Here is a 72089-nt window from a genome sequence, read left to right as displayed (position 1 = left end):
AAATTCTTTTATCAAAGTTAATGTGTTGTCCCTATATAAACTGGTTATGGGGCACTTACGGTACTGGAAGGGGTGGAGGTGGAACTGCATTTTAGCCATTTGTCTGCTCGGCCTAGGTCAAGGTGGCACTAGTGTTCTGTTGTATTGCTTGTCTCAACTCTAGGAACCAACCTTTCCAATCTGTCCAACCTGTCCTCAAAATGATCTCGTCTAATTGGAGGTCTCCCCCTTCTCACGATGCTAGGAGTATGCAAAATGTGACTTTAAAACAAGATGGACAAATAGACAAATAGGCACTTAGCAAATAAACATGCAGGAATAATGCACACCTTGTCAGATAAAAAGCAATATGATGCAATCCTAAGATCACCCTAAGGGAAATCCTATGCTCTTTAGGACCAAGAGTGTGTGAATAAACGTACTATAAGGAACTTGTGCTCTGATACCAATCTATCACGCCCCCATTTTACCCTTAATAGAATGATGTTGTGATGGCCAGTTATCTGAGATTATTGAAGGCCAACTTATAGAGATTCACACAAACAGAGTGTATGGGGCATACATGTACAGAAGTAATAAATTTAAATCTAATTAGTCCATAAGAGTTGTGCATAGATGTAGACACCCCATTTTTTATTGCCTTTAGGACTTGGACGCCACTGATTGATCACCCAATGATGAATTTCTTATGCTTGTCAAATGCTTGATTTCCTTTGCAGGAAGCGTTGGATTTGAGCCTCATAAACCTATAAACCTTGTGCCTTATTTTTGGACCAAAACAACAGTTTTTCAAGCCTAACTAGCCAGAGACCTGCAAACCCACAACCACTATTAGTGGTTGGCCGACCACTTGTGTAAAAAACCAGATCTTTTTGCTAATTATGCCAGCTGTCTCCACAGATGCATGCACTACACCAGCTGTGTCTATACGGATATTTTCGAGATAGTCTCACATATTTCTATATATAGATGACTCCTTCTCATAATTTAGGGTTAGAAAAATTTATGGGGTAAAGTTTTGGAAAATATTTCTCTCTCTCTCTTGCAACTTCCATACCCTTTGCCTAAACACTCTAAACCCAACCTTAAAAGGGTTCTTTGCTGAGGTGTTTGGGCTTGTATTTTAGCTCTTGAGGGTGTGACATTGGTGGTTTGTAAGTTAAAGGATCACTTCTCCTCAAGAGGTATAATTCCAAGCTTATTTTCCCCATTTATTTTCCATAATTTATTGCTATTCTCGAACTATTTTTCAACTGTATTTGTGGGCTAAAACTTGTGGTGTAAATCCATTAAGGGTAGAGGAGTAAACCACCTCTCTTTAACCCTTATTTTCTAGGCTTTTTCCCTTGTGTTTCCCACATTTTCATTATCATTTTTTTGGAGCTTTTTACTACTGATTTTCTGAGGCTAAAATGTAGTTTTGAAGTCCCAAAAATAAAGGGGTTAGCCTTTCCTCCTTTTGCTTGTTTACTAGCTTAATTGCTCCATTATTTTAGCTTGCTTTTGAAGGTGTTTTTACCTTAATTTCAATGCTATTTTAGGACTATTTTATATTGTTCGTGTCATTTATGCTTTGTATTGCATGCTTATAATGTAACGGTCCTCATAGGTTTGGTGTTTTAGGCATTAGACACCAAACTATTTGAGTTGATAGCATTTATTTCAGGTTTTCCATGCTTGTGTTCATCTCTAATCATCTCTGTACTTCTCTCATCTCTTGGTTTCTTTCTTGCTTTGAGAGTCGGTTCAAACCAATTGTCTGTTTATGCTTGAGATAGAGATTGTTGTGCTTAATGGTTTAATCTCTTTGGAGGTTTATTACCAACGGCATGACATCTCTCTCAAGCCTAAAACAACCCTTTGTTTGACATTTCTTTCCATTAGTGGACTTAATCTTCATCATTGGACTAAAAGGCTTAATTAATGAAAAGGTAATGAAATAGAGTAATAAGAATGGAATTAAATGGAGCAAGATAATAAAATGGTTTGGGTTCAATCGGACGTTAATTGAACCCATTGAGTCTTGAGTCGTTTAATACTTGTTAGTGATGAAAACGGTTCAAGAATCAATGTCAACCACTTCCCTTGATCGATATCATGATAGGGAGGAGGTTCATGGGTCTTTCATTGTGCATTTATTGAAATTGTATCCCTTGGTTCATAAGTCATCACGTAATGAGTTTGGGCCGATTAAAGGCTTGCGAATCGAGCCTACCCCTCCTTTGAGCTAATTGATGATAAGGAGAGATAGGGTGGACAGACATCTCCTGAAAATACTTTGTTTGTGCTCTGTTTATTATCTGTTGCAGCAAGGCAGCACTACAAACTAGTGGTCGGTCAGCCACTTTTTCTGTACGGCTATCCACTACTTCTGGCTAGCCGGCCACCTTTTCTTCAGGTAAGTAGTACCATTTTTCCTACAAAACAAAGCAGAGGCTGAGGTGAAAAATAGTGCAATTTTTCGACTGCAAAACAGAAGCATTTTGGCAACCAAATATAGGCATTTTCAGGTGGAAATCCACGTTCATGCATGAGTCATCCCTAGCATCTCGAGGCCCATTTAAATTATGTTGTTATAGTAGTATGTTGTACTTAAAATGGTGAACTTGTAATAGTTAATTGCTTAGTTTAATTCTTATTTGTAATAATTAGCTAGTGTAGTTAATTTATTTCATTTCGTTTGTAATAGTTAGCTAATTTGGTAATTAGCTAGGGCGTTCATTCAGACCCACTTGTGCGAGGGAAAATATGTAATAATGTGTAATGATGTATATGTCTTCCAACCCCACGTCTTTCTCCCTTTTATTTACCTGCTTATGATAAATAGCATAGAGCATCATGTTTACTTAGCATTTTCCATGTACAAAGTATCCATTGTCTTGCATGTGTTAGGCTTAGCGCATCATTCTAACTCACATTGTTATTTATTGCTTCTTTGAAAACGTGCTCAAACCACATGCTATCAAATTGATTCACATGCCATGTCAGTAGCCGAGCCTATTAAATCAATATTGCATGTGTTGCATTAGTCATTTACATTGTTAGAGCATGCATTTTTCTAACTCTTTTCTCTTCGCTTGCCTTGGAATACTAGGTGAGCACTTATTGCTTTAGCATATCGCATGCGTGTGATTGTTGCCATGTCAAGCATGATACTATGAGGCTAAGTGCTTAAGTGATATAACTCTTGAATGCCCGTAGTTGGAATAATTTGAGTAATGTATATCATATATACATATCACTTTTTCAAGTGGTACATATTCGAAACAATTTTCACACAAACATGAAATCGAAATGTTCTAATTTTTGCAAATTAGTCTATACTTTTGTGCGTCACATAGTAATGCTAGCCTAATAATTGGAACAAGAGCATATAAGGTAAGAAAGAATCACATCATGATTAGTAGAGGCCGATCTTTGATCGGGGTGAGTAGGGTGCTCAATTCATGACTTTCCCCTCTCGTACCTAGGTTCCCGAGGAGTGACACTTTGGTAATGACGGATAAGTGGCCTTTGGCACGAGTCCTGGGTTTCATAAATTTTCCAAAAATATTTAGGTGGCGACTCTATAATCTGGTAAAGTAGTCCTTTTTTTGCATTTTGATTCAAAATCAATTTTCCAAAAGATTTGTCGGATTTGGACTCATTTGTGTTTATCTATTTCACATTGCACTTGTGGAATCAGATTCAGAACCACGGGAGTTTGAACTGTAGGGCAAGTCGTATCCGAAAGGAGTATGAAAATCAAGCCACAATAGATTAAATGAAATGACATACATATTAACATGGTTTTAGAACTTGAATACAAAATAAGATAAAGTACATCTTACATCATGATCAAAAGGCTTCTCGAGCCAAAACATACAAAAGAAATGAACTATAAAGCCAAGAAGCATAATCTTCAAGATGCTAAAAACCAAGAACCAAAACATCTTCCACAAAAAGCTTAGGCGACATCACCTTCTTGTTCATCAAATACATATATATATATATATATATCTATATAATAAGGGAGAAAGTTTTTTGAAAATGTATAAAAATGTACGTGAGATACATTTTGATCCAATGGTTGAGATGAATCTTAGATATATATCAATGATTCAGATCAATCCTCTCAAATATTAGTTCTCGCCCAAAAACTCTTCTCTCTCCAATGTCTCTGAAAGGTCGCCGACCTACCCCCCTCTGTCTCTCTCTCTCCCTCTCTCCTCATCCTTGATTTTAAACTCTGTTCATCATACTGTCACACAAACCTTCTCCATCTCTCTGTCCAGTTCTCTGGTTTCGGTTCTGGACTGGAAAGTTTTGATTGTGTAACCTCCAGCAAATAGGTTTCTAACTCTGTTTCTATCTCCAGCAAAGTTTTGATTTCTCTTGAATATGAAATGGGTTTTGATTTCTAATATATTATTTCTTTTGATTTCTATCTCCAGCAAATGGGTTTTGATCTCTTGAATATTATTCCTCTTTGTGTAACCCCCAGCAAAGGTTTTTGTGGATTGCCCATTGGGTTTAACCTCCATTATTTGAAATGTTTAATCATATATAATTAATTTCAAACATTGGGTTTTTATGGAGGTTTTTGTGTAACAAAGCACTATGTGTTGCAACAAATTAATTAGTTTTGGTTTAACCCAATGTTTAATTATATATGCTTTTGTTTAATTATATATGATTCCAATGTTTGGAATGTTTAACCTCTAGCAAATTATATATAAATCAAAACCATGTCGTCTTTCGTTGCTTTGTAATTGATTTTTGTAAATTGAGTCGTCTTTTGTTGCTTTGTAATTAATTTTTGTGGATTTGATGGGTAGTTTGATCCTGTTTTCAATTTTTTGTACTCTTTCATGTGTGAATCTTGAGCAGCATTAAATTTTGCTTATTTCTTGAAGGTTGCCCAATTGCTTGGTTTGCATGAAGCATCTGTTCTGCCTAAAAAAAGCAATTCAGGTGTGTATTTTTATTTATTTTTTGTTTTGCTAATTATGATATATATAATTTGCTTATTTGTATATGTGTATATATGATTCCAATATGTATGTTTAATTTGAAATGGTTAATTTGAACTGTTTGCAGACACCCTCTGTAATCTAATGTTTGAAACATTGGGAAAACATTTCAAACATTTCAAACATTACCAGAACTTCAGATCTTGAGTCTAAGATCCAACGGGATATCAGGTCCTTTCCCTTCAGATTTTTCCAAACTTGGAAACTTGACTGGCCTCTATCTTCAATTCAATAATTTCTTTGGCCCTTTGCCTTCGGATTTCTCGGCTAGGAAAAGTCTCTCAATCATCAATTTATCCAACAATGGTTTCACTGGTAGTATCCCTTCTTCAATTGCAAATTTAACTCACCTCAGACCAACTCGCTTTCTGGTGAACTCCCCGACTTGAATCTCCCTAGCCTGCAAGTGGTCGATCTATCCAACAATAATCTCACCGGTACTGTACCTCAATCTCTTCAAAGATTTCCAAGTTGGGCATTCTTAGGTAACAATCTTTCTGCTGGAAATTCATCCCCTCCTGCACTTCCACCCAATGCTCAACCATCAAAGAAATCAACAAAACTTAGTGAACCTGCAATACTGGGAATCATAATTGGCGGTTGCGCTCTGGAATTTGTGGTACTTGCTTTCCTGATGATTGTCTGCCGCTTAAAGAAAGATGGTGAAAAAGGGGTCTCGGCCAAATCACAGAAGAAAGAAGTGTCTGCAAAGAAAGCAATTTCCGGGAGTCGAGATGGGAATGGAAAGCTTGATTATTATATAGAACATTGATTAGAAACATTGATTAGTAATATATAGAACATTGATTAGAAATGAAATCCATATTCAAATTCTCAAATCAAAAGCAGCCTAATGTAAACTTGAGTATATAAATATGAGTGTTAGAAAGCCAACATCCCATTCAACAAAAACACTTTAAAGTTCAAATAGCGACGTCACAAACTCAAGCATGCTACCAGGCAAAAGAATAATCCAAACAGTAGAATACAATATAAATTTAATATACAGCTTCAGTGTTGCAGGTTAAGGCAACCTTGGAAAAATCAAGATATAGACATATATCTGTACACAGCTAAAGAGATAGTAAGCCTCAGCTCCCAAAATAACAAACACTCACTTGCCCAGAAAAGCCAAACCCACAAACAAACACATCAAATTAATAACATCAGATTCATACACAGACGAAAAAAAATAAAAAACACATTCAAATTTGAAAGAGAACAAAAAAGAGTACCAATTTGGCTTATTGGATCACAAACAGGGGAAATTTCACAAACCACTGTAATGTAAACATAAAAAGGTAGCCCTAAATCAAAGCCGTAATTTTCAATTTAAAGCATAACTTTTCAATCCGCAAAAAAATGTTATATAAGCTAATTTTCTTTAGGTGTTTTAGAAAAAATAAGCTACACATTCCTAATTTTACACATCAAGTAATGTTCAATTTTGATCTCTTAAACCTATGCTCAACTGATGTTACACAGGTTTCTAATGTATAGAACATTGATTTGAAACGTTTGAAATGTTTGCCCAATGTTTCTAATCAATGTTCTATACATTTCAAATCACATTCCTAATCAATGTTTGCCCAATGTTCACGGGCATACGCTATGTTTCTAATACATTTCACGGGCATACGCTATGTTTCTAATCAATGTTTGCCCAATGTTTCTAATCAATGTTCTATACATTTCAAATTGGAATCATATATAATTTGAAATGTTTGAAATGTTAACCCAATGTTTGATTTTTCACATGGTTTTGATTTATGAAATGAGTTTGATTCTTATATATATAATTTTGAACACACACCCTCTGTAATCTGATGGCTCTGTTAATTTGGTCCCCTGTGACTCTTTATTGAAACACCCATTATTCATCTTCTTTATGTAAAAAATTGTGCATATTTGTTGACCTTAAGTTGTGTTCGTATTAATTTTGGCAAAGTTTCTTTTGAATCTGTTAAACCCAATGTTCTATTTTATTTTTTTGGTGCAAACCCATGTTCTAATTTTGGTTTGATGAGAATGTTTTTGTTTTCTGTTATTTCTCACTTTTTCAAATTTTGTGAAAGTTAAACCCATGTTTTCAAATTGCTCACTTTTGTGAAAGTTAAACCCATGTTTTAAATTTTGTGAAAGTTAAACCCATTTTGTGAAGTTGTGTTCGTATTGCTCACTTTTTCAAATTTTGTTCTAATTCTTGATGCTATCAATAGGATATTCTTGGTTTAAAATTATATTTAAGCTTGCCATCTCAAATCGATTAACAGAAAGAGCTGTACAATCATGATATTTCTATGTCTTTCTCTGTATTTATTTATTTCTATGTCATATGAACTTATGAAGGTTAAGTTGCATTTGTTGCATGCTAATTCTTATTTGGGCATAATCTGATCTCCATCGTCGCATCGCGTCGCCTCCGATCTCAACCCACTACGGCACCTCCGTCCTCCATTATTTGGGCATAACTGTAAATCATCTATACCCATCTCTGATTTTTATATTTTTTGAATAAGGGAGAACAATTTTTTTTTTCTTCTTCCATTAATTTATTATTAGGTTGGATGCTCTGTATTACTTTGGACAAATATTTGAACAAAATTCAAATATTGGATGCTCTGTATTACTTTGGACAAATATTGGGTTTGCTCACTCTGTATTATTCACTAAAACTGGCTTCTATTATTATTTTAATAATATTGGGTTCTTTTTTTATTTTTAATTTTACATTTTGTTTGAATGGCTGAGATTTTTTTATTTTTTATTTTATATTTTTTGAATACGGGAGAACGGTTTTTTTTTTTTTTAATTTATTTGCATTGGCTTTACATGGATTATTCTTAGCTATATCACTTGGTTGCATCATGACTTTCAAAGTTGATAAAAAAAAATATTTTTTCTTTGGTTTCCATGTCAGAGAATTTCCTGTTCGATTGGAGAACCCTCATGTTATATCAGCAAATCGGATATGGGCTAGAGTTGTACCAGCTGGTCCATCTGGTTACCCTTTGAACTCTTCATATCGGAGTCGTGATTCCATAGAATACAAGTTGGAGCTTGGTAATGCTATTGGTACGTAATTAGGTACTAATAATGATGGTTTTAGGTGTTGGGTATCACAAGTACTATCAGTGGGTCAATGATTTGCATACCATGCACAATGATAGTTACAGGGGGTGATAAATTCTTTGACCCCCCTTGGTTTAGCCAGAATGTGAGCTTTTTTAGATCTGATCCTGTTGAGCTTTTTTAGATATGATCCTATTTTCCTGATAGAGGGAAATTTGGGCTTTTCAGTGCACTTGATGAAGATGTCATTAACATTCTTAGCTAGGAAAATTGCAAATGAACCTTTGATTAAATTAGTCTTCTATTTGATATCAGTAGCCTCATTGCCATAATAACTACTTCATAAATTATTTGTTCCTTAAATTTGATGCTGCAGTCAATTTTGCATTATTTAATAAATTATTTTGTATAAGCATTATTTGACAATTTTTCATTTTCCATTATTTTGCAGTCAATTTTCCATTTTTGTAAGCATTATTTGAATTTTCCTGTTTAAGTCATTTTATATTTGGATTTTACATTTTATATTTTCCCTTATTATATAAATTCAAAAACCCTCTTCACTTACTTGACAATATGTTAAACACGTTTTTTTATTTTATTTTACTGTTTTTGTTGATTTTTCTTTCTTTTGGGTCAAAAAATAAGTTTTTGTTAAAGTTTTCATTGCCTAAGTTGCAATACATTTGCATAAGTTTTTTCTTGAATGACTTTATCTTCTTTTTTTTTTCTTTGTTTTTGGGCCCATGATTTTATTATTGGTATTTATTGCAGAGGTGCAATTTTTTAATGGACCTATTTTGAATGAAGTAACTTTCCATACATTTTGGTGATTTTTTTATTATAGAGCCAATGCAAATAATGCTTATTTTGAATTTTGTCTAGGAACATTTTGTTTTGCTCTGAAGTCTATTGTGTAGTGTTCTGCTTTGCTTAATTTGATGGAAGGGCTGTGATGGTGAGATAGTGGCAAATGGTTGTGTTCAAGAAATACTGTATGAAGTTCTGACACAGTTGATTCTTATGCTATGAATGAGAAGAATATACAAATGAAGCATATTTTTGTATGAATATTTTTGTACATGGTGCAACTCATTTTTTGAATAGGAATGCAAAAAAAATATGTGAAAGACAAACCCCGCAAAGGACTGATGGCTACTTCTTCCTACCGATAAATTGTCTTTCAACACAATTTTTTCTTCCTAAAGATAGACCCCACATGAATATATTAAATTTTAAGTTTTTTTTTTTGGTTAATTTTTCCTAAATTTTAATGATACCTACAATTATTCAAACAAAACTGGATTATGTGTGGTGGCAGTTCATGTTCTCCATGATTAATTAAATGTTGAGGTTGCATTAAATTAATTAATTAATTGACATTATTTACACTGAACATTATAATTATATTTTAATCCCAACATTATTTACGCCGTGCCTTCAGGCACGGGCATACGCAAGTATATATATAAGGGAGAGGGGTGAGCTGTAAACTTAAGGAATGATATAAGTAATAAATGTTTGAATGAATGATATCCAAGATTTTGTCAAAATAATAAATATCATAACTTGTAACAAAACAAAGGATGAACCGAATTCATTAATCAAAGGCCTTCAAAGCTTCTTGGGATGGTTACTAACATCTACATAATACAAAGGATGACATTCATTGATAAAACAAAGGAATAACCGATCCGGAATCAATTAGACAAGCCCACCTGTCATTGGCAAAACAGATATCTCAAACAAAGGTACTAGTTGCCTTAAAATCACCTAGCACTAAGGACCTTTCAAGAATGTCAGCAAAACAAACATAATACTTGATACAAAAACTAAAGGAAAATCATTCATGCTTGATCAAATACTTTTCCAAAATAAAGCAAAGATTTTATCAAAACATTATAACTTAACTTTATTAAAAATACCACTTACAATAGCTCTTCGGATGTAGGGCTTAAGGCAAGGATCCAAGACCTTCAAATGCATGGCAAAGTCCACTGAATGCATTTCAAGAAGACAAGAAGAGATGCTCAAAGATGGGTATGCAATGCAATCTCAAAACAAGCTTCAAATGAGTAAAATAGATCCCAACATTTCTTTCCAAACCAAGTCAAGACAAAGCAAAACATGTGTTGGGAGTTAAATCAATGTTTTTCTTCTTGGAAAAGCATGTTGGGTACAAACCAGGTCTTAGAATGATTGCACAAAGATGAGTTGGGCTGAAATGCCCTAGCTGGGTGAACTCAGGAGGTCTTGGCTGAGGTTCTACACCTTTTGGCTAAGGTGTGGTCTCCTTGGCCGAGATATGGCTGCCCGCCAGGGATGTTACGAGGTGTTGGCAAAGGTGTACTGCGGTCGGCCTAGGTGTGCAGTGGTCAGCCTAGGTGTGCATGCAAGGTAGGCTAAGGTACAAGTGATTATGCATGGTAGGCCAAGGTGAAATACAATTCTTGGCTTAGGTGTGAGGTCTGGACAAGAGTGGGCCTCAGTGACCACACTTAGGGAAATGAAGTCCGGAAATCTAGGTTTCCTCTTGAAGAACATGAAGAACATGAATGCTAAAATCATTATTTCTTATTCAAAATTTGAGATTTCATGATATGAGTTCAAACACATGGACCTAGGTACCCATAAATGAAGATTTCATGAAAACAAACACAAAAGCATGGAACTTGATAGAAACTTTTGGATCAAAACATGATTTTTCTTCAAGAACACAAGAATAACACTTTTTTCTTTCTTAAACAAAATTTTAAATCAATGCATAGCTTATGAATCATGCTAGATTATGCAATGTGATCAGATGAACGGAAAGAACAATAAGAGTAGATCAAGAATCTAACCTCAAAACACGAATCCAATGGTTCAAGATATGAAAATTAAGCTTTGAAAGTCTAGCTCTCTCACTCTAAGAACTTATTCTTCTTCTTCTTCTTCCTAGAGCTTCTCTCTCTACAAGGCAAAGATATGGAAAATGATATAGGCTCTTAACTGAAACCTAACTTAGACCTACTACTGGGACACGTGGCATCATCTGGTCAAGTTTCCTCAAAATGATGATAGAATGAAAAGACGAGTTGGTCAAAGAGTGTTTAACAAGTAAGGTGGCATGGGCATTCTGACATGACAACCTTGGCCTAAGTTATACAGGTCAAGGAACAAGATTTCTAGGTTTTGGCCAAGGTGCACAACAAAGCTCGAAGGTTCAAGGATCAAAGATCTCGGATGCCTAGATGATAAACATCTCGGCCTAGGTGATGCACACCTCAGCCTAGATGATGCACATATCGGCCAAGATGCCAGGGTGAAACTGGAGGTCAACCAGCATGGTTCCAAGATGATCCTAGGTGTTGACGCTCAACGGCCTAAGTGTAAGAGGTTTAAAGATGTGACCTAAACGTGAGATAGCAAAAATAGATAGCCTAGGTTCAACACACAAAGCAGGGAACACAACATGCGTATAACACTTAGGCAAAACATAATAGCACAAAACCAAACATGAACCTTTCCTTAGGCAAAAAATGAATCAAAGTCTGCAGATGCAAGCTTAATAAGGCAAAATCATGTAAATTCATATGAGCATGGCTAAGACAAGAATGACGGTTGTTATATCGTTGTATATTAGGTAGCTATTTTTTCCAGGGTGCTTAGACTTTATCGGAGGTTAATGTGCCGTAGTGTTGTCTGTTAAACCAAGTTTTATTTTGCATTCCCATTTTACGAGAATTGGCCGAAAGCCTTGTATGCAAATGGTTTCCTCATTTTCTGTGTTTAAGTGTTAAGCACTCAATGGTGGTTTGGGTATTGTAGGTAATTGAAACGTGGTGGACATCTTGGAGTCTAATTTGTTATTGGTTGTTGTTGTTTTATAGTTAATCACCATTTTGTTATGGTGTTTTCCTAAATTTCGGGCATATGAGAGTGCCTTGTATGAAAGAGACTGGTTCAGGTTTTAGATAATTGGGGTCGAATCTTGTGAAGCATGACGTTTTTATTGGTTAAGGTGTTATGGAGACACCATGGGGTTGAGAAAGCAACTTGAGAACATGAAGCGAAAGTTCGTGAGAAGTATCTGGACCTATTCATTAATGTTTGAAACTTGTATTAAAGATTTTATTCATATTATATAATATGAAAACATTGTGTATGTTTCGAAGAATGTGAACCATACCGTTGTGTACTAGATGATGTTATTTTATCATTCTGTGAATGATCGGTGACCAATGGAGTTGAGTCATTGAAGTTTTTGGTGTGGTTTAAAATTTCGAAGACGAAAGTCCCTAAGGGGGAGGTTATAGCGATTATGATTTGACCCGACCCATTTATTGCTTTTGAATCTAGGAAATCATATCCGTAGCGATTGTTCTTCTTCATATTATGTTTGGTTTCGGCTTCAGGGGTCAACACCAATTTTGGTGGTGTCAACAGTGCCTTCATTTTCTTGTTTTGTTCAGCTTCTGGGGTTGGCACCTGTCTTCCTAGGGTCGACCCTTGTTTGTTGCTTTGCTCTTGGTGTTGCTACTGGTTTTTGCAGTCGACACCATGAGTTCTGAGGGTTGACCCTTCCCTTGCTGTTTTGTTCTAGGTTGTCTATTGAAATATAGGGTCGACACCACGGGTTCCTAGGGTCGACCCTTATCGGCGGCAAACATAAATGTCTCAGCATTTCTTCTTGAGGGTCGACAGCACTGCCTTGGGGGGGGGGGAGGGTTGACCTCTGGGAGTTTTTCTTAGATTTTTGGACTCGTTTTCGGCCCTACCTTCTGGTGGTTTTTGAATTATTCTTTTCATTGGCTTTTGGGATATTATCCTAGTACTATAAATAGACCCAAACACTCTTTTCTCTCTCTCTCTCTTCCTTCCTTTAAATCATGAAATCTCTCTCTCTCTCTCTCTCTCTCTCTCTCTTTGAGACTCAACTTTTCTCTCATAGATCTCCAGATCTACTCAGTTGGAGACATCTTTACACCTTGGACTTTGAGAAAGGTTGTAGATCGTATCAAGAGCTTCCTTTTTATCCAAGAGGTTCGTGATTTCGTCAACGTTGCGTTTTTTCAAGTTCTCTTTACACTTGAGGTAGGGATTTCTAGACCTTTGGTATGATTTTTACCCTACTTATTTGTTATTTCAAAAGATCTACGGATTTGGGGTTTTGGGTTAAACTTAAGGTTTGGATTTGAAATATAAACGAGAGATTTCTCAAATGAGTTCTTGAACAAGCATATGATTTTGTATTGGTGGTTGAGATATGTTGAAATAGTGGCTTTCCTTTACTCAAATATGATTTTGAAAGAAAATTAGTTTTTGTTCTAAAACCATGGTTTTGGTTTGTGTTGGAAATAATGAAAAATGATGTTGGTTTTTGTAAGATTGAGAAGAATGTGGATATTGATGATGATGTTGGAGTTGGATATGTGATATCGCCCACATCTTGGAAATGATGAAAATATATTTATTGTTATTGAAACTTTCTATTGATTAGAAATATCTATTTTGGGCTATCGGTGGAGGATAGCTTTGATTGTTGTAGAAATTGCATGAGAATTAGGTGAACTGAAACTAATTCCTCATCCATATCGTATTGAGCATTGTACCATACTAAATCATTGAAAATGAATTTGTTTTGAGAGAAAGGGTTGAATACCTTGGTGAATCTGAGTAAGTGATGTGGTTCTTTCAAATTAAGTTGGCCTATGTGTCCATGGTGAAAGTCCTAAAAACCGCGCGTATACATCAGTGCCGATTTCCGCGGACGAAATTTTGATGAAATGGAAATAGTAACACTTGTATAGCCTACGTTTACATGGGTGTCGGTTTACGGTTTCCTACGGATGAAATTTCCGTGAAAAGTTGTATTTGTTTAGAGATTCACAGTGTGTTGTATTCACCGCCCTGTTACTAATGTTAAAAGATTATTTCATGAATTGATGTGCAATCTAGCATTGCGTTATTTTGAGATGGAAAATGTGAAATTGTTTTACAAGGGCATGACATATGCATTCACCTGATGACTTCGTTATGATTCATACATTGTGTTGCAGTATCTTTACTGGGCTTCGGCTCACCCTATGTGGAAAAAAGCTTTTAGGATTTGATGATACGCCTCTGCCAAGAACTTAGCCTGGGAGGACTTGGAGCTGAAGGCCACCTTTTGTGATTTGTTGTAATTATTTTGCAATAAGCCTAGGGCTTTATTTGTATTGAGTTGAAACTCACTTTTGATGTAACCAAGCGCTACTTGGAGCGTTGTAGCCATTATGGCATTTAATTATCTGTTCTATTTTTATTCCATTTTGTTCATATGCGGCATATGCTATAGATTCATGATATGGGCTTATGAATGTATAATTGCATATGTCATCTTTTGTAGAATCAATTTATATGAATGGAAGGTAATCATTTGGAAATATATCGTCATTTACTGTGTATGGTGAAATGGGATATTATTATTATTTTGGGGCGTTACAATAACTCAATACAAAGAAGCCCGTGGCTTAAATTACAAGCAAATAACCAAAGAAAACAACAGCTATGAGCCTCAAGCTTCAAGATCCTCCCAAGTCATCACCTTGGCGGAGGCACATCGATTCACCTGAAAGTGATTTCCCTCGTAGGGTGAGCAAAAAGCCTAGTAGAAATAAACTTAATGACATGTATGAAGCTTAACAAGGTCATAAGATGATAAGATGAATGCACATGAAATGATATGATAAAACATGTATTTTCTCTCTTTGAAACAATGTAATGCGAGATTTCCAAAACATCTTTCCAAATCAACAATATTCTTTCAAAACAATCAAGTGGTAAATATAACGAATAAATCTCTAGGGCTAGTGTACGTAATAGTAACCATACAAGTCACAATATCATTTTTACTAGTACTAATAGGAAGGCTCGGCACCTAGCGCGCGGGTTTTAGGTCTTACACCTTGGACACTCAAGCCAACTTAATTCTGCTTTAACATCCCCTTATAGCTTCACCATTTTATTTACCCTTTCACTAATACGATACATGTATCTCAAAACGACAATACGTTTTCCACAACATTGAAATCCCCTGTTACAAATCCATGATATGCACAATACGATGTATGATTCGTAAACATTTCCATTCCCTAATCCATGTGCAGTTTCTACAACAATCAATACAACCCTACATTGGTTGCCAAAAGCAATTATCTCTAATTAAAAGACAACAACAATAATAATATTCCAAAATCATAACCAAATTGGAATCCTAATAATTTATACAAAATCTCATGATTTGCAAACAACATTCACACTCCTTACGAATCTTGTGATTTATACGAATCTTGTGAATCTCAACTAAAAATATACAATTTTTCCAAAACTGTTCATATCATTTCAAACGAAACCACTATTTCAAAAGAGTAAATAATACTCGGTATTTTTCCACTAATTCAAACATTTCTCAACCAAACCTCATTTCAATTAAAATCCTACAACCAATCCAATTTCTTCTTTTTTCCATCAAAAGAACACCCAAATCCTAGTTTTTGATTAACTTTTGAGAAACCCCTTAAAACCCAATTTTTTTCAAAAACTCATAACACCACAACCACTAGGTTACCAATCCCAAACCATAACCGAAAACATGTCTTTTTTCCCAAATTTGTACATGAATAAATATATATCCAAAACTACTTTTTCGAAAACCCATAACTAACAAGAATAACAGATAACGAAGCTAAACAACATGCAACCGATTAAGAAAATCCCTACCTCAACTCCGGAAGAGAAGAAAGCCCCAAAACTCAACGTCGATAAAAACACAAACTTCTCAGAGTAAAACAAAGCTCTCAATGTAACCTATCTTTTCTTGAAAGGACAAAGGTGTAGAGATCAAGGGTGAGGGTGTATTTGAGGTTTAAAGGTGAGTTTTAGAGAGAGAGAGAGAGAAAGAGAGAGAGAGCATATCTAGGTTTTTGAATGTTTAGAGAGAGAGAGAAATGAAAAAATGATCCAAAAAATGACTTTTACGAACTGATATATGCGCAAACCGCTCGAGCGACCAAAACATTGCTAGAGCGAATAGATACAATGAGTGAGACCGCTTGAGTACACAATGACACCCTCCCAGAAGTTTTGTAAATAGAAGCTAACCACTCGAGCGCAAGTAAGGTTGCGTGAGCGAACTACGCAAATTCTGGGCAGCAACTCTTTTGAAAAAGTAACTCCCAACATGTTCCAAACGCAACTATGACACTCCAACAACCAAACTCAACAAGGAATAGAATGAATAAAGATATGAATAACCATTCAAGAATAGGAATCCTGGATCCAAAACTATAAACTAGTCGGGTCTAAACTAGAATCGTTATAAACTTTCCCCTTAAGGAATTTCTTCTCTAAAATTTAAATAACGCCGTAACACCCACATGCACAATCACAACCACAACAATACTGCCCAAAAGCCATAACACCACAAGCTACTCAACCATGATCACCTCCTTCTCAATAGTAATGGAATAAAATAAAATGAAATTTGAGCTATAAACACACAAGAAAACTCATCAAAATCACTTACGACACTAACACATAACAAGGTACAAATAACACTTCAAGCAAGGAAATTCAAACCCACATCACACTCGATTATTTCGAACCCAAAAGCACCTCAGCTCATAAAACCACCCTGAACGCTCTATTCACCCAAAATCTTCATCTTTCCCTTCACATGACGATATACACATTCCCAAAGAAAAACCTCTCAAAAGGCGAAATTCTAACCCACAATAACCCAACTACGCCGAGGAATACAACCACACACAAAAGAGAATAAAACCTTGCCTAGCACCCATCATAAACTTTTGTTCTTGCTTGTTTTGTTTGCCATAAAAACAACACCACTGTTATGCCAAGACCCAAACCACAACATCTGCAAGACAACTCCTGAAACCAACGCCGGGTTACCTGCCCACACAAAATTCAAAATCTCCTTTTTACCTAGGTGCATTACACAAACCCACTACTAATTTAAAACAACCAAATTTCCAACAAGAAAAGTTTTAGTTCCCAATTTCCCTTCCAAAAGACTTTAATTGATAATGCTCCCAACCGTCACTCGACCAATGACACAATCATTTCAAACAGAGAATGGTAATCCTGTTACGACATAGAAATAGACAAGTCAACACATGACAACAAGAAGTTAAACAGCAACAAAAAATCACCCAAAAATTACATTCCATTACCACAAACTATGACATCCACCGACCACCTATGACTACACCTTTCCCAATAAAACAAGCTGCTACAATCGTCCCCACCTAGGGACTAACAATACTGATCGAAACACATACTCGGATAACACTCTAAACAAATGATCTCATGATATACATAAGATTAAAAACACCTACGGATTAACTCACCCACTTCACGAGAATACCAAGAAAGGACTACCCTCACTATGCCCTGTGCCGAATTTCTACCCAAGGTATCAGTCACTACCATAACTTTCCTCGTTAACAACACACTTGAACCCCTTTCCATCTACTACCTTGGCTCACTGCCTTTCCTCAAATCCAACGACTCTCAGAATTTCACCTCATGAGCCCAAAATTCACATTTCCCAAACTTAACTAATCATGAAGGGGTCTAAACAGCTCAAATACTAACAAATCTTCCACATGCTTTTATAAAGAAAGGATAACTCAACCAAGCCAAAGAAAGCTATTTGCACTCAATCTTGAACTTACAAAGGATCCTGTCAACCCAGGATAAAGGGTCACCCTAACACATACTTGGCTCTATAATTACTTCCAAGACTTCCTCATAACTCTCTTAACGCCTCACTGCCACCGAACTCAAAATATACATATGAAATGAGCGACCCTAGTACAACTACCATTTCTCCCAATTCTAATCAAACAAGGGATCAACATCTCAAGTTCACAACCCTCACCACACTAATACAAAATACACCTATTCCGAGGACAAAAGTTGCAAAGTGAACCCTACCTTTAGTACAGGAAACATGCAACAAACCACATCAACACACTTCTGTATACCACCAATCCAAAACAAAGTGAATCCATAATTAAAAGCAACCACCATAAAACAAAACTAACTGCCCCCAGTAGACTAGTAATAACTTTCTATAAAAGAAACTCAAGTCACTCCACGCCAACCACTCTTAACTACCCCCCAACACCCACGCTATCAACTCCCAATAACCTGATAACGAATTCTTAAAGGTGTACTAAGGACATTGATTCTTCTAACCCATTTCTTGGAATGATAACAACACCTTACCCTACACTGACCCATTAGACTCACACTTTATTCGTTCAACCACTCTCCGTACTTAGCACCAAAAAAATAATACTCCAACACTGAACACCCCTATATGGGGTTCTACAACCTCTCCCACGCCCTTTTAAGTCTGAAGTGGACTCTTGAGGCGAAAACCCCCAATTCCCCTTCGCAGAACAATATACACCACCAACGAAAATCACATACAACCACACTACACCAAAGACCAATTAGGTCCATGATAGGCTCACTACCCACACCAATCTACATGTATCTGACAACAACCACAACACTACTTTTGTCACTACAAGACACAACCCTCTTGCTCTCCCAAGAAGCCTCCACTGCAATAAATTAAACTTATACCTTTAACATAAGCCAATATCAACCAAACAGAACACACTGACTGGTATAATTCCACCCTCGCAATATTCTAACTAATCTTGACGACCCTCAAAATACCCATCTTCCACAACCAACTTTATTGTCCACCCATTCTAAATCAATTTCAACCAAACAAAAATTATCTAACATAGTAAACAATCTCTATGTCAAAATAAGGCTCTCTGACCATCACATTCCCAAGTCAAAACGCAATAATTCATACACGTCAATTTGAAAATTTCCAAATTCCATAACAATTCATCACATTAAGGAAAACTCAAAATCCCAACGTATCTAACTCATAAAATAAACAACCCGACATATATACATACATAAACAAAAATAACTTTCTCTCCAATGGTCCACACTGTACCAGTTACAAAACAAAATGACTACATAATAATTACAACCATTTGCCTTCCAGTCATAAAACAAGATAACCAAAACTAATTACCCCAAATAGTTATCCCTCCGCCACCACCACTGTTATATTCCTAACCAGACTGCCAAGATGGGTTATTCTCAATCCCCGAAGCCCTCTACGAACTATAACGCCAAGGACAAGAGCTACTGACACAACCTAGCTGGCCACACTTGAATCAAACACACATCTCCCCACTATGAGGATAAAAGTTCAACCCTCCAAAGGCCCACGACATCTGGCCTACTCGATTTTGGTATTGGTATCGCTCCTATCCAGACGTATAAGGCTGAACCCGACTAGAATGCAGAATACCCAAAGAAGTTCCAGATTACATACAAAAACGCTTAGTACGACCCGGTTGATTACACGAATAACAAATAGGTGGTCCCTGAACATGTGATTGGTTTAAAGTCTGAACTGGTAAGGATCCCAATGATTACTCCCCCTGTGAGCACTCGATCGCCCCAAGTCCCATTTGGCTAGATTTGCCAAGATTTGCCAGTTGATGCCATGATGCCAAATCTAATTTCGAGGAATATTTCTACCATGCCAAGTGATTTATATGCCAGTGCCAATGCCATAGTTGATAAAACAATTATGACTCGAAAGAAGTGTCAATTCTTGTGCCTCGAAAAGTGTGCCAATGCATGAGATGACAAAATTATGTGCCTTAAAAGGCATGCCAATGCTTGAGTTTGATGATATGCCTTGAAGGGTGTGTTGGTGTCTAGGATGATAAAATGATGTGCCTTAAAAGGTGTCTAGAGCGTGTCTGAACCAAAGTAATCAAGAAGGTCCTGACTTCCCATGCCAATCAACTTGTCATTTTCGTCCAACTCAAATCTTGTCTTTATAATGATCATCATGGGAGGCTAAACTATTCCATGATCATTACCAAAAATTTCTCTTTTGTCGAATGCTTCACCAACTGGTATGACTGAAGTGCCCTGCCTATGTAGCTCCTTATCTAGAAGTTCTACAAATTTGCTATGGATTTTCACTCTCTTTGATCCTTTAGCCTTTGCATGTGTGGTGAGAGATTGCAGACTTCGATACGAGTCAGTTGCACTAAGATCATTTTGGTATACCAAACAATGCCTCTATCTAGTTGGTTCCATGGCACTTTATGAAAGATTTCATGGAAAGATCTGAAACCTATGTTTTCCAGAGAATGCAGCTTGTGTATGCCAGTTCCATCCATGTTCCAAAGGAACAGGTGTAATAGCTTGAAATACAATCATAGTTTGATGATTGAAGCCTTAGGATTTTCATGCTTCAGTGTGGTCTAGATTTGGTAGTGTTTCTACATTTTGAGGCCATTTCTTTGGGCAAATGTTTTCAATGACTTCTTATGTAGTGAATTCAATTGACAAGAGCTGTGATGATGACGGGGATGAGCCCTTTTCCTACTGTGACTGGCTCAGGTGTACCTCTCTTTCTTTTGATGCCTTTGAATGCCCTGAGAATTTTTCTTGCACTAATTCAGAAAGTATTCCTCTAGCTTTCCCCTTGTGCCAAATGCCTAAGGGAAAGATTTTTTTCACAATTCACGAAATGGAGTTTTAACTAGATTCCTTCTAATTGTGCTTTGTTTATTAAATCTGACAACGACTCCTTATATAAAGTTTAAATAGGAGCATAAATAAAAATTACAACTTGAAAATGATACTTTACGAACATCCTAACCACCTAAGACTGATCAGACTGCCCTTATTGCTTCTTTGAGACGTGTGAACCCTACCTTGAAGTGAATCAAATTGCCATGCCTACTGCGTTTGCGGGTTAGCTGGATCGACTATTGGTGAATTGTTCTATATATCTGCTTACTTCCCCAATCCTTTAGTGATGCCAAGTAGTGGAGTAATCAGCCCCTATCTTGACAGATGCGCCAACAAAGGTTAGGGACAAGAAAAGCTTGGTTGGGTTGATATGATAACCCTGTTCCGTATTATGCTAATTGATCTTAATTATGATTGTGATTGTATACTTGATATGGTTTTGTGTGGTAGCTACATGATTATATGTGTCTTTGTATTTTTATCTATTCACCGTAGGAAAATCTATTTGATTTTCTGCTTTAGAATTTAAACTGAAGGCTGTAGAGGCATCAGAAACAGAAATTGACTATGCCATTGTGATTAGCATAATTTTTGGAGCCTATGGTGAAATTTAATTGAACAATTATTTGGATCAAAATAATTAGATTCAGAACGATTAAATTAGGCTCAATTACTTAGCCCTAATCAATTTGATTAGGCAAACATATATAAGTGGCCTATATACATTTTTTAGCATTATTTTTGGAGCTCATTTCTCTCCTTTTGCTGAGATTACACTCTAGAGAGAGTGAGAGTGCCGGATTTAGAGAGAGGGGGAGTTCAAGATAGAGAATTGATCAAGGAGCATGGTGATCTTGAAGATGAACCAAAGATTTAACTACATTTGTGAAGATTGGAGCTCCTATGTGAGTAAATTCATGAGTTTGAGTTTGTAATTTTGTGAATTCAAAATTAAATGGTAATCAAGAACATGAATTGAATTGATTATGATGAAATTGAAGTTGGTATATACATGCATGAAGATAATTGCCATGAATTTGCATAATCTAACATGTAGCATGTCAAGTATGGGAAATTGAGATTTGAATCAGGCATGCAAGCATGGTTTTGTTGAGCTTCATGAGAATAACATCACTTGTGTGATTTGAAATGGTATTGGGGTCTATATTACACCTGCATGTATAATTCATGAAGTTATGGAGTTTGGTTATATGTATATTGAAGTTTAATCAAGAAGCTATGGGTTTTGTTGAGATGATTTGAGAATTGGATCATGGTTTTGAATAATTGATCTCAAATCTCCTATGCTCTCATGTTACATAGTGATTTCACATGTTTTGAAACCTAAAATTTGAGCTTTGGGCCTTTGAATGCTAAGTTTGAACTTCAAGAACAATTCTGGAAATTCCAAAATTTGGCATGTCCGCTCAAGCGGGGAAAGCGCCGCTCGAGCGTGAAATCTTAGTTCCCAGAACTTTTACAGGCATTGATGTATGCTCGAGTGCAAAGAGTCACACTCAAGCGCCCATCCATGTATTTTGACTCTCAGATCAAGTGTCCGAGGTCACGCTCGAGCACAAAAATGAGGCAGCCAGTACTTTTACAGACTAGAGGGGCCCGCTCGAGCGGCGAAAATCGTGCTCGAGCGGGTAGCCCTGTTTCAAAAATTTTGAGAAGTTGTTTTGTGCTTCATTTTTTGTTCCCTTTTATTTCTAAGCACTCTTAGGCATACATTGAGCATTGTAAATGAATCAAGAATATAAGAAAGAGGCCTAAGAGGAATGTATAAGTTAGGAATAGATTGAATAGCTTGTGACCCAATATGTGTTATGTATTGTGTAGGGTTAAGCACGAGGGCAAATCCACCGGCTGAACACTGTGAGTAATATCTTAATAAAGATATTTTGAAGTATGTTATTTGTCCAATTGCTTACTCCTATTTGAGCTTCATAAATTTATTAATTTGAACGATTGGGCCAAAGGTCGTTGGACATGAATGATTGGGCAAAAGGCCGTTTGACATGAATGATTGGACCAAAGGCCATTGGACATGAATGATTGGGCCAAAGGCCATTGGATATGAATGAGAAAGGCTTGAGGCCGTTTGATACGTCTCGATCTGTAGTCGCTTGATGCACTAGATAGAAACATGAATTGGGCCCAAGGCCGTCTGATGTATTTGTTTCAAATTCCGTTCATGTATCTTCTTTATTTGATGTTATTTACTGGGCTTTCGCTCACTCTCATTCTTGTGTCTGTAGGTGAGCCAAGAGATGTCCAAACCCAGCCTCAGTAAAGTATGTGAGAAAGAGTCAAAGTTTTGGAGAGTCAGCCCGAACGTCTCACGCACGAGACTCGTTTTTGCCCTTTTGTTCTTTTGTGATAATTTTGCTAGGATTGGCGAAAACGTTGGACCACCTTTGTATATATAAGCTTTGGGTTTGACTGACTAAGATTTGAATGATCCTGTGTGTATGGGACCTTAAGTTATTTCCTTTTTGGTGTGGGTTATTAATGAATATATCTTTGGGATGTTTTGATGTGCTATGTAAGCATAGCTCTATAGACAATTTGTAAGTTCACTTCCGTTTTGGCCCCTTAACTCTGATGAAATATGTTTTATTTGGTTTGAGGCCGTAGGTAATCCCTTGATTACTGGCCGGTTATGACCTTAATCCATAGAGGCGGGTTCGGGCCATGACAGAGTGGTATCAGAGCACGAGTTAATAACTCACACACTTGTCCAATAAAGCAATTAGCATCTAGAAAAGATCTAGGGTGCATTCATGTGATAAGTATGAATATTAAAGCATCAAGAACATGTTTAAATGCTTCAAAGTGAATGATTATGTACTATAAGTTTGTGGTTTGCTTACATTGCAAACTATTTGAATATGTGTGCTCTTTAGTGTATGCATGCTTGTGAATCTTTTGTATAAAGAATAATGCAAGTCTAATCAGATGGTGAGAACAAGAGGTGATGAAATAGATGAGTCTTCTACTGCTATAATGGATAGAATGGAAAGACTGATTCAGGAAATGGTAGAAACATTGAGGCCACAACAATAGTGGCAATAACAGTGGCAACAACCACATCCTCCATCTCCTCCTCTAGTGCCACCTGTGCAAGACATTCAGAATGATGACCGAATAATTGCTCTCACCGAAGAGTTTAAGAAAACGAAACCGCCAAAGTTTCATAGGGGATTAGATCCGTTAAAGGCAGAAGCATGGGTCCTTGGGATAAAAAAGTTGTTTGAAGTGTTTCCTTGCTTAGAAATGCAGAAAGTATTGCCAGCCACTTTTACTCTTGAAGATGAGACAAGAAGGTGGAGGATGCTAATGCATGAAAGCAATAAGGATATTAGTTGGGCACGGTTCTTGGAGATTTTCTATGACAAATATGTTGCACAATGTGTCCGTGATAGGAAAGTATCGAAATTTATGGAACTTAAACAAAACAATATGATAGTAGCAGAGTATGAGGCCAAGTTCACTGAATTGGCCAGATTTGCACCACATATGGTCGACAACGACTACAAGAAGGCGAGACATTTTGAAGGAGGACTTCGAGATGATATCTTAGAAAAGGTGAATGTTCTCAAGATGGAAACCTACGTTGAGGTGCTAGATCAGGCCATAATATCAAAAGCTAACATAGCCAGGCAAGCCAAATCAACAACTGTCTGGAAGGGTAGTGAAAGACAAGGCTTTTTTCCGAAAAAGAAATTTTCAAAGAAGCAGAATACGGGCTCCTCAAGTACTTCTAATTTTTCCCGAGATACATCTCCAATGTGCAATATTTGTAGTAAAAGGCATCGCGGAGTTTGTTACCGTGTGTCAGGAGCTTGTTTTAAGTGTGGAAAAACGGGGCATATGGCCAGTGATTATAATCAGAATAGCGGAAAGTTAGCTGCTAGCTCCATCGCATCGATCCCGAAACCGGGAAATACTACGAGATCTATTACCACCGGAGATACCGTGAGGCAAGGGAGAGTTTTTGCTCTTGTTCTGGGCAATACACAGAATGCTGAAGTCGTTGTCTCAGGTACTATCTCTATATGCAAGCAGGATGCTTTTGTGTTAATTGACTCCGAAACAACACACTCTTTCATAACTTGTACATTTGCATCTAGACTGAGTAGACCTCTAGAATCATTGCCATATTTGCTATGTGTATCTGCTCCATCTGGGGAATCTGTGTTATGTATATCTGTGTATCGATTCTGTGACATGCATACTGGAATGCCATTCTGTATGTAGATTTGTTACCCTTGGATTTTAGACATTTTGATATAACTCTGGGTATGGATTGGTTAACTAAATATTGTGCCACCATTGATTGTGTAACAAAATGGGTTGTGTTTAAACCACCGGGACAAGAAGAAATTGTGTTTGTGGGTAACGGGGTAGTGCCTCCACCTTATTTGATATCTGCAATGAAAGCATATAAATTGATCAGGAAAGGGTGCCAGGGTTATTTGTGTTGTGTGCTATCTGAACAAAGTGTGAATGTTGAATTGAGTACTATCCCTATTGTTAGTGAATTTCCATATGTGTTTCCAAATGAATTATCAAGGGAATTAGTGGATAGGGAGATAGAGTTTACTATTGAAGTTGTGCCAGGCACTCAGCCTATTTCTAAAACTCCTTACAGAATGGCTACAACTGAAATAAAAGAAAGGAAAGAACAATTGCAAGACTTGCTCGACAAACGGTTCATCTAACCTAGTACTTCACCATGGGGTGCACCGGTGTTGTTTGTCAAAAAGAAAGACGGAACTCTACGCCTATGTATTGACTATCGAGAACTGAATAAGGTGACAATAAAGAATAAATATCCCTTACCTCGTATTGATGATTTGTTTGACCAGTTGCAGGGATCACAAGTGTTTTCCAAAATTGATTTGAGATCCGGGTATCACCAGTTGAAGGTGAAAGCAGAAGATGTTGAGAAAACCACATTCCGAACGAGGTATGGTCATTACGAATTTCTTGTTATGCCATTTGGGGTGACTAATGCTCCTACAGCGTTTATGGACCTAATGAACCGAATCTTTAAGATTTACCTTGATGATTTTGTTGTGGTTTTTATTGATGATATCTTGATATATTCAAAGAATAGACTTGAACATGAACACAACTTGAGAATTGTCTTGCAAACACTTAGAGAAAAGAAATTATTTGCCAAACTAAAGAAATGTTAATTTTGGTTGGATAAAGTTATTTTCTTAGGACATGTTATCAACAAAGAAGGGATTTCAGTGGACCCACAGAAGATAGAGGCAATTGTGAATTGGCCTACGCTGACAAACGTAACGGAAGGTTTGTGAAAGACAATTTGAAAATAGCTGTGCCTTTTACCCAACTGACACGCAAAGGACAACCATTTGAATGGAGCGACAAAAGAGAATCTGCCTTTCATGAACTAAAAACGAGACTGACGACTGCGCTAGTTTTGACATTACCATCAGGTACGGAAAACTTTGTGATTTTCAGTGATGCATCTTATAAAGGTTTGGGTTGTGTATTAATGCAAAATGGAAGAATGATTGCCTACGCCTCCCGGCTGTTGAAACCACACGAGAAGAACTACCCAACACATGACTTAGAATTGGCCATAGTTGTATTTGATTCAAAAATCAGGAGGCATTATTTGTATGGGGCAAAATGCGAAGTCTACATGGATCACAAGAGTCTGAAATACTTCTTTACGTAAAAAGATTTGAATATGCGACAAAGAAGATAGCTCGAATTGATAAAAGATTACGATCTTTGGATTCAGTATCACCCCGAGAAAGCCAATATAGTTGCTGATGCCTTGAGCAGAAAGTCGACGGGGAATTTAGCTTGCTTGCTTACTGAACGGAAAGAAATCTTATTAGATTTTGAGAGAATTGAGATTGAAGTTGTGTTACACGAACATACCGGGTTGGTCGTGGCCATTTCAGCTGAACCGGCAATAATTATTGAAATTAAACAGAGGCAAAAAGAGGATAAATTCCTCAAGAAAGTGATTGATGAATTTGAGACAAGTCCGAAAGCAGAGTTCAGCATTGTAAGTGAAATGTTGAGATTTCGAAACTGAATGTGTGTCCCAGATGTTCCGGAACTAAAGAAGAGAATTCTAGATGAAGCCCATAAATTAGTGTTTGCTATTCATTCGGGTAATAACAAAATGTATCGGGATTTGAAACAAAGCTATTGGTGGCCCAAAATGAAGAAAGTGATTGCAGAGTATGTGCCCAAGTGCCTTCAATGTCAGTAAGTTAAAATTGAACATCAGAAATCGGGCGGCCCACTTCAACCTCTCCCTATTCCTGAATGGAAATGAGAGCATGTGCCTATTAACTTTGTTGTTGGTCTACCTCGAACTCCTCGAGGTATGGATTCTATTTGGGTTGTAGTTAATAGACTGACTAATTCTGCACATTTTCTACTTGTTAGAACTACATTTGATGCTTATAGACAAGCTACTATATAAATTGATGAGATTGTTCGTTTACACGGGGTCCCGGTATCTATTGTCTCGGATAGAGATCCGAAATTTGTATCTAGATTGTGAAAAAGTTGGCAAAGAGCTATGGGGACAAAATTTAGGTTTAGTATCGCATTCTACCTACAGACAGACTGACAATCAGAACGGACAATACAAACCTTGGAAGATATGCTAAGAATGTGTGCCTTGGATTTTCAGGGGAGTTAGGAAGATTATTTGCCACTAGCAGAGTTTGTATACAATAATAGTTTCCACTCCAGCATCGGTATGGCACCATACAAGGCTTTGTATGGTAGAAGCTGTAGATCACCAATTTGTTAGACAGAAGTTGGGGATAGGGCTTTACTTGGGCCTGAAATTGTGCAGGATACTTCTGAAAAGATCAAAACTATTCAACAAAGGCTCAAGACAGCTCAGAGCTGGTAAAAGAATTATGCGGACGTACGAAGAAGACCTCTTGAGTATGAGGTTGGTGACAATGTGTTTATTCGCACGACTCTGATGAAGGGCCAAGTAAGATTCGGTAAGAAAGGAAAATTATCGCCCCGTTACATTGGGCCATTTCAAACTCTAGAGAGACTTGGTCCAACTGCTTATAGAGTTGCTTTGCCACCGGGATTCGAACAAATTCTTAATGTATTTTCATGTATCAATGTTGAGGGGTTATCTTCGAGATCCGTTTCATGTGATCGATTATCACTGGATAGCTCTCGACGAAAATATGGAATACGCAGAATGGCCGGAACGGATCACTAACCGTCATGTGAAACAATTGAGAAGCAAGTCCATCCCGATGGTGAAAGTGGAATGGAAAGAAGACTATGGAATGGATACTACATGGGAAAAAGAGGATGAAATGCGACTACGCTATCCACATTTGTTTCCAGACGAAGGTAACATAAGTTTGGAGGACCATACATCCTAAAGGAGGGAAGATTGTGATAACCATGTTCCGTATTATGCTAATTGATCTTAATTATAATTGTGATTATATGCTTGATATGGTTTTGTGTGATAGTTACATGATTATGTGTGTCTTTGTATTTCTATCTGTTCACAGTAGGAAAATTTGTTTGATTTTCTACTTTAGAATTTAAATTGAAGGCCATAGAGGCATCAGAAACCGAAATTGACTATGCCATTGTGATTAGCATAATTTTTGGAGCCTATGGTGAAATTTAATTGAAAAATTATTTGGATCAAAATAATTAGATTCAGAACGATTAAATTAGGCACAATTACTTAGCCTTAATCAATTTGATTAGGCGAACATATATAAGTGGCCTATTTACATTTTTTGGCCTTGTTTTTGGAGCTCATTTCTCTCCTTTGGCTGAGATTACACTCTAGAGAGAGTGAGAGTGCCGAATTTAGAGAGAGAGGTAGCTCAAGATAGAGAATTGATCAAGGAGCTTGGTGATCTTGAAGATTAACCCAAGATTTAACTACATTTGTGAAGATTGGAGCTCCTGTGTGAGTAAATTCATGAGTTTGAGTTTGTAATTTTGTGAATTCAAAATTAAATAGTAATCAAGAACATGAATTGAATTGATTATGATGAAATTGAAGTTGGTATATACATGCATGAAGAGAATTGCCATGAATTTGCATAATCTAACATGTAGCATGTCAATTATTGGAAATTGAGAGTTGAATCATACATGCAAGCATGGTTTTGTTGAGCTTCATGAGAATAAACATCACTTGTATCATTTGAAATGGTATTGAGTTCTATATTACACATGCATGTATAATTCATGAAGTTATGGAGTTTGGTTATATGAATATTGAAGTTTAATCATGAAGCTATGGGTTTTGTTGAGATGATTTGAGAATTGGATCATGGTTTTGAACAATTGATCTCAAATCTCCTATGTTCTCTTGTTATGTTTTGATTTCCCATGTTTTTGATACCTAAAATTCGATCTTTGGACCTTTGAATGCTAAGTTTGAACTTCAAGAACAATTCTAGAAATTCCAGAATTTGGCATGTCCGCTCGAGCGGGAAAGCGCCGCTCGAGAGTGAAATCTTAGTTCCCAGAACTTTTGCAGGCATTGATGTACGCTCGAGCGCAAAGAGTCACGCTTGAGCGCCCATCCACGTATTTTGACTCTCAGCTCGAGCGTTCGAGGTCACACTCGGGCGCAAAAATGAGGTAACCAGTACTTTTACAGAACAGAGGGGCCCACTCTAGCAGCGAAAACCGCGCTCGAGCGGGTAGCTCTGTTTCAGAAATTTTGAGAAGTTGTTTTGTGCTTTAGTTTCCGTTCCCTTTTATTTCTAAGCACTCTTAGGCATACATTGAGCATTGTAATTGAATCAAGAAGACAAGAAAAAGGCCTAAGAGGAATGTATAAGTTAGGAACAGATTGAATAGCTTGTGACCCAATATGTGTTATGTATTGTGTAGGGTCAAGCATGAGGGCAAATCCAACGGCAAAACACTATGAGTAATATCTTAGTAAAGATATTTTGAAGTATGCTATTTGTGCAATTGCTTACTCCTATTTGAGCTTCATAAATCTATTAATTTGAATTATGGACAAATATTCATTTGACATGAATGATTGGGCCAAAGGCCGTCGGACATGAATGATTGGGCCAAAGGCCGCCGGACATGAATGATTGGGCTAAAGGCCGTCGGACATGAATGATTGGGCTAAAGGCCGTCGGACATGAATGATTGGGCCAAAGGCCATCGGACATGAATGATTGGGCCAAAGGCCATCGGATATGAATGAGTTAGGCCCGAGGCCATTTGATACATCTGGATCTATAGTTGCTTGATGCACTAGATAGAAACATGAATTAGGCCCAAGGTCGTCTGATGTATTTGTTTCAAATTCCGTTCATGTATCTTCTTTATTTGATATTATTCACTATGCTTTCACTCACTCTCATTCATATGTCTGTAGGTGAGCCAAGAGGTGTCCAAACCCAGCCTCAGCAAAGAATGTGAGAAACAGTCGAAGTTTTGGAGAGTCAGCCCGAACGTCTCATGCACGAGACTCGTTTTTTCCCTTTTGTTCTTTTGTGATAATTATTCTACGATTGGCAAAAATGTTGGACCACCTTTGTATATATAAGCTTTGGGTTTGGCTGACTAAGACTTGAATGATACTGTGTGTATGGAACCTTAAGTTTTTTCCTTTTTGGTGTGGGTTATTAATGAATATATCTTTGGGATGTTTTAATGTGCCATGTAAGCACAGCTCTATGGACAATTTGTAAGTTTGCTTCCATTTTGGCCTCTCAACTCTGATGAAATATGTTTTATTTGGTTTGAGGTCATAGGTAATCCCTTGATTATTGGTCGGTTATGACCTTAATCCATAGGGGTGGGTTCGGGTCATGACAGTAGATCTTGGCAGAGACCCTGATTGGTTTGGATGAACTCGATGCTAATATGACCATGGAATTTGATGGAAGTCAATTATTACTCCATGTACCAGCCATCTCACTTGATTTCTCATCCCACACCTTTGGATTCTTTTATCTCTCTCTTTTTTTTTCTCTCTTTTACTAAATATGGTTGATGGACAAATTAAAGGTGCAGGCAGCTTCTATCTCTTATTTGGCTATTTCATACTAGGCTTGGGCCTGGTTAGGCGAGGATGGATTTTGTTGAAAACTGGCATAGTTGGATGGACTCTCAGACTTATAGAGATATAGTTGGGCGGGGAAGCCCCTTGGATCGTGTAATAACTTGGCAAGTAGATTCTTCGAGTATAGCATGGAATCATATCATGACATCAGAGCATATGAGAAATAAAAGCTGAACGACTTTTGACTTGACTCGCAGTGCCCCTAGTTCACAACTTTACCTCTACTTACATTGTTTATGTTTCAAAACTTTATTCGAATGGAATTTAATTTGTCTTGTTTGAAATTATTGTCAATAAAATAACGCAATGAGAGCTTTCATTGCGAAAAAAATGAATCACTCAGCATTCTAGATAGTTTCGGCAACCAATTCCTCTCATCAAAAAGCATCAGTTCCTCGAACCAACTTTTTTTTCCAATTAGCCTCCTCAATTTAACATTCCGCTAGAACACGTAGTGAAGAAATCTCAATTTTAATGGGTAGGATAGCTTCCATCCCATATACTAGAGAATAGGAAGTTGCCCCAGTTGAAGTTTTGATTGATGTTTGATATCCCCATAACACGAATGGCAACTTGTCTAGCCAATCTCTGCACCTCTGGATTGTCATTTGCAGAATGGTTTTTACGTTCTTACTTGCGACCTCAACTGCTCCGTTGGTTTGTGGTTGGAATGGTGATGGCTTATAGAAAGTTTACACCATATTTTTCGAGCAAGTCCACCACTTCTCCTCTGAAATGAGAGCCATGATCTAATACTATTTCATTCAGCACACCATATCTACAAATGATGTTGTTTTGATGAATTTAGCCACATGCATGTTTTGACGACCAAAAAAGATGCCACCTCGACCTATTTGGTAAAATAGTCAATGGCCACCTATATGCACTCATGCCCATTTGATTTCTTTGGCGTGACTGCCACAATTACATAGATTTCCCATATAAAGAAGGGCCAAGGCAAAGTTAGGTTGTGCAAATGTGATGGTGGTACGTTCATAAGGTTGGCATGAATTTGGCATTTGTGACACCTTCTAATGAATTGTATGCAATCACTCTCAAAGGTAGACCAGTAGTACCCTTGTCTTAGGATCTTCCTTGCCAGCATAACCCCATTCATATGTGACCCACATTCTCCTCTATGTATTGATTCCATGATTCTTTCCCCTTCTTCTGTATCTACACACAGCTTGTGCATCATCAAATGGCCACTCTTGTATAACTTTCCCCCCACACAAGATGTATTGTGTTGTTAAGCGTTGAATGGCCCTTTTGTCTTTATCTGTTGCTCCTTCTGAATACCCTCCTCTCTCTATGAAGTTCCAGATATTGTAATACCACCAAGGATGTCCATTTCAGATGTCTTCTATGACACCGATCATCTCATATACTCGCACATACCTTTGCTTATTTTTTTGTTGAGGCAATAGATAGCCTTTTCTTCTTTTTGCCTCTGACTGTGCTAGCATACATCCCATGGTTGAATTCGTTACTGATAAATATAGAATCAATGGTCTCCTAGTCTCCGATGGTGATAATACCAGTGGAGTTTGTAGGTAATACTTGTTTTGCTCGAAGGCAAATTGGCATCTTTCATCCCAATGGAACCTAGTTCCCTTCTTCCGAAGCTTAAGCAGCGATTCACATGTTGATGTCAACTTTGCAATGAATCAACTTATGAACTACACCTTACCTAGAAAGCTTTTCACCTCCTTCTTGGTCCTTGGTGGAGGCATATCTAGAATAGCTTTAATCTTGGAGGAATCCATTTCTATACCCCCTTATGTTATTAAGAACCCTAACATCTTCCCAGTGATTACCCTGAATGTGCACTTCTGTGGATTCAACCTTAGTCTGTACTTACGGATCTTTTTAAAGAATTTTTCTAGAGTGGCGTAGTGGCCCTCTCTTTCCTTGGACTTGACAATTATATCATCCACATAAACCTGTATCTCTTTATGAATCATGTCTTGCAACATTGTAGTAGCGGCTCCCTGGTAAGTAACTCTGGCATTTTTCAGTCCAAATAGCATGACCCTATAGCAGTATGTTCCCGACGGAGTAATGTGAGTTGTTTTTTCCTTGTATTTCGTTGTCATCATGATATGATTTCACCCAGAAAGCCCATCCATAAATGACAGAAGTGCATGCCCCACCATGAAGTCTACTAATTCATCAATGTGTGGTAGTAGAAAACCGTCTTTTGGGCTGGCTTTATTCAAATCCCTAAAGCCCACGCAGAATCAATGTAGACACCCCATTTTTGACCGTCCTCAAGACTTGGACGTCACTGCTTGGAACACTCGGTGATTATCCATGTTTGTGTTCGTTTGGAGTTCCCGGAGGTCTCGGCTCGCGCGCCTTGCCTCAGGATCCCCGAACTCGACCGTTTAGTGTCTGGTTTTACACCGGACACTTGTGTTTTGCCTTGGAGAGGCAGGGTAGGGCTTGTAGACCATCCCCACCCACCACCGACAGTGGCTAGAGGCCACCGGCTGATTTTTTGCTGCCACCGGCAATGTATATTGCCGGCCGGCACTATTTGTTGCCGGTCAGCACTATTTAGTGTCGGCCGGCACTCTTTTTGGCCAAGATGACCTTTTTGGCCGGCCGATTACTGTGCATCTGCTTTTGCAGATATTTTAAGACAGCTGTCTTGCTTTTGCATCCCTCCATACACGTGTATGGAGGGATCTCCCTCTTATGAAGCTTGTCTTGTAAGCTTTACAAGACAATAAGAGAGAGCCTTCTCTCTTGTTGTAAGAGGAGACTTAGGTTAGAGACTTAGGATATTTTGAGAGCTTAGACAGCCATTGTTAAGCTCTGGTTTTAGGGTTTGAGTTGCATACATTTTCTATCTCTCTTTCCCTCTCATTTGTGCTCTAGGTGTTTTGTGTCTTACTATTGCACACAAACACCTAGTGTTTCACCTTTGTCTAGCAACTGAGGTTCTAAAGGACTGATTTTGAAGTTTTGGTGTTGGATTCAAGCCAAGGGAGGCCATTGGAGCACCATTGTTAAAGGGGTCATCAAGGGTAAGAATCTAGTCCCATTATTCCCCATTTTTGCACCTTGTTTATACCTGCCTCTAATTCGATTTTGTGCTTAGTGTATAATACAAAAAAGTTCTGTTTTTAGGCCCTCTTTATTGTTTATTAAGAGTGTTTTTTGGTTTGGCGGTGGTTGACCCCTCTTAGGCCTTGAAAGGCCTCATTTTGAGCTATTTTGTGCTAGTTTCGGGATTTTGGTGTTGGGGTCTCTTCACCACTGAAATCTTGAGGGATTTCAGTGGTGAAGGTGATGCCTTGAAGTCCCAAGAAGGAGAGGGCCACCCCCTCTCCTTGTTGTCCTTGAAAAGGGCATGTTTTGGCCTCTTGAGGGAGCCTATGCTAGAGTGTGTATTGACCATGACTTGGCTGATTTTTATGCTTAATATGTCATGTTATGTCTCTGTTTTTACTTGGTTTTGGTACTCCATGCATGCTTAGCATAGTTTCCATGTAATGCCTTTTATGCCTTAACATGTCTTAGGTTGTGTGCCTTTGTTTCTAGCATGTTTTAAGCTTACATTTGTGAAGATTTTGTGCTTATCTTGACATGTTTTAGGTCTGTCCGTAAGTGTTTGGGTTGATTTTGGCATGCTTGATATAGCTCCTTTGTATTTGGGCTTGTTGGCCTTGAGCATATGAATGTATAGCATGACATCTTTGCATGGATTTGGTGATTTGGGGTCACCTTATATGTTATTTCAGTCCCATTTTCATGCCTATGTGTTTGCCTTGAATGCATTTTCAATGCCTCATAAGCTTGTGTAGCAATGCTCCATGTTTTGGTGTTTATGCATGCCTTTGTTTTTGAGTCATTTGGATGCCATCTAAGTGGTCCTTAGGCCTTGTATTAATGTCCCAAAACTCTGTTTTTGGTCAATGAGTTCATGCCATGTTTGGTCTTGCTAAGTGTAGTTCAATACTCTATTGGTTTGCTTTGAACATTTGGACTATTTGTTGCATGTTTTGGCTTGATTTTGTTGCTTGGCTTGGCACCGTCTTAGCATGATTTCAATGCTTATGTTGCATGTTATGTATCCATGATTACCCCCTTTCAAATGTGTTTGAGAGTTGTTCAATTTATGCTTAAGTGTTGGCCCTCAATCATATGCATGTGTATATGTATTTGGTCCTTCATTGTGGCACTTTGGCCACTATTTTGGGCCTATTTTGAGTTGCCTAAATCATGTATAAGTCCATCTTTTCATTGATTTGCATTGCCATATGTATGCTTGAATGCTTGCATAAGTGCCTTGCCATGCCATGTTGCATCCTTAGCTTGCATACCTAGGTTGCATTGCATTTTGCATGCATGCTTTGTTCCTTGACTTAGTGATAGGAATTGGGCCTTGTTTGGTTTGATTTGGTTTGCATGCATTTGAAATCAAAGTTGCATACTTGGTTCTTTGGGCCATCATGCATGGAAATACGTGATTGGTGGTCCGAGAATCGAGGCACATGCCCCTTTGAGTCATTATCATGATAAGGGACATGGTTGGTGCATATATGCCTTGAATTGTGCTGTCATGCTTTGCCTTGCCCTCTGTTGCTGTCATTTGCAGATTCTGCAGGAACACTCTGCCGACCGGCAGTGTAAGGTGCCGACCGGCAGCAATTTCTCTGCCGACAGCTTCATTTTGTGCCGATGGCCACACACCACTGCCGGTGGTAATTCCACTCAGCCGGTGATGTATCCCAGTATCTAAGAGAGCAGTCCTGAGGTTTTGACAGCCTCCAGAGGAGTGAAGGAAGGAAAACAGAGGCAGCCCATGCATGGTGGCACGCTTCCCGAGGCAGTTTACCTGTTTCCCTAGATTAGTTAATTTGTTGATTAATTAATTAATTTGTAATATTAATTAGCTTGAGTAGTTAATTAATTTGTAATATTTATTCGGTCCCTCCGAGCGAGGGCAAATCTGTAATAAGTGTGGGTGAGTGTGTGAATGTCTTCCAACCCCCACTTCTTTCTTCCCTTTTATTTACCTGCTTTGATGGTAGATTAGGGCACGTTTAAATTAGCATACCTTATGCTATGCATGCGCGCATTCATGCATTTGAATTGCATACATTAGGCTCGGTACATCACGCTAACTGTATCTGTACTTCAAGTCCCAAATTGAATATGTGATAGTTGATCGCATTTCATATGCCATGCTTAGGTTAGCCGAGCCTATCTAATTGCATCCTGTATGTGTTGCATTAGGCAATCTAACATGAACTAGGACATACATATTTGCTAACTAGTTTATTGTTTTGGCACGGAGTACGATGTAAGTATTTTCCTGCTTTAGCATCTCGCATGCGTGTGAATACTATCATGACAGCATGTTTACCATGTGGCTAGATGCTTATGTGATAAACTGTTTGAATGCCTGTGGGTGGAGGTTGGATTGTTTGAGTTGGAAAAACTCGTTGAAATCCGTATTTTAGCCTACTTGCAGGTAGCAAATTCCAAAGCACTTTTCAAAACAAACGGATATGCAATGTTTGTTTCCAAATTAGGCAATCTAGTCTATACTTGTTTGCTGTGCGCATAACATAGTAATTCTAGGCTAAATAAAGGGAACAAGAACACATAACGTTTTCAAAATCGGATATCATGTTTAGTAGAGGCCGGTCTTCGGACCGGGCGAAAGGGGGTGCTCATAGCTGACCTTCCCCGATCGTACCCAAGCTCCCGAGCCGAGACAAACTCCGGTGATGACGGACATGTGGCCTTCGGCACCGAGTCAGGGTTTCCTAAATTTCCCCAGTTTAAAATATGTAGGTGGCGACTCTGTATCTGGCAAAGCAGTCCGTGTTTGACACTACTTTTCAAATCTGTTTTCTCAAACGATTTGCCAGATTTGGACTCTTTGGTTCAGATTAAGAACCGTGACACAAATCGAGTCCGAACTGTAGCGGGTTCCCTCGCGGGCGTGTTACACTCTAATTATGCCATCTTTCTTTGGGACCGGAATTATGTTGGCTAGCCATGTCAGATTTTCCAATACTATTTTAAATCCAACATTGATTTGTTTCGTTACTTCTTCTTTAATCTGAAGGACCCAATCCGGATAGATTCTTCTTAACTTCTGTTTCACAGGTTTAGCCTCAGGGTCTAGAGAGATTTTATGTTGTACAATCTCATGGTCGATTCCAAGCATGTCTGTATAGGACTATGCAAAAACATCTGTAAATTCTTTTAAAAAGGCGACTAGGCGCTCGCCTTCCTTCGAACACAGCGTGGACCCAATCTAGACCATGTAAGGATTTTTCTCATTGCCTAGGTTTATCGAGATTATTTCATCCATGACAAGTTCAATGCACCTCTAATCTTTCTATTCAATTAAGTCTTTTATGCCTCGAGGAATTTTTTCCTCGAAAGCATTTTCATTTTTAAAATTAGCGAGGTTAATGTTGTTAACTAATGGCAATGTTAGGGTATTCAAAATCATCCGTTATTTCATTATTTAAAGTGAAAACTTACTTCAGACTTAAACTCAAAATAAAAAAAAAAAATTAGAGTCAACCTCGACCCCAGGATTTACAACTTCCAGATCGTGGGACACGTTAAAGTTTGGCATGTCAGATTCTAACTCATTTGACCTGCTGTCAAACCTATAAATGACACACTTTTCGATGGGCCAGTTTTGAACTTGGCCCTCAATTGCATCAACTATGTATTTGGTGACATCTTTGTCTAAAGTTCTATTCTCTAGCATTATCACAAAATTTAGTAGTCAAGCCAGTCTTCATATCAATCCCAGTTAGATTGTCTATCTAGTCTTCGTTTTCCTCACTTGAAATGTCATATCTATCTTGCCTATTCTCAATATCTGGGTTTCTGAATTCTTCGTCACTATCTATAAGCTCGTGGTCAAAGAAGATTTCAAACCCCGGATACCTTCTTCTTGTCGCATGATCAACCCAAAGTTCTGGAAATTCACAAAATGGGAAGTCTTCTCCCCAAGGTTTTGAAAAACGGTTGCAGTCGCCATAAAGGTTACGGGGTGTAAAGGTCGTACCATAATGGCTGCGGTAACCATAACCGTGATTTGTTTTTATTTTTCACACAATTTGAAGAAAACTTACTGATACACATATATATATATATATATATATATATTTTCAGAATCACATTTATTGGGGTTTAAAATTAATTTTGATCAATTTGTGTTAATTTTTAAGTATGATCAAATATATTTCATATTTTCAAATCACTATAAAATGAGCTTTTTACATTTTATTTCAATAGTTAATGATCTTAAGAATAATTGATTTTAAATGTTTACAAATTATTTTTTACCAATACCTGAACTAACTAAATAAAAAATATTCACAATTATTAAACGAAAGGATTATAATACAAAAATTGTGCCATAAATTAAAAAATATATATATAAAGAAAAAAAAATCATATAAGATTTTTTTCATTGGGTTTAGATCACTTGCGTATTTGTTTGTTTTTTTTTTTTTTTTGTAAACTTTTGCTTCTTTTTTTTTTTGTGTGGGAAAATGAAGCTATTCAGAATATTGTCAAAGGTTGTAACGGTGTCTAAGGGACCTTTACGGCCGTTAGGGTACTGCTACAGCCGTTATACATGTGAATTTCCGTTACACCGCTACAGCGGCCATAACGGGTAGCAAAACTACCACAACCGTTACGTAACAGTTGCGGCCGCTTTTTAAAACCTTACTTCTCCTTCTCTAACAAAACGCCCATTGAGGGTTCCTTGGATGGGTTTGTACTTGAGATTGTATTTTTTGCCCTCTATTTTTGCCCTTGCCTTGTCTCGTGCTTCATTAACTTTTGCTATAAAATCTTCTTTTGTTAGTTGGTATCCCAGCCCAAAGGTGAACAAATAGTTGTTGATTTATGGCATCTTTGTAGCTCCCGATTTATCGCTCCTTCCTAGACCAAAACTAAGAATGTATCCTTGTTTGTTCATTATAAGAATAGAGGGTGCACCAACATATCGATCCTCTTCAAGCGCCGTGATAGATTATATTGTTTGAGCTTCTGCCAAGGTGAAGCCTGAGAGGAACACATCCTCATCTCCATGGTGGATTTCTCATAAAGGAGTGGTCACGTATGGGGGTGGTCCCTTTTGTACGTCCACTCCCTTTAGCATACTTGAGTGGTCACATTGGAGACTAACATACTCCAAACTAGTATGTCAGTACCCAACATGACATTCTCATAAAGAAGTATGTCAAAGGGAACTCCATGGTCACGTTAACATACTTGATTGAGTAAGTTAGCCTTCAACTAGTCCCTTTTAACATACTTGATTCTTTGGTGAACAGTTGAAGGCACGGCTCAAAGTCGGTGCATCCACGGTCTTCCTAATAGCATGTTGAATGTGGCTGCAGTGTCCATGACATGAAACTCCATGTCATGTTCGTCCAGCCTGAGCTCGATCCTTAGTTTAGTGTTCCAAAAACTTCCCGCTGGGTTTTTTCATAAGCTATGACAACTTCTATTGTTACGGTGTAATCCTTGGGGCCTCAATCCTAGAGCATATGAGGTCCTAGCTGGGCACACGCTTATGTCATATCCATTATCCACGAGCACCACTAGTACCAACTTCTCTCGACACTTTAGTGACACATATAGAGGCATGTTGTGAGTTGCTCCTTCAAGCGGCAAATGTTTGTCCGAGAAAGTGATAGTCGGGTTTTTCTTTACAGGTGCAAGCAATGCCACTAGCTGGTCTGGGGTGCTGTCATAGACAGCTTGGCCTTCTTTAGTGCAGTAAGCATAGCCTGGTGATGTTCACGGGAAGCCATGAGAAGACCCCACATAGATATGTTTGCCTGAATCTTTTTCAACTGCTAAAGCACACAATCTTTATCATGTTCCTTTCCCTTCCCTGTAAAGGCTTCTGAAACTTTACATTGCTTAAGGAATGCGGGTTTGAAATGTTGCCCGCTACGTGTGAGGCAATCTACTTCCTTCATATACCAAGTGTCATCCAACTTAACATTCCCCCAGGTTTCATCAGTGTATGCCAGGTGAAGGTCTTCATCCTCCCGCTATGTGCCTTTTTCTATTTGAGTTACATCCTCTGTCAGAACCAAATAGTTGTCAGCCATTAGGTTGTTAGTTTGGCCTTCACTATCTAAGGACATTTTCTAAAGCAACACCGTTAGATCCCTTGATTCATTTTGCCAAGACATGGCTAGTAATTGATAAGACTGGTATAGCTTGCTTGAGTACGAGACACAGTAAATTGACTCAGAGAATTATTTTTCTAGAGGTGGCAGTTGTGAACACAATCTTGGGAATAAGGGTGTAAATTTGGCCCAAGTCGGACCCAAGCTCGGGCCAGCCCATGTTAGGCTGCTCGGGCTCCCTCCAAAATTCGGGCCGGGCCGGGCTGGGCCAGTCTACGGGGCAAAAAATTAGGCCCAGGCCCAATGGGTATACAAACATTAGGCTGGCTGGGCCTCGGACTGGGCCAACAGACCTGGGCCTAGGCTCAAGCTTGAACATTTTATTCATTTTTTTTTTTCTATTTTTTCCATCAAAATTTATTCTTTTCCACTGTAGCTCACCTTTTTCGCGCCCCCTTTCAGAAGATTTGAAAGAAAGCCCTACAGTTCGGACTCCCATGGTTTTGAATTTAATCTCACAAGTACAATGTGAAACTGATAAACACCAAAGAGTCCAAATCTGACAAATCGTTTTGAAAATTTGATTTTGAATCAAAAACTGCCAAAATTGGACTGCTTTGCCAGATACAGAGTTGTCACCTAAATATTTTTGTTTTGGGGAAACTTAGGAAACCCTAACTCGTGCCAAAGGCCACGTGTCTGTCATCACCAAAGTTGTCTCGGCTCAGGAACTTAGGTGCGAGAGGGGATGGTCATGAATTGAGCACCCCCGCTCACCCGATCAAAAATCGGCCTCTACTAATCATGATATGATTTTTTATAAACATTATGTGCTCTTATTCCGGTTGTTAGATAACATTACTATGTGATGCGCACACGCAAGTATAGACTAATTTGCTCTAGTTGGAACAATTCAATTTCATGTTTGTTTTGTGAAAATGGTTTGAATTTGCCACCAAACATAGTGGGCTTAAAACATGATTTGCCACTCAACAAAGTGGGCTTCAAACGCACATTTTATTGAATCATTCCAATTCAAACAACAAGCCTTCATCCATAGGCACTCATGCAGTTTATCATTTAAGCATATAGCCTCATGACAAGCATGCTAAACATGGCAACATTCACATTCATGCAAGTATGCTAAAGCATAAAAACTCACCTAGTACTCCAAGCTAAGAAGACAAAGTTAGAAAAATATGCATGTTCCTAACTATGCCGAATGTCTAATGCAATGCATGTGATATGCAATTAATAGGCCCGGCTACTAATATGGCATATGGATCGATTTGAACAACATGCGATTAAACACGTATTCAAAGAAGTATTGAAATGACAATGCAGTTTGAATGATGCGTCAAGCCTCGGTTAATGCAGTACGAATGAATGGATGCAAGCATAAGGTATGCTAATTGAAATATGTCCCTAATCTAACCATCAAAAGTGATTAAATAAAAGGGAGAAAGACGTGGGGTTGGAAGACATACACACACGCATGCACACATATTACAACATTACGCCCTCACGAATCTGAATGAATAAAAGCTAACTAGCTAACTATGCTAATTAAGCTAACCAATGCAAAACTTGAAACTAATTAACTAGCTATACTAGCTAACTAACTATTACAAACCGAATTCATTAACTATTCTAGTTAATTAATTACAAAACAAAATTGAATAACTAGTTAAACTAACTAATTATTTACAGCACTTAATTAGCTACAACTAATTAATTACAACACATATTTGATCTATTGCTAATTAAACTAATTAGCTAATCCCGGGAAGTTAGGGAGGCCCATGCATGCTCGGTTTCCACCCGAAAAGCCATTGCCTTACTATTGAATGCCTTTGTTTACACATTGAACACCAACAATTCTACCCACTTCCAGAACGCCTCTGTTCCACCTTACCAACACACTGTGCAAGCCGACAAGGGGCCGGTCGGCTACCACTGGTGGCTGGTCGGCTACTGGTGGTGGCTGTCGACCACTTATAACCTGGACTTCCTTGCTATAACAAAGAGCAAACAGAGCAAAACAATGTATTTCTCAAGGGTTGTTTGCACATTTTGCCTTTCCTTTTCATGGGGAAATCAAAGGAGGGACAAAATTTGGTTCATAAACCATCAATCAAAAAATTTCGTTGCATGATGGCTTGTGAAACCAATTGTGCAAATGCAGAATAAGACCAAAATGACCATCACCCTATCATGCATGATCAAGGGCAATGGAGACCTAGGAAAATGGCACATTTCATCACTTTTGACTATGAAATGTCCCATTTTCCTTGTGTTCAAATTAACGTCCGATTTGAACACATGCAATGCAACACAAAAAAATGCTTATCTTGCCACTTTTACTTGTCAATTTTGTTTACACATTTTAGTTACCAAATCATTCATTAATCAATTTGTCCATTGGTGAGTGACTTCTAAGATAAAAGAAGTGTCAACCAAAGGGATAGTTTAAGGCATGAGAGAAGCTTCATGCCATTGGTAATGAACCCTCAAAGGACGATTAAACCATTAAGCGTGAACCTCAATCTCAAGCTTAAACAACCCTAAGGTTGAAACAACCCTCAAAGCAAATGAAAAAGTGAAGAAATGAGGGAGATTGCAGAGATTATAAGTGCTAAAATTAGGTGAGAAAAAGCACCAAAACATGCAATCAACTCAAATCAATGGCGGTTAAAGCCTTAAAACACCAAGCTAGTGAAAGGATTTACACTACAACTATGCAATACAAGACTCAAAAGTACCAAACAGCCAAAGCAGTGGCAAAACAGCTCAAAACAGAGTTGAAAACATGCTGGACTTGAGCCACAAAAAGCTAAAGCATTAAGCTAATACATGGGGCTAACTAGGCATGCAAACAAGACACAAGGAGGGGAAGCTAACCCCTCCAATTTTGGACTTCAAAATGAGTTTTTTGCCACTAAAAAACCTCTAAAATTTAGTGGTTGAAAGGCTCAAAAAATTTGGCTTGAAATTAGTGAACAAAGGTACAAAAGCTTTACAAACTAAGGAGTAAGAAGGGCAAACCACCCCTTAATGGAAAATGGCCTCAAACCACCACCTTTGGGTCACAAAAATAGAGTTTTTGACAGTTCAAAACCAACCCCAAAACAGTTGAAAAAGATGGCAAAGCAAGTGTGCAGAACAAGTATAAAGGGAGAGTGTTATACCTCTTGAAGGGAAGACATAAATAAGGCAATAAACCAACCCAAGACCACCTTCTAGAGCTCAAAGAGGGTCTCAAGCTACCTCAGCCCAAAGACTAGAAACTTTGGCTAAGCGTTGATAGGCAAACTTGAAGTGTACCCAAGCAACTATGCACAAAATTGCTAGAGAGAGAGAGAAATGTAGAGAGACAGAGAATTTTGTTCCCAAATTGATAACCCTAAAAAATGGGGGAGGAACCCCCCTATATATAGAAAAACAAACCTTGAGCTTAGAAACATCCTACCATACATGTGTAGGGAGATGCAGCTCAATGTGCTAATAGCTAGCACAACTGTCAACAAATATTTGGAAAAAGACAATGGTGGTCGTCGGCCACCACTGGTAGCTGACCAGACTACCATGAGCCATGACCGACAACCTATGGTGGTGGCCAATAAGTCACCACAAGTTCCATGCATGAAACAACAAGGTTTTGATCCAAAACAAAGCACAAAAAGATAAGGCTAAAAGGCCCAAAGACAAGGCGTTCCACCGAGGACTTCGGGCACCAAAACGAGCACAAATAGGCACAATCATCGTGTGCACCAACGGTGACCTCCAAGTCTTGAAGACAATAAAAAACGGAGTGTTTACATCACCAAAAATGACACGGGCCTTGGGCGGGACGCGGCGGGACTTGAGCTAGGCTTTAAGTGGGCCTTGAGCGGGCTGATGGGTCGGGCCATAAGCCAGGCTCACGAGCCAAGCCGAGCTTCAAAATGATGATATAGGCCCAGGCCCAGGGTCCTACGCTGGGCTCGGGCCCTGGCCTAACCGGGTTACGGCAGGCTTTGGGTTACCCACGGGCCACGGGCCATTTTCACACCCCTAGGAAGTATCCAAATGAACCCAGTCAGACTCATATTTGATACTGATCATAGGGTCTCAAAATCATCATCATTACCAGTTTGGGGGAAGGTGCCCAATCAAGGAAATTTTGAGAAATTTTAAGGGTCCCTACCAGAGTAATCAACCTAAGCAGCTACCTTTTGATTATTTATTGCTTTACCAAAAGTGTTCCCCATTTGTATCTTAGAATCATATCATCAAATTACAACTCCTATATTTTTTCAAAAATCATTTTTCAAAGTAAAATCCCTTTTCTTTTTCAAATTTCAAAGTTTCCCTCTTTTCCTTTTTTCTTTTTTTTAACTTCAAAAATTTAAAGGAGTTCGGACTTTATTCCAAGGAATCAATCAAACAATCATCCTTTAACCAAATTTCTTCTAGAAGAATTAGAATTTTATTCAGAATGGAAGACTAGGTCATCACTTCCTTGTCTTTCATAAAATTGAGGTTCCTTTACAATCATTGGCCTAAAGATTTTTACTTGATGAAAAGAACTTTCCATAATTTTCGAACTCTACTCAAATTTTATTTTAAAAATTTTCCAAGGAATTTCAAATTTTATTCCAAGAAATCAATCAAACAAATCATCATCTAGTCAAATGCCTTCTAAGGAATTTCAAAATTTTATTTCAAAATGAAAAACTTGGCCATCACCTCCGTATCTAACACTTTTCCATAAAATCAAATTCCTTCCAAAGTCAACAACTTCAAGATTTTTGTCTAATCAAAAACTTTCAATAATTTTCAAAATTCTACTCTAATTTTTTTTTGTTTCAAAATTCTTTCCTTCCAGGGAACTTTGGATTTTATTCCAAGTATCAAATAAAACAATCACCCTTTAATCAAATATCTTTTAAGGGAATTGGAATTTTATTTCATAATGGAAGACTTGGTCACTACGTCCTTATCTACCATTTTTTCATAAAATTTGAAATTCCTTTCAAAGTCAATGACTTAAAGATTCTTATTCAATCAAACACCTTCCATAATTTCCAGGGCTCTACTTAAGTTGGGAATTTTATTTTTTATTTTTTATTTTTTTAGAAGTTGTCTTTTAATCACATATTTTCTTGGGAATTTAAATTTCAAAAAGGAAATCACTCTTAATTGATCACTAGGGTAAAAATTCAAATTCAAACTCAAATCCTTTAATTTAGGAAACAATCCCCTAATTTTCCACAGAACCATAATCCGAATCAAGTCGCTTCCTAAATTTTTATATTGAATCACTGCCCCTAAAAACTTAGATTGCTCCAGAATCAAATTACTGCCATTTCCGACTTGCCGGATTTTTGGAATGAAATCATTGTCTTTCTTCTTGTTGATCCACAGAATCAAATCAAACCATTTCCATTCAAGACAAAATACTATATAAGCACATAATTTGCATTCATGCCTATTTGCGAGTAGGGTTACCCTGCCCTAATTTTGGAAATAGGATCTAAGATTCACTAAATCATATAAAAAGGCAACATTGCAATCCTAGAAAGGAGGGTATCATGTCGTAGTTTGGAAGGTGGTAATGCTCTCCATATGCAAAAAGTAGGTTCGGTCACGAAGGGGTACATCAATTATTACTATTAATATACCTCTCGTTTCATAAGGGAATGATCAAATAGTACTAATACCGTAGTCTGACACTTGGCTTATTGACATAACATAGCCTGCGAATAGTGTCCAAGTTATTATGCGATAAAGCAGGTTTTCTTAGTTCTAAAATGATGCAAAGCAATTAAAAATTAACAACTAATTTCATAAAATAGAAATTTTCAAGTCAAGCTAACTTCATTCCTAAACAGAGTCGCCAATTGTGGGCACTGTGCCTTTTTTCGAGTCTAAGGCATACATCCCACACTGACTTGCTTTATTGACATAAAGTCGTCAATTAATTTTTGAAGGGAAATTAAGAAACCGTTAACAATGAAAACTAAGTTAAGGCCTAATCTGTCATAATCAAGAAAATTTCGAGTTCGAGAGCTTAGGTACAAAAGAGGAAAGCCATTTACATGGTCCCATTTTGCCCAATCAGAACATTGGCCTCTACTCACTCTATTTTATGATTTTTGTGGTTAATTGTTCACGAAAATCCATTTTAGATCTAAACACCTTAACTAACCTAAAATTACGTGATTGAAGAGAAGTGAATATCATATATATTAGATTAAATGAATTAAGCAATATTTATATTAAAGTGATTTTTTTATTAGGAAAAGTGGATTTTGATATTCCATGGCCTTAAACATAAACTAAAATATACAATATCTGCAAAAACATTCAAAGCAAACAACTTTGCACATAAAGAGCATAGAAACTGGGTTTATAGAAAGGACAATGCAAATAGCACACATATGCCAAGAAGGCCAAAGAAACTTACCTGGATGCCCACTTCTGTGTCTTACATGCATGCATAAAATAAATATGACCTAAATACAACTAATACATACAAGATATGAACCTAGGCCCTGTTTGACACTACTAAATAATGAATATGCCCAAAAATACAACTACCAAATAAAAGCAAAAATATAAACTAACTAAATGATGATTCAAACCGAGCCATGCATGTTGATTATATGATCAAAATAAACCTAAAAACATCTTGTTCTAACTATAATAAAAATAAAAATAAAAATAAAAATAAAAGAAAACATGCAAGAAGAGAAGAGAAAGTTTGGAAAACTATGAGACTACATGATGTTAAGATGGACTAATAACTTAGCATGGATTGACTACTGAAAATAAGCAAAGGGCTACTAAAATACAGAGAGCAGGAGGAGTTTACTTTCTGGTTTTTAAGAACCGAAGAGCACGCGGAGGATAACACTAAGAAACAATGAGTTACAGACTTCAAGTTCTTAACCCCTTCAAAGAGAGGGGGGGCTCTATTTATAGAGCTGGAGGAGGTCTCTAGAACCCTTATAGGGTTTCATCACTTCCCCCTCCACTGTTCCCACCAAAGTTGCACCAAAATGGAGTTTTCAAAAATAACTCAGTGGTACTTCAATGTGCACACACGTAACAACTATGGCACGTACAAACAATGTGCACATGCACATTTTACCTTGGTACACATGGCATGCATGCATGCACAAATACGCGATCCTATGCTCTTGGCTTCCTTGCAGCACAAATAAGCCCGAATTGCGTTTTGATCAATGTTTTTGATAAAAATGGGTCACTCGATTTGGAAAATACGATCAATCAAAGAACAATCAGGCTTTTCAGGATTAAGAAATTGGTTTTTGGCTAAAAATGGGTGTGGGGGTAAAATGGTCATTATTGCAAAAAAGTTTATTTTTGGCCAAAACAGGCTTGCACAACAACTGTAAACAATCCTTTAAGCATTCTAAAGATGAAGTAAGTGTCACTTCATTACCAGGAGGCTTGCAAGCGCCTGAAGTCTTAGGGTCAGTCAAACTGGGGTGTTTGTAGTTTAGCTTTTTGATCTTTGGTTCATCTTTTGGCTGTTCCAGGGGTGGAATGAGGACGATTGGGACTTCTTTTCTTGGAACTTGTTGTGTCTTCGACGGTGGTGGTGGCAGTGGTGCAGCAGCTTTGGCTTGCAGCTGGCTTAAAGTTTGGGCCTGAATGTCCATGGTCATAGACAGGGTGTCCATGGACCTTTGAAGTGCACATATCAAATAAGTCAACTCTTGGGCTTGGGACATTGACATTTCTGGTTTTGGACTCGAAAACCTAAAGTGTTTTGGGCTGGGAGGAGCTGAAAAATATAGGCTGGCCTGTTCTGTATCCACTAACTTTGAATCGGGCTGAACTGTTCAAACGGGCTTGGGCTTGGTCTTGGGCTTGCGACTCTTCCTTGCTGGTGGATTGAGTGAAACTAACACAGGCTTTTCGTCAACTAAATCTTGAGTACGAGACAATCGACTGAGTCTGACCCACTTAGCTTGGGAAAATTCCTTCCTAAAAGCGATGGCTGCAAATAATCTAGTGAATAGGCAGATGGACCTAGTTAAATTCTGTTCAAACTTACCATAGAACCCAAAATCATCATCATCATCAATTAAGAGATAGTTTCCCAGCCAAACAATTTTAAAGAATTTTCAGAATTCTTACCAAAGTAATCGATCAAACGACTGTCTTTTCGTTATTTATTACTTAATCCCATTTAGAAGTACATGATCAAGTTACAACTTTTAATTTTATTTTTTTTTTTTTTGAAAATCATTTTTCAAAGTAGAGGTTTTTTTTTTTTTTGCTTACAAATTTTGAGGAGTCCAGATTTTATTTCAAGGAATCAATCAAACAATCATCTCTCAGCTAAATATCTCATAGAGATATCAGAATTTTATTCAAAATAGCAGGCTTGGTCACCACTTCCTTGCCCACCGTTTTTCCAATAAGATTAAGGTTCTTCCAAAGTCAATAACCCAAACTTTTTTATCAAATTGAAAACACCTTCCATAATTTCTAAACTCTATCCAATTTTTATTTCAAAAATTTTTCAAGGAATTTTAGATTTTATTCCAAGAAATTAATCAGACAATCATCTTCTGGTCAAAATGTCTTATAGGGAAATCCAATATTCTTCCTTAAAAGCAAAATTCCCTCCAAAGTCAATTAACTTAAAGATTTTCATACAATAAAATTTTTTCCATATTTTCCAAAATTCTACTCATATATATATATATATATATTTCAAAATTCTCCTCCCAATGTGTCTCGAATTTTTTTCCAAATATTCAATCAAATAAATATCTTCTAGACAAATTCATTTTGGGGGAATTGGAATTTATTTCAAAATAGAAGACGTGATCACCACTTCTTTATCCACCATTTTTCCATAAAATTAAAATTCCCCTAAAGTCGGCTGACTTAAAGATTTTTCATTCAATCAAATACCTTCCATAATTTTCAAGGCTCTACTTAGGATGCAGATATATATATTTTTTTTAACTTCTTTGATCAAATTTTTCTTCTTCTTCTTTTTTTTTTTTTTTTTTGGATTTTTGTGTAAATTTTGGAAAGGCAATCATTTTTCAATTAGTCACTAAGGTAGAAATTCAAATTCAAACTCAAATCCTTTAAATTGGGCAATCATCCCCCTAATTTACCATTGATTGCTACAATCATAATCAAGATCAAATCACTGCCTAAATAGAACTCCTCGATTTTGGAATCAAATCACTGCCTAATCAGACCCCCAGATTTTGGAATCAAATCATTGTCTTTCCGATTGCTGATCCCCGGAATCAAATCAAATCTAATCTATTCCATTCAAGACAAAATATCACATAAGCACATAATTTGCATTCATGCCTATTTCGGGTAGGATTGCCATGTCCTAATTTGGAAAACTGATCTAAGTTTCAGTAAATCACACAAAAAGGCAATCATATAATCCTAGAAAGAGAAGTATAATGTCCTAGTTTGGAAGGTGCTAAAGATTTCCATATGAAAAGTATGTTTAGTCAAGAGGGTACATCAGCTATGACTATTAATATACCTCTCATGCCACCTTGGAGTGCAAGGGGTTGATTAAATGGTACTAATAGCAAAATCTAATGCTTGCTTGTTGACATAACATAGCCTACAAATAGTGTCCAGAATATTATGAAAGTGAAGCTAGGTTTTCTGAGCCTACAATGATGCGATACAATTTAATAATTAACCACTAATGTCATATAATAGAAATTTTCAAGTCAAGCTAACTTAATTCCCCAACAGAGACACCAACTATGGGTTCTATGCCTTTTTCGAGTCTGAGGCCCATTACCACACAAATATTGTGCAAACTTGCTTTAAACAATAAAAGGCTGCCACTTAATTTTTAAAATGGAATTAAGAAACCTTTAACAATGAAAACTAAGCTAAGAACAAATCCATTATAACCAAAAATCTTCTAGGTTCAGGAACTTAGGTACAAAAGGGGATGGTCATTGAATGATAGCACCCCTTTTTACCCATTCCAAAGATTGCCCTCTACTAACTTTCTGTTTTATGATTTTAGTGGTTAATTATTCATACAATTTCATTTTAAGCCTAAAAATCTTTAACTAATCCATAAAATAGTTGAAATGAATAAAGTAAACGAATAAAGCCATATTTTCCATATAATATGTGATTTTTAATAATAAAAAAAAGTACATTTTTAATAATCCATGGCCTTAAACATAAACTAAAATAAATAATATAATCATCTAAAACAAATAATTTTGCAAGAAAAGCATACAACTTGAATTATTTAAAGGACAATCCAAGAAGACACTAGCACATGCTATGAGGGACAAAGAGACATAACTGGTTGTGCACCATTGACGTCTTACATGCAATACATAAAATAAATTTGACCTAAACATGCAACTAATCATTCAAAATATGAACCTAGGCCCGATTTGAGACTACTAAATAATGAATATGCACGAAATGCAAATAGCAAATAAAAGAGAATAATGCAAAAACTACATGACGATTCAAATCAGGCCTAAAACATGTATGAAGAGAGCATGCAAGAAAAACACGAGAAAGCGAATAAAACAAAGAAACTACATGATAAGATGATATGTTAATGCCCTAGTAATGCTTGACTATTGAAAACAAATAGAAAATAGGTTTAGAAATTAACAAAGGAAGAAGTTTTACCAGCTAGTTTTCAAAAACTGAAGAGTACGCGAAGAACAAGTCAAGAAAACCTTGCTTTCTTGTTTGTAGGCCTCCCTCAAGCTTAGGTTCTAAATTTTGTTCAGGTCTCCAAGTCTTTAGGAGGTTTTAGTTATTGTGTAGGTGGTAATTTTCGGAGTTAGAAGGAAGGGGATTGTGTCTTTCTCTGAAACTCTCTAATGCTTCCAAAAAGTTCACAATTTTGTAACCCCTTGAAAGATAGAGAGGTGGGGAAGGGTGCTTTTATAAGAACTCCTAGCTTGGGAAAGAAGCCAAAGGAGGCTGCTAGGGTTAGCCATCGTTTTCTCCCTAGTGCCTCTCCTCAATGTCTCATTGTCATCCTTGCAAAGTTTTCATTTATGTCTGTTAGGGAAAAGTTCAGCCGTGCCTAGGAAGTGGAGCCGCACAATGGATATGCAAGCGCACATGTAGCCAGGGGTCTAGGTGTCAACTTTGCATGGCTTTTGCATACTTATGGCTCAAGTAAGCTCAAATTGTCCTTAGATCAATGTTTTTTTTTCTTTTATAAAATCAGGTCAATAATTTTGAAAAATATCATCATTCCAACTGCAATGGGGCTTCTCTTATCTCTCGGGATCGAAAAATTGATTTTTGGCTGAAAAATAGTTTAGGGGTATTTTGGTCATTTTTGTAAAAAGTCATTTTTAGGCCAAAGTAGGGTATAACAGCAATGTTAGGAAATTTTTAACATTCCCAAGGTGGAGATATTACCGTTTCATCATTGGGAGGCCTACAAGCTCCTAAAGTCTTAGGGTCAGTCAAAATGGGGTATCTACAGGTACCCTACACCCTATATGGGACAAATGGTTGGAACCTGAGTCTCGAGCATCCCCAAAGACTGGCAGCAAACTCGTTCAACCAAATACCAAACCCTGTAGTACATAAACCCCAGTGGGATCTGCTGCTTGGTGATCGCCCATGCCTTTAGGTACTAGTCAATGCCTGTTACATCAACATCGGCACATGTCACATATCGCATGAAATGGAAAATAGTTCTCCACAGTAGACACCATCATCAGTGTCCAAATGGAAAATAATCTATTAACTTTTCCCAAGCTAAGTTGTTATTAGAATGGGAAAATACTATAAAAAAATCATCCCTAGCATTGGAAAATTACATGATCAAAGTCACCTCTTTGGTGACTCACACTTTGGAAATCTTAAATATTGGAACCCAAATTTTTGAAAAATTAGAAACTTTGGAATGTAAAGCTTGTCAATAGCGAACAAAACCTGGAAACCTTTGGAATATAAAGCTTGTCAAGAACAAACAAAACTTGGAAAAATTTGGAACATAAAGCTCATCAAGAGTGAACATAATCTAGATATTTTTTTAAATGGGGAAATTTAGGAAACCCTGACTCGGTGCCGAAGGCCACATGTCCGTCATCACCGGAGTTGTCTCAGCTCGGGAGCTTGGGTACGATCGGGGAAGGTCAACTATGAGCACCCCCTTTCGCCCGGTCCAAAGACCGGCCCCTACTAACCATGATATTCGATTTTGAAAATGTTACGTGTTCTTAATCCATTTATTAGCCTAGAATTACTATGTTATGCGCGCAGCAAACAAGTATAGACTAGATTGTCTAATTTGGAAACAAGCATTGCATATCCGTTTGTTTTGAAAAGATGTTTTGGAATTTGCTACTCGCAAGTAGGCTAAAATACGGATTTCAACGAGTTTTTCCAACTCAGACAATCCAACCTTCACCCACAGGCATCCAAACAGTTTATCACATAAACATCTAGCCACATGGTAAGCATACTGTCATGATAGCATTCACACGCATGCGACATGCTAAAGCAGGAAAATACTTACATCGTACTCCATGCCAAAACAAAGAACTCATTAGTAATCAATGCATGATCCAAGTCCAGGTTTAAGTGTCTAATGCAACACATACATGATGTATTTAAAGTAGGCTCGGCTAACCTAAGCATGGCATGTGAAATGCTGCAATTAACAAGTACTCAACTTTGAAATTGAAATACAGGTGCAGTTAGCATGATGTGCCGAGCCCGGTGCATGTAAGACAAATGTATGGATGCACGCATGCATAGCATAAGGTATGCTAAATTAAACATGTCCTAATACTAACCATCATAAGCTGGTAAATAAAAGGGAAGAAAGACGTGGGGTTGGAAGACATACACACACTCACACACACTTATTACAGATTTGCCCTCGCTCGGAGGGACCAAATAAATATTACAAATTAATTAACTACGCAAGCTAATTAAATATTACAAATTGCCTAATCGACTAAGCAAATTAACTAAAACTAAGAAAACAGGAAAAATGCCTCGGGAAACGTGCCGCCATGCATAGGCTGCCTCTGTTTTCCTTCTTTCGCTCCTCTGGAGGCTGCCAAAACCTCAGGACTGCTCCTTTGGACAGAGGGGATCACCACCGGCTAGATGGAATTGCCACCGGCAGTGTGGTATGTCCACCGGCACAAAATGAAGCTGTCGGCAAAGAAATCATAGCCGGTCGGCACTTTACACTGCCGGTCGGCAGAGTGTTCCTGCAGAATCTGCAAATGACAGCAACAGAGGGCAAGACAAAGCATGGCAGCACAATTCAAGGCATATATGCACCAACCATGTCCCTTATCATGGTAATGACTCAAAGGGGCATGTACCTCGATTCTCGGACCACCAATCACGCATTTCCATGCATGATGGCCCAAGGAATCAAGTATGCAATTTTCATGTCAAATGAAATGCAAACCAATCAAACAAACTAAAGCCCAATTCCTATCATCAAGTCAAGGAACAAGGCATGCATGCAAGATGTAATGCAACCTAGGCATGCAAGCTAAAGATGCAACATGGCATGGCAAGGCACTTATGCAAGCATACAAGCAAACATGGGGCCATGCAAATGGATCAAAAGATGGACTTATGCATGATTTAGGCAGCTCTAATTAGGCCTAAAACAAGGGCCAAAATGCTATAGTATGGAGGACCAAATACATACACACATGCACATAATTGAGAGCCAACACTTAAGCACAAATTGGACAACCCTCAAACACATTTGAAAGAAGCATAATGTGGACTAATAGCATGCAACATAAGCATTGAAAAACATGCTAGGATGGTGCCAAACCAAGCAACAAAATCAAGCCAAAACATGCAAGAAATAGTCCAAGTGTTCAAAGCAAACCAAAGGGGCATTGAACTACACTTAGCAAGACCAAACATGGCATGGACTAAATGACTAAAAACAGAATTTTAGCACATAACATAAGGCCCAAAAGACCACTTAGATGGCATCTAAATGGCTCAAATTTATAGGCATGCACAAGTGCCAAAACAAGGAGCATGCAACACATGCTTCCAAAGCATTAAAGAGGCATGCAAGGCAGTCACACAAGCATGAAAATGGGACTGAAATAACATGTAGGGTGGCCCCAAATCACCAAATCAACGCAAAGATGTCATGCTATACATGCACATACTTAAGGCCAACAAGCCGAAATACAAAGGGGCTATATAATACATGCCAAATCCGACCCAAACACTTATGGACAGATCTAAAACATGGCAAAATATGCACATAATCTTCATAAGACTAAGCCTAAAACATGCTCCAACTAAGGCTAACAACCTAAGGCATATTAAGGCACAAACAAGGCATTACATGGCAACTATGCTAAGCATGCGTGGAGTACCAAAACCAAGTAAAAACAGAGGCATAACATGACATATTAAGCATAAAAAGCAGCCAAGTCATGGTCAATACACACTCTAACATGGTGCTCCCTCAAGAGGCCAAAACATGCCCTTTTCAAGGACAACAAGGAGAGGGGGTGGCCCTCTCCTTCTAGAGACTTCAAGGCACCATCTCCACTACTGAAATCCCTCAGGATTTCAGTGGTGGAGAGGCCCAAACACCAAAGTCCTGAAGCTAGCACAAAATGGCTCAAAATGAGGCCTTTCAAGGCCTAAGAGGGGTCAAGCACCCCAAACCAAAAAACACTCTTAATAAACAATCAAGAGGGTCTAAAAAAAGAACTTTTTTGTATTATATACCAAGCTCAAAAATGAATTTAAGGCAGGTATAAACAAGGTGCAAAAATGGGGAATAATGGGACTAGATTCTTACCCTTGATGACCCCTTCCACAATGGTGCTCCAATGGCCTCCCTTGGCTTGAATCCAATACCAAAACTTCAAAATCAGACCTTTAGAACCTCAGTTGCTAGACAAAGGTGAAACACTAGGTGTTTGTGTGCAATAGTAAGACACAAAACACCTAGAGCACAAATGACAGGGAAAGAGAGATAGGATGTGTATCTAATCCTAACCCTAAAACCAGAGCTTGGTCTGTGTTTTTCACTCCCTAAATATCTAAAAACACCAACCTCTTTCAACAAGAGAGAGCCCCTCTCTATATAGAAGCTTATTGTCTTGTAAAGCTTACAAGACAAGCTTCATAAGAGGGAGATCCCTCCATACACGTGTATGGAGGGATGCAAAAAGCAAGACAGCTGTCTTAAAATATCTGCAAAAGCAGATGCATAGTAATCGGCCGGCCAAAAATGCTATTTTGGCAAAAAAGAGTGCCGGCCGGCACTAAATAGTGCTGACCGGCAACAAATAGTGCCTGCCGGAAATAAATATTGCCGGTGGCAGCAAAAACCAGCCGGTGGCCTCTAGCCACTGCTGGTGGTGAGTGGGGATGCCTCACAAGACATTCCCTGCCCCTCCAAGGCAAAACACAAGTGTTTGGTGCAAAACCAGACACTAAACGGTCAAGTTCGGAGATCCTGAGGCAAGGCGCGCAAGCCAAGACCTCCGGGAACTCCAAACGAGCACAAACATGGATAATCACCGGGTGTTCAAACGGTGACGTCCAAGTCCTGAGGACGGTCAAAAATGGGGTGTCTACAGTTGCCCCTCTTTGACAGAACTCGAAAGTCATAACAATGACGGGAGTGAATGTCAAAGCCCAGAGACAACCCATTTTTGACAAGGCCGAAGACTCAGACAAACATGCAAGACAAACAAGATATGCGCCCGAAGGCAGGGGCAAAATGCAAGACAATGCACAGAGCCGGACATAACTTATGATCATGCAAAGAAAGCTGTAACGAAGCATACATCAAACTACATTACAATGCAGAAAGGATGTAAGAGAATTATGCAATTCTCAATACGTCTCACTCGAGAGATACAATACCTGTGCGGCTCGTCTGGTTGCACCAGCCTCAAATGAACCGTACATACAATATCCTGCCTGAAAAGAAAACAAACTTAACAGGTACAATATCGTTAGCAACATGCATGACAATGCAAGAATGGATGCAAAACGATATGCAATATATACAAAACAATGTATAAACAATGCAAATGAAGATGCAATGCAATTGAAACAATGCAAACTAAATGCAAAGCAATTGAATCACGATCCAATCACGAGTGGTTCGAAACTACACCTATGTCAAATAGATTGATGGAGGTAACAAGTCTGTCTACCACAGAACGGTCAACTGAACTGTGAGCATTGTAGACAGACACAAGAACAAGTATTGGGGGAGGGGGATTGACATAAGTGGGGAAACAACCCGCTGGAGAAAGGACAATGATCCTAATGCCAGATGCAAAAATTACACTACAATGTAATGGGAATGAATATGGCACGCAGGCCAAGCCAAATCTTGCCTAGGTAGGGCATGTACGCATACAAGCCACGTCTAACATAGAACGGTCTACTGAACTATGCTTCGGCACGAGAAGTATGGGCACATACCAGACCAAGCTCAACATGGAAAGGCGCAAGCCATAGATGGAAGGTGGTGTAATGCATGCATGCGATCTACGATGCAATGGATATGGCACGCGGGCCAAACCAAATCTTGCCTAGGAAAGGCATGTACACATACAAGCCATGTCTAACACAGAAAAGGTGCCACAACCCTCAAACCAACATACCAGCGTGGAATAGGCGCGTACACATGCAGAACTGTGTTTTACGTGAAAAGTAAGGGCACATACCAGACCAAGCTCAACACGGAAAGGCGCAAGCCATAGATGGAAGGCGTGATGCAATGAATGCACGCGATCTACGATGCAATATTTACAAAATGCATGACAATGCAGTATGATGCGATCTACTGGGGAAAATGCAATGGATGCATGCAAGCTACAATGGAAATGCATGACAATGCACTATGATGCAATGACTATGATTGCAACTTTCCCTATCTTACCAACAGGGCGATATACTAGGTTGGTTCAGTATCCAGAACTGAGGTGTAGACACGCCGCCTCAATCTATGGGGCTTCCATACAGATTTGAAGCCGAGGGTACACCCCTGGGTATTTAAACCAGACTTTAGTCTCGGAATTCCCGAACCTTTGCGTTCTAGGCATAAGCCGTTCGAACTCTAGTTTCTACCGTCCCAGTTGGTCTTCTAGGAACTCACCGCAAGCATAGGCAGGTGGCTTTACCAGACCACCGAAAGTCGTTCGGGCACGACAAACACCAAAGGAATTGCACCTTCAGAGGATTTAAGGTCTCCTAGACCGGGAATACCTGCGCGGTCCGTCTGGTTGCACCAGCCTTAAATAAACCGTACATACAATATCGTGCCTGAAAAGAAAACAAACTTAACAGGTGCAATGTTGTTAGCAGTATGCACGACAATGCAAATGAGCTGCACACATCAATGTGCCGAAGGTTTTGCACCTCCCAAGGATTTAAGGTCTCCTAGACCGTGCGTGTTTAAGGTCTCGCCAGACCATGGCGATGTGCGGAACAATGCAAGCATGAGGCATGCATGCCGATGCAAATGAAGCATGATACAAGATGATACAAATGAGACACGCGGGCCTCATAAAATGCAAAATGATACAAGTGTGACACGCATGCCACACGGAATGCAAAATAAAACAGATGAAACATGCGTGCCTCATAAGACGCAAAAATGATGCAAGTGTGACACGTATGCCACACGGAATGCAAAATTTTGAAAAATGGACTTGTACGCTACGCGAAGCCGGTTCATATTCAAAACAATGCAATGTACTAACAAGTACAAGTGAGGTGCGCAAGATAGCGCGAGAGGATACATGCAAGATGCAAGTAAGGTGCACAAAACAGTGCGATGCGGTGCGCAAAATAGCGCGAGCAATTTTGAAATGCACAAAACAGTGCGATGCGCAGAACAGCGCGAACAATTTTGAAATGCACAAAACAGTGTGATGCGCCGAACAGCGCGAACAATTTTGAAATGCACAAAATAGTGCGATGCGCAGAACAGCCCGAACAATTTTGAAATGCACAAAACAATGCGATGCGCAGAACAGTGCGAACAATTTTGAAATGCACAAAACAGTGCGATGCGCCGAACAGCGCAAACAATTTTGAAATGCACAAAACAGTGCGATGCGCAGAACAGCGCGAACAATTTTGAAATGCACAAAACAGTGCGATGCGCAGAACAGCGCGAACAATTTTGAAATGCACAAAACAGTGCCATGCGCAGAACAGCGCGAACAATTTTGAAATGCACAAAACAGTGCGATGCGCTGAACAACGCGAACAATTTTGAAATGTACAAAACAGTGCGATGCGCCGAACAGCGCGAACAATTTTGAAATGCACGAAACAGTGCGATGCGCAGAACAGCGCGAACAATTTTGAAATGCACAAAATAGTGCGATGCGCAGAACAGCGCGAACAATTTTGAAATGCACAAAACAGTGCGATGGATTACATGATCTACGCCAATGACGATACGCATGCCAATGAAAATGTGACACGCATGCCGATGAAAAGTAATACAAACGAAATAAATGAGACACGCATGCCTCACGAGATGCAAAATGATGCTCAGTGCGACACGTATGCCACACGGGATGTAAACGATGCTAAGTGTGACACGCATGCCACACGAAATGTAAAAGGACTAAAGATGCGTAACAACGCACATTTTTCGGAATGCATGACAATGCATGAAATGAAAATGCAATGACAATGCATGAGAAATGTGCATGACAATGCAAAGGGGTGCGTGTTACAACGCAGGCAGCATGCATAACAATGCGAATGTGAGGCGCATGACAGCGCGATGTAATGCACCAAAGTAGTGTGATGAACGCGTGCAACACACATGGGGCAACTTTTGAATTTAGAAGGATACAAAAAGGATACATCTTGCACGAATTCATGTGCCACGCAGAGAAGACACGACCCGAGGTCAAAACGGAGGCCGGTTGAGCGTAAGAGATGCACTTTCTTGCACTTTCTTGAGCTATGAAGACCAAAAACTACTCATATGGCCTAAACAAGGCTGTGGGAACCCCACCGGCCGGGAGAGGAGGCCACCGGCTATCCACCGGCTTCAAAATAGATCCATCGGCACAAAATACTGCCGGCCGACACAAAATATTGCCGACCGGCAAAAAGTTACTGATTTGGGGCAGTTTCGACTTTTCACTTCGGGTGTTTTAAAATAGGGCTTCAAACCCTATTTCCTCACTTCCCCACCGCCGAAATCCCTCACTCTCTCTCTCTAGAGTGTTTTTCTCTCATTTTTCGCCCGTTTCTTTGCGTTCTACGCCCATTTTGTCGCCGGATTCGTGATTTCCTTCGCGTTTCGGACATTTTCAACCGATCACATTTTCGTTTCGGTGCCTCGTTTGGCGTTCCCGCCTTTTCGGGGTTTGTTCCCCTCGTTTTCCTCTTCATTCCCGTGCCTTTTCACATTTCGGCCTTCCCGACCATTTCCGACCCTCTCGGGAGTTGACTTTCCAGTTGACTCTTCGTATTCCGGCCCGGTTTTCCTTTTTCCGGCCATTTTTCATCATTCTCTACATGGCGGACGACATTCCACATGGCGGGACTCCCCCGGACCACGAGATGGATCCCGGGGTCGAGCTCCTACCGTTGAGCGAGCGCCCGTTCGACCCGGCGACCTACCGACCAGCGGTTCATGTTCTGTCCCCCGACAGTCTGCGTCAGTTTCGGAGCTTCGAGAGGCACGTGGCGCCCGAGCTATTGCTGCGCGAGCCTACCTCCCATCTGTCCTTCAGCACTTCCGAGGTAACTCTTCGTCTTCTACTTTACTTTTCGCAATGTAGGATATAAAACTGCCGCAGCTAGTTGTATTCTTTAACTGCTTGAATCTGATATATCGTAGACTGTAGTTGACTGTAAACATACATACAATTGACATCTGTTTGAGATTGGCACATGCACACACACTGCACTAACCCCGAATCCCTCAAACACACGGCACACACTGTTTTTCACCGCAAACACACCGGTACCCGGTATTTGTCTGAATCTGTTAAATTTGCATGCATGCTATATCTGTTCTGAACCCCTCAAATATGTTGACGCATCACACACTGTAGTTCACTGTAAGCACACCGGCACCCGGTATTTGTTTAAACCTGTCAGACTTACACGCATGCTTTATCTGCTCGGAACCACCCAAACATGCTGACACATCACACGCTGTAGTTCACTGTAAGCACACCGGCACCCGGTATTTCTAGATCTGTTAAACTTCCACGCATGCTGCATCTGTATGCTTTTCAAAACTGCATTTTGAATGTTGTTTTGCCATTGTTATTTTCTGTTTGCAGGAGGGTTCCCATACCATTCGCGGGTATGGAAATACTGGTGCACGGGAGTGGTATGATGAGCTCCCTGATGCAGTCTGACGCATCGTGGACCGGGCGGGCTTCGGCGCCTTTTGCCGAGGACTCTCCAGGTTGTCCACATGCAGACCTCTCCTGGCCGCTCTGGCGGAGAGGTGGTGGGACACCACCGATTCTTTCCATTTTTCTGCAGCAGGGGACATGACGATGACCCCTTATGACTTCTCGATGCTCACAGGCATCGGGGTAGGGGGTGATCCGATCCCCTTTGACATCGACATGGACGAGTGGACCGCCGCTCAGGTCTATCTGCTGGGGGAGGCTCCACCTCTTGCTCGTCTGGGCTTCGTCCGATACTCTTGGTTCGAGGTCCAGTTTAGGGTCCAGCCCGTTTTGGAGGAGGAGGCTCAGATGACCCAGGAGGACGTGGAGAGGTATGCTCGCGGCTTCCTCATGTTCCTGTTCGGGACTACCATCTTCGCCGACCGGGCGAACACCGTGCCTCTCTGTCTTCTCAGCGCACTGGTGGACGTCCGGGACATCCTGCACTATGATTGGGGTGGTGCTGCTCTGGCAACCCTCTATGCGTACATGAGCTCGGCTTCTCGCGGCAGCGGCCAGCTCCTTGGTGGCTACTGGCGAGCCTGGGAGGTACACTTCTTCTCCGCTTTTCATTTCTGTTCTATCTTTTCTGTACTCTGTACACTGCACACACTGCGGTCTGCTCTATACTTGCTGTCTACTGTACACGCGGCACACACATACATTCTGCTTCATACTGGCTGTACACTGCTCACACTGTACACTATACACAATACACTGCACAACACACGGCTCTGCCATTTCTGCTTTATTTCGTATATTCTGCTTTTTCTGATGGTCATACTGACATCTGTTTTGCATTTGTGGGTTTACGCCTACTTTCCTAGGCTTGCCCCCGTACCAGTTACAGAGACCCCTTTGGTCATCCCCTTCTCAAGACATTTTGACGGGAGGTGCACCCGACGGCCGCGGGAGACTTTCGGCTTTTTCCGCCGATACTTTGACACCATCACCCCCACGGAGGTATGTTTTACTTGCAGTTCATTTAAGTTTCACTTTTCCACTGCATTTTTCAAAACAGTAGATAACAAACTGTGTGCCACTTTCAGATCACTTGGCGGCCGTGGGATCCATTGCCGGCGGTGACGCGGGGCCGTTTTGCTGGCGCTGAGGAGACCTCGCATTTCCGGATCCTACTGGAGGGCCCGGTCTGTCGGGCTTGGTACTTGGAGGAGCGCTTTCTACGCCAGACCCTAGGGTTACCTGAGCAGATAGTCCCGGTTCACCCTCCTGCGGATATGGAGGAGACCGAGAGGCTCACCACCGAGCAGTTGGATGATTACACTATCGGCTGGGAGGAGGCCGGCTTCCGAGGCACCGGCGACTATGGGGAGTATGTGCAGACATACCTGATGCGACCCTGAGGGGCGGCCGTCGAGCAGAGGGGGCCAGGCCTGTGGCATCAGCGGTTGGAGCCGGAGCGGGAGTTGGAGTAGGGGCTGCGAGCAGGGCCCGAGTCCGTGGCAGGGGCGGAGCTCAGGGAGGACGGGGGGCTGGTTGGCCCGCCCTGCCTGCTGTACTGACTTTCCAGGGGTAGGGTGGGGCGACCTATCAGATCCCCTTTGCCCCTCCACCTGCTGACCATGAGTTCATCGACGTCCTCGACTTACCACCGGTATGTATTACTGCATTTTGTACAGTCATTTCATTTCAGCTTATTTGATATTCCACAGAATATTGATGCACCTGATACTTTTGCAGGCTTCTTCCGAGTACACCCGTCAGTCGTTGGCGATGAATGCCTCGATGATGGGGATGCTCCAACGGACATTTGTCCTCCTAGCCCTCTACAGCATACTGGTATGTTCTTCTGACACTGGCCTCAAACCGTTCATACACTGCTTTGCATAATCTGATTCATGGCACAACACCTGATACACTGATCTCACAACATCTGACACACTGTATACACTGCATTCTGCATTGTTAAACTGCTCACGGCATTCTCACGCTGTACTCATACACTGCATTCTGCACTGATAAACTGCTCACGGCATTCCCATACTGTACTCATACACTGCATTCTGCACTGATAAACTGCTCACGGCATTCCCACACTGTACTCATACACTGCATTCGATAAACTGTTCACAGTATACTAATACATTTCTCTTTATGTACTTTTTCAGCCTCCTTTCCAGGTTCCCATGGCAGGAGGGGCTCCAGCGGGACCTTCCGTCCCTGCCCGAGGGAGAGATGAGGAGGGCAGGATATTTCCCCGTACAAGGGGAGGGCGTACTCATGTCGGGAATAACTCGCGAGCTCCGGTCCCAGATGATGATGATGACGAGGAGTCAGAGGCGGAGGCAGAGGCGGAGTCCGAGTCATCGGAGGAGGAGACCGGAGGCGGTTCTAGCTCAGGCTCTGACGACGACGCTGATGATGCTCCTGGACCCTCGTCCAGGAAGAGGACCAGGACAGACTGACGGCCCTTGGAGTGCTCGACATATATTTTTGTTATTTTTCTTCTTTCTTGTACTTTTCCTCTTTTCTTTGGTAGTTAGATTACCTTGTACTGCCGCAGGCAGATTTTGTTTTCTTCAAAACTTTGTACTTTGAAAGAGATTATGAAATGAACAAAATTTTTTGCTTAAAAAGTGTTACATTTACATATCTTGTGTATTGCATCGCATCCCATCATGTTACATCTCAATGTAAACGGAATTGATTGGTTGTCTGAAAATTGAACACTTGCACTGTAATAATCAGATAACTGAACAGCTAACAGCAAAATACACCCAAGCAATCCACTGCCTGATTCTGGATACACAGCCCTTACTCTGTTGGGGATTGATCTGCATACAGCCCAAAACACAGCATTCGGTTCATTCTGCACACAGCAAACTCTGAACAAACGGCCCAATCTGACAACACGGACTATGAGGGTGAAACCGGTTGAAGTTGAAGCATACTCCAATGTAGAGAATGGCACAGCACTCTGAGCACAAATAATTTTTTTTGAATGAGGGTTTTTCAAACCGGGGTATCGAGCCTACAACTGAACACAGTGAAAAAGACTCAATAACGAAAAAACAAAAGGTAAACAACCTAAACACAACGAGACACGCTCGGAACCGACTGAAAGCAAGAGTTTAAGGTAAACAAAACAAAAGACACGACACACAGACGCGTTATACGGAGACGGGGGACCTCAGACCACGAGGAGCCAGTTCAATCTGGGTATTGTTTCCCATCCCCTTCTGATTTGTGATTCTCACATCACTCTGGCACTCAAGCTCGGGTTTTCTCTCAAAACCCTTTTCCTCACTTTTCTCTCAACTCACACCTCTCTATTCTTCATTCTCTCATTTTTCGTCCCTCCCCGGGGTGATTGATGGATGAATAGGAAGTTGCGGGTTCATGCTCAACACCGTTAGCTCACGGCTATTTCTTCTGGCGGGTAGAGCGCTATTCTGGCAAGTACGTCGATGACTAGGGAAAGGCAGAATGCCTGACTCAACTGTGCCCCTAGTTCATCATTTTAACCATTCTTTTCGTTTTGGCTTTCTACTAAAACAAGTTTGATCAAAATGAGAGTCGGATTAACGTACTCGCTCGATTTTTGATTTGAAAACCACGCAAGTCAGGCTGTAAGCACTGAAAATTTTCCTTTTTTGGGTCCAAGACAAATGGTCCAGTTTTGGAAAACGAAATAGTTTTCGAGAAAATAATCAACCCTAGTAAAAAATTTCAAAAACTATTTTTCAAACAGTCAATGCTCAACGGGCATGGAACTTACTCTTTGAGATGCGCAACCTCGGATCGGAGGCAATGAAAAATTGCCCCTGGTTTGAAAAAAGGGGGGTGAGAGGCAACGGAAAGTTGACCCTAGTTCGAAATGGCGTCTCGCGACGATTCGTGGCAACGGAAAGTTGCCCCTTGTTTGGATGATGCCGCAGCAATCCGCAAATAGTCTTCATTGGCGGTGGTCGAGCTCTTGGACACAGCGATGACGAAGACGATCACAACAAATATATGGACACAGTCGCCTTGGAAGCGTTGGCGACTAGACTTTGGGATGAAGTTGAAACCATTGCATGGACTGAGATGCTATGAAAGCGTTGGGGGCTGGACTTCATGATGAAGTTGCCTACGTATCCCAAACATGGGAATCAAGCCTCACGTAGTTCCAGTTAAGGTACACTCGGGTATTTTAACCTTCACTTTTCAGGCTCTAATTTTTGCCAAGGTGCCCAATGCGGGTTTTCGACCTTGCGAGCTTCTTTTTATTCATTTTCTTTTTTCACTTCTTTTTCTTTCTTCTTTTTTTTTTGCTTTTCTTTTTTTCTTTTCTTTTCTTTTCATTTATTTTCTTTTTGTTTTTTTTTGTATTTTTCTCTTGCTCTAACTTTTGCCTGGGTCGCCCTTCCGGGTTTTCGACCCAGCGAGCCTCTCAAGGGAAAAAGTGTAACAAGTCCATGCCAAATGGTTTTTGAAGTTGAAGCCTCTCTGTGTCTAGGAGAACGGCTGTTGCAATGTTTTGCAGGAGAATCCATCCCGGTTGTTCCACAAGCTTCTTCCGGCGAGATCTACTCTTTCTGATTCGGTTTGGGTGCCTATTGCTCGAGGGCTGCCCCTGATCTGGCCATACAGACCTTACATGACGTTTGACCGTTGAACTTTCTGAACGTTCTGAACGGGTTCAAAGTTTGAACGGCTTGAATCTTGAGGCTGAGAGCGATCCTAAGCTGCGCAATCTCAAGGGTGGTTCCACACAGGTCTTCACAGGGCTGCGTAAAACATTTGTTTTTGAAAGTTTTTAAGAAAGCGACAAATCGCTCGCGCCGAAGATAGTGTGGAACCAATCTGGATCAAGCTAGGATCCTTCTCAGTACTCATGCCGACAAGCACGGTTTCATTCATTAAAAGGCTTAGCACGCCTCTCTTTCTCTCATAATAATCAAAATTTTGCAAAACCTGAGGAATTTCTTCCTCTTTGTTTTCATCACCGCAGTGTTCAAAAGGTTTGTTTTTTTTTTGAAAAACTTAGGTTAATGCAATGAGTTTGGCGCGCAGGAGAGCAGGCGAGATGTACTGTCAACCCAATCAAATTCTCTGGTACTTATGCTGAAAGCAAGCATGAATAGTGAGATAGCAACAGCTGTTTCATTCAAGTTTGTTGGTGTAACTGGCCCCTCGGCAGAAACAGACTCAAAAACAACAGATAATTACAAGGCAAAACGGTGTTCGAGGCAACAACCCCAGAATCACTTAGTATTATATACAACAGGGGGACTGACCCGCTACAACAAGACAGACCCTTAAGCAAAAAGACTGACTCAAGACAAAGAGACAGACTCAAAACAAAAGACTGACTCGATACCCAAGCCAGGATTTACAAAGTTAGCGTTCACAGCTACTCAAAAATGCGTGCCAGGCGCTACATTCAAAATACATCCCGCAGGTGGTTCACCTTCTGATTACATACTCGCAGTATCCTCGAAGTCCAACAGCTCAGTAGTGACGAAATTTTCCGAGGTAGGTGGAAGAATGACCTCATTATCGATCAGATCCTGCACTTCATGACGAAGGCGAAAACAACCATCGGTGCTGTGGCCGGACTGTTGGTGGTACGCACAGTACAAGGTAGCATCGTGCGTGGCGGGGAGATTCTTCGGGAGTGGCCGAGGCTCCAGGGGTTTAAGATGCCCCTTTTTAGCCAATATTAGAAATGCCCTAGACAAAGGCATGTAGAGGGCGTGAAAGGCTCTGCGTCCTCGAGGCAGATACTTTGAAGTTTGAGGACTCTTGCTAGATGTGCTAGCGAAAGGGTCGGCTGGCACTGCCTTGGCTTTTTGATCTTTCCCAGGTGCAGGAGCAGGAATAGGGGGAATTGTCTTGGCATGACGGGGCCTATCCCGATTTTCTGGCTGGCTTGAACTACCCTCAGGTGGAGTGGGGAAAGCATCCTCCACAGTCTTTGCCACAACTGCGGATACCTGTTGCTTGTTCATCCCCCCGGCTTTCAAAGCCTGGACTGCCCACAGCAGCTGTTCGATGGGATCGGCATCTGCCTTCATTTTGTCTTTTCTTCCGGCCTCAGCCTAGTCAAGGGTTTGGGTTGCTACTTCAGAGCGAAGCCCGGTTGTTGCTGACATGTCGTGGTTGTAGCTGGAAGCCGCCTCTGGCTGGCTGAGCTCTATCACAATCCGCCCCAGCAGCGGGGGCTCCTGTGGTATGAAATTTCCGGCATACGGTGCCGCTGGGGGCGAAGCTGACATCCCATAGGCGAGATCCGCCACAGACCTTTGGAGATCACCTCTCATCCCCACCATTTCAAAAGTAGTAGGCTCGCGAGCCTGGTATAACTGGGGAGCCCAACTCGGGTGCATAACAGGCGACCTAGGTGGATGTGACACATCAACGCTGGCCTCACCTTGCGGGGTGATCCCTTGCTCTAATGCAGTCGTCATAACTACAATCTCTTCTGAATTCTGCGTCATCGTTAGCCCCGCCGCGGCAAGGGGGACACTGACTATTCTGTACCGGCTCTGGGTACTCTGAACTAAAAGGAGAAACAAACAGCATTTCAGCCCAAAACGGATCAAACACTGGCATGGTTTGAACAATCTGTACCCTACCGCTGATCACTGTTCCCAGAAATTACTGTCCCAAAACTGAACCCGATACCCGCAGATAACTGATTCTCATAACTGACACTGATACCGGTGTCCTCAGGTATGATACTCAAACTTGCAAACTGATATGCACTTTCCCTGTAGAAATACATTCTAAAAAGCACATAGCAAGTAAAGAGAACCAAAACACCCCTATGTTGGGGTAGGGTTTCCCTGTCCTATTTTGTCAGGAGCTAGGGTTTCACTATGCACATAGCAGTTTTCAAACAACCTAACATCGGGTAAGCAACCTGTCCTAACTTGGAATGGTCACTATGGATTCCGAATATGCACTAGGTCGAATGGTCAAAAGGGGCGCCCCGGTAAACTGGGGTTTGTGTTCCCATGCTGTCAGAGCCCACAACCGGTCAGCCTTATGGTCATGCCTTGACAAGACAAGCCTCCGGCAAACCGTTCAGGAATGGTAGATGGCAAACACTGTGTTCCTAGGCGCACCAATGTACATGCAATGCAAAGAAACACATAAGTGAGATCAAAACAGGATATCACGAGTTCGAGTCAAGCTCTCTAAAGTCCCCAGTGGAGTCGCCAAAAACTGTAGACGCGCCAGGGAGGGGGCCTTGCTACTACAGTTCGGACTCGATTTTGTGTCACGGTTCTTAATCTGAACCAAATAGTCCAAATCTGGCAAATCGTTTTGAGAAACAGATTTTTTGAAAAGAAGTACCAAACATGGACTGCTTTGCCAGATACAGAGTCGCCACCTAAATATTTTTTAAATGGGAAAATTTAGGAAACCCTGACTCGGTGCCGAAGGCCACATCTCCGTCATCACCGGAGTTGTCTCGGCTCGGGAGCTTGGGTACGATCGGGGAAGGTCAGCTATGAGCACCACCTTTCGCCCGGTCCAAAGACCGGCCCCTACTAACCATGATATCCGATTTTGAAAATGTTACGTGTTCTTAATCCATTTATTAGCCTAGAAATACTATGTTATGCGCGCAGCAAACAAGTATAGACTAGATTGTCTAATTTGGAAACAAGCATTGCATATCCGTTTGTTTTGAAAAGATGTTTTGGAATTTGCTACTCGCAAGTAGGCTAAAATACGGATTTCAACGAGTTTTTCCAACTCAGACAATCCAACCTTCACCCACAGGCATCCAAACAGTTTATCACATAAACATCTAGCCACATGGTAAGCATACTGTCATGATAGCATACACACGCATGCGACATGCTAAAGCAGGAAAATACTTACATCGTACTCCGTGCCAAAATAAAGAACTCGTTAGTAATCAATGCATGATCCAAGTCCAGGTTTAAGTGTCTAATGCAACACATACATGATGTATTTAAAGTAGGCTCGGCTAACCTAAGCATGGCATGTGAAATGCTGCAATTAACAAGTACTCAACTTTGAAATTGAAATACAGGTGCAGTTAGCATGATGTGCCGAGCCCGGTGCATGTACGACAAATGTATGGATGCACGCATGCATAGCATAAGGTATGCTAAATTAAACATGTCCTAATACTAACCATCATAAGCTGGTAAATAAAAGGGAAGAAAGACGTGGGGTTGGAAGACATACACACACTCACACACACTTATTACAGATTTGCCCTCGCTCGGAGGGACCAAAGAAATATTACAAATTAATTAACTACGCAAGCTAATTAAATATTACAAATTGCCTAATCGACTAAGAAAATTAACTAAAACTAAGAAAACAGGAAAAATGCCTCGGGAAACGTGCCGCCATGCATAGGCTGCCTCTGTTTTCCTTCTTTCGCTCCTCTGGAGGCTGCCAAAACCTCAGGACTGCTCCTTTGGACAGAGGGGATCACCACCGGCTAGATGGAATTGCCACCGGCAGTGTGGTATGTCCACCGGCACAAAATGAAGCTGTCGGCAGAGAAATCATTGCCGGTCGGCACTTTACACTGTCGGTCGGCAGAGTGTTCCTGCAGAATCTGCAAATGACAGCAACAGAGGGCAAGACAAAGCATGGCAGCACAATTCAAGGCATATATGCACCAACCATGTCCCTTATCATGGTAATGACTCAAAGGGGCATGTACCTCGATTCTCGGACCACCAATCACGCATTTCCATGCATGATGGCCCAAGGAATCAAGTATGCAATTTTCATGTCAAATGAAATGCAAACCAATCAAACAAACTAAAGCCCAATTCCTATCATCAAGTCAAGGAACAAGGCATGCATGCAAGATGTAATGCAACCTAGGCATGGAAGCTAAAGATGCAACATGGCATGGCAAGGCACTTATGCAAGCATACAAGCAAACATGGGGCCATGCAAATGGATCAAAAGATGGACTTATGCATGATTTAGGCAGCTCTAATTAGGCCTAAAACAAGGGCCAAAATGCTATAGTATGGAGGACCAAATACATACACACATGCACATAATTGAGAGTCAACACTTAAGCACAAATTGGACAACCCTCAAACACATTTGAAAGAAGCATAATGTGGACTAATAGCATGCAACATAAGCATTGAAAAACATGCTAGGATGGTGCCAAACCAAGCAACAAAATCAAGCCAAAACATGCAAGAAATAGTCCAAGTGTTCAAAGCAAACCAAAGGGGCATTGAACTACACTTAGCAAGACCAAACATGGCATGGACTAAATGACTAAAAACAGAATTTTAGCACATAACATAAGGCCCAAAAGACCACTTAGATGGCATCTAAATGGCTCAAATTTATAGGCATGCACAAGTGCCAAAACAAGGAGCATGCAACACATGCTTCCAAAGCATTAAAGAGGCATGCAAGGCAGACACACAAGCATGAAAATGGGACTGAAATAACATGTAGGGTGGCCCCAAATCACCAAATCAACGCAAAGATGTCATGCTATACATGCACATACTTAAGGCCAACAAGCCGAAATACAAAGGGGCTATATAATACATGCCAAATCCGACCCGAACACTTATGGACAGATCTAAAACATGGCAAAATATGCACATAATCTTCATAAGACTAAGCCTAAAACATGCTCCAACTAAGGCTAACAACCTAAGGCATATTAAGGCATAAACAAGGCATTACATGGCAACTATGCTAAGCATGCATGGAGTACCAAAACCAAGTAAAAACAGAGACATAACATGACATATTAAGCATAAAAAGCAGCCAAGTCATGGTCAATACACACTCTAACATGGTGCTCCCTCAAGAGGCCAAAACATGCCCTTTTCAAGGACAACAAGGAGAGGGGGTGGCCCTCTCCTTCTAGAGACTTCAAGGCACCATCTCCACTAATGAAATCCCTCAAGATTTCAGTGGTGGAGAGGCCCAAACACCAAAGTCCCGAAGCTAGCACAAAATGGCTCAAAATGAGGCCTTTCAAGGCCTAAGAGGGGTCAAGCACCCCCAAACCAAAAAACACTCTTAATAAACAATCAAGAGGGTCTAAAAACAGAACTTTTTTGTATTATATACCAAGCTCAAAAACGAATTTAAGGCAGGTATAAACAAGGTCCAAAAATGGGGAATAATGGGACTAGATTCTTACCCTTGATGACCCCTTCCACAATGGTGCTCCAATGGCCACCCTTGGCTTTAATCCAATACCAAAACTTCAAAATCAGACCTTTAGAACCTCAGTTGCTAGAAAAAGGTGAAACACTAGGTGTTTGTATGCAATAGTAAGACACAAAACACCTAGAGCACAAATGAGAGGGAAAGAGAGATAGGATGTGTATCTAATCCTAACCCTAAAACCAGAGCTTGGTCTGTGTTTTTCACTCCCTAAATATCTAAAAACTCCAACCTCTTTCAACAAGAGAGAGCCCCTCTCTATATAGAAGCTTATTGTCTTGTAACGCTTACAAGACAAGCTTCATAAGAGGGAGATCCCTCCATACACGTGTATGGAGGGATGCAAAAAGAAAGACAACTGTCTTAAAATATCTGCAAAAGCAGATGCACAGTAATCGGCCGGCCAAAAATGCTATTTTGGCAAAAAAGAGTGCCGGCCGGCACTAAATAGTGCCGGCCGGCAATAAATATTGCCGGTGGCAGCAAAAACCAGCCGGTGGCCTCTAGCCACTGCCGGTGGTGAGTGGGGATGCCTCACAAGACATTCCCTGCCCCTCCAAGGCAAAACACAAGTGTTTGGTGCAAAACCAGACACTAAACGGTCAAGTTCGGAGATCCTGAGGCAAGGCGCGCGAGCCAAGACCTCCGGGAACTCCAAACAAGCACAAACATGGATAATCACCGGGTGTTCAAACGGTGACGTCCAAGTCTTGAGGACGGTCAAAAATGGGGTGTCTACAATGATCCCCATATTTCTATTAAAAGTTCTTTTTATCATTAATATTTTTAAAACATATATATCTTATTTTATAAATAAAATAGCCCCTTAGTATAAAATATATAAATCACATTTTTCTACCATCTTACATTCTCTTTTCAAAAAAATTATTTATCCTATTAAAAATTACTTCTATAGTACTAGATTTTTTTATTTTATTTTTTTTATGTGTATATGTAATGTATATCTCATATTGTACATACATGTGTGTTTGTATATATGGTGAAAAAAATTTATTTCTCTTTGACCCCTTCAATAATGAAATCCTGGTTATGTCCCTAGGTGCATGGTTGATCAACCAAAATCTCCTAAAAATATGAGAAATAAGAGATTCGAGGTGATCATGTATAATATTATTTTATTCCATTCAAAATGATTAAAAGCTCTCTTCAACGACAGCCAAATTAAGTAGTGTGGTTGGGCAAATGAGTCAAATTTGCGATAAATTATTGTAAATCTTTTTAAATTATGATTCATTTATATTTTAATGTACTTTGATACTTAACAATTAATTCACCTTAAACTATTATCTTATCATTTTTAACATTTTCCGTTAAGATTCTATAGGAAATTTAACCAATTTATGTTTGAAACATGGAACATTTATTGATTTTTAGGAAAATAATACTCTTATTTAGTGATCTCCTTTACACTTTATTTCTTTTATCTTAGTGGCAAAGTGCAAAGAAGATACTAGATAAGGGTGTCATTGTCATAAAAATTCAATAAGTGTGTCATGTGGTT

This window comes from Camellia sinensis, chromosome 5 (assembly GCF_055761805.1).
Source record: "Camellia sinensis isolate YWXY chromosome 5, ASM5576180v1, whole genome shotgun sequence".
Taxonomy (NCBI): Eukaryota; Viridiplantae; Streptophyta; class Magnoliopsida; order Ericales; family Theaceae; genus Camellia; species Camellia sinensis.
Note: the sequence above shows the minus strand (reverse complement) of the source record.